At 46.0% G+C, this 71,846-nt stretch overlaps 2 protein-coding genes, 1 long non-coding RNA gene and 1 pseudogene across 3 annotated transcripts in view; 3 read left to right on the forward strand and 1 right to left on the reverse strand.

The window, feature by feature from the left end:
* Window positions 1-4,183: 4,183 nt before the first annotated feature.
* Window positions 4,184-7,210, forward strand: LOC101010833 (endogenous retrovirus group V member 1 Env polyprotein). Its single transcript, XM_009195181.4, has one exon. It carries the CDS (start codon window positions 4,564-4,566, stop codon window positions 6,196-6,198), a length of 1,635 nt encoding a protein of 544 aa, XP_009193445.2. The 5' UTR covers window positions 4,184-4,563; the 3' UTR covers window positions 6,199-7,210.
* Window positions 7,211-14,018: 6,808 nt separating this feature from the next.
* LOC110741853 lies at window positions 14,019-31,740 on the reverse strand. The gene is made up of 3 exons (XR_002518835.2): window positions 31,380-31,740; window positions 24,393-24,644; window positions 14,019-14,146 (listed from the first exon to the last, which is right to left on the reverse strand). It is a non-coding gene; the product is annotated as an uncharacterized LOC110741853 (long non-coding RNA).
* A 3,002-nt stretch (window positions 31,741-34,742) lies between these two features.
* Window positions 34,743-45,092, forward strand: LOC110741862 (annotated as a pseudogene).
* A 23,637-nt stretch (window positions 45,093-68,729) lies between these two features.
* Window positions 68,730-71,846, forward strand: part of ERVV-2 (endogenous retrovirus group V member 2, envelope) — a 5,488-nt gene continuing 2,371 nt past the window's right edge. Inside the window, 1 exon segment of the mRNA NM_001307973.1 lies at window positions 68,730-68,951. The gene's annotated coding sequence lies outside the window, so the exon portion shown is untranslated.

Below are 71,846 nucleotides of genomic sequence, written 5' to 3' on the forward strand. Positions count from 1 at the left end.
ACGCCAACTACCCCGTGGGAGCTACAGCTGTCCCCCTGCAGGACCCCAACTGGGACTACGATACCCCGGCAGGAATCTGCGCCAGAAATCATATGCTCCTATGCCTGATAGAGGGAATGAAAAGGAGTCAAGTCAAGCCTGTCAATTATAATAAGTTAGCAACCATCGACCAAGGGCCACATGAGAATCCCATAGCCTTTCTCGAAAGGCTCCAGGAAACTCTTATCAAACATACCAACCTAGACCCGGGATCCCCAGAAGGACAACTGGTCCTAAAGGATCACTTCCTCACACAAGCTGCCCCAGACATTAGGAGAAAACTGCAGAGGCTGGCTTTGGGAACTAGTGCCCCCATGTCACAAATCCTCAAATTAGCTTCCTCAGTGTTTTATAACCGAGACCAGGAGGAGAGGGACAGGGCCGAGAAGAAGGAAAAACAGAAAGAAGAGAGGCAGGCTCAATTATTAGCTGCTTTGCAAGTCCACCAGCCCCCTCCAGGTTGCCTTAAGGATACGCTCCCAGGGAAGTGCTATCAGTGCGGGAAGCCAGGCCACTGGAAGGCAAACTGCCCCCATGGGCCAAAGGGGGAAAAGCCCTACACGGCCTGTCCCCTGTGTCATAAGCTCGGCTACTAGAAAGGGGACTGTCCCAAGAGCCAAAAGGGCCCCACACAAATGATGACTTTGAGCTGAGGGTGCCCTCTGCCTTGGCTGGCTCCCAGATGTGACATCATCGTCAAAGGGATGGAGCCAAGGGCAACTCCGGACGTAGCAGGTAGGACAATACATTTTCTATTGGATTTGGGAGCAGACTGCTTGGTGCTGACCCCCTTCTCTAGGCAACTTTCCTCTGTCAGGTAATCAGGATAAATGGCATCTCCTCCTAAGATTTACACCTTCTTTATTGTCAAAAGACCAATTAATCTTTTCCCATGAGTTCCTGATAATATCTGTCTTTAGGGCAGGGATATACTCTCCAAACTAGGGGCACACTTCACATTTACCTGAACTTCCCTGAAAGACCTTTTTTTTTTTTTTTTTGGAAGACTCGCCCATGACATTGGTGAGTTATTTCGATCTGGAATCACAAATAACCCTGAGATATGGGCCTCTGATATGCTAGGAAGGGCAACAACTGCAGTCCCAGTCAAAATGGGGCTAAGAAAACCTTCCACTTCTTTCATAAGAAACAATACTCGCTATGGCCACAGGCAGTGGAAGGACTTGAGCCTATCATTAACCCATTTCTTAGAGGTGGCCTGTTAAAGTCTATAATTCTCCCTGCAACGCAGGAAATCTGTTCTGCTGGTAGAAAACATTTAAAGGATTCTCCACTACTGAACCCTGACTGACTCTGGTTTTCTGATGGTGGCAGTTTCAGCCAACAAGGAGTGACACATGCAGTTATGCAATAGTGTCTCTATTTGACATTATAGAAGCCAAACGCCTTGCTCCAAGAACCTTGGCACAGCTAGCAGAGCTCATATCCTTAATTAGAGCCACAGAACTATGGAAAAACCCAACAGATGCAATTTATACAGATTCAAAATATGCCTTCTCAGGGCTCCATGCTCATGTGGCCATCTGGAAGGAATAGAGATTTTTTTTTTTTTTTTTTTTTTGAGTCGGAGTCTCGCTCTGTTGCCCAGGCTGGAGTGCAGTGGCCGGATCTCAGCTCACTGCAAGCTCTGCCTCCCGGGTTCACGCCATTCTCCGGCCTCAGCCTCCCGAGTAGCTGGGACTACAGGCGCCCGCCACCTCGCCCGGCTAGTTTTTTGTATTTCTTAATAGAGACGGGGTTTCACTGTGTTAGCCAGGATGGTCTCGATCTCCTGACCTCGTGATCCGCCCGTCTCGGCCTCCCAAAGTGCTGGGATTACAGGCTTGAGCCACCGCGCCCGGCCAGGAATAGAGATTTTTAACAGCAAAAGATACCCCTCTGGAATGTGGACCAGAGATCTTGGCCCTGCTCTAGGCCGTACACCTATCACGGGAGATAGCTGTAGTCCATGGCCAGGGACACCAAAAGGACGAGGGAGAAAATGCCCAGCAAAACAGGAGGGCGGATCAAGCAGCCAGGACCACTACCCTCTCTAGGGAGCTCCTGATGGCCCTTAACCCAACTTTACCCAACACCTTACCCACCCACAAAAACCAAAGAGGAAAAGGAAAGAGCTACCAAATATGGATCTACCCGGGAACCTGAGGTGTGGTATACAGTGGGAGGAATTCTCTACTTTCCTAGGCCCTCCAGTAAAAACTTGTAAGAGCACTCCATGAGTCACGTCACTTCGGGAGACATCATCTCCAGCACATGTGCAAAAACCTCTTTTCCGGGAAAGGGCTCTACTAGACTATTCGTCAGGTCTTTAACGCCTGTCCATCCTGTGCTGTAATAGCCCCCAGGGCCCTATGCTACCCTGCTTTTTTTTTCTTTTCTTTTCTTTTTTTTTTTTTGAGACGAAGTTTTGCTCTTGGTGCCCAGGCTGCAGTGCAATGGCATAATCTTGGCTCATCACAATCTCTGCCTCCCAAGTTCAAGCGATTCTCCAGCCTCAGCCTCCGGAGTGGCTGGGATTACAGGCAGGTGCCACCAAAAATAAAACCAGAAACAATTTTTTTTTGTTTTGGTATTTTTAGTAGAGACAGGGTTTCTCCATGCTGGTCAGGCTGGTCTTGAACTCCCAACCTCAGGTGATCCGCCCGCCTCAGCCTCCCAAAGTGCTGGGATTACACCATGCCCAGCCAAATTTTTTTGTTGTTGTTCAGTGTTGCCCGGGTTGGCCTCAAACGCATAGCCTTGCCTCCTTGTGCCCCAGGACAACCGGCCGGAGCCAATGCAGCTCCCTGGCCTGCTTAATTCAGCCAGCCAGTTCAGCATCGGGGAGCTTACCCAGGGAAAGACTGACAGATGTATGTCACTCAATTGGCAGCCTGTAGAGGCTTTTGTCTGGTGTTGTGAGACACCTTGATTGGGTGGATTAAATCCTTTCCTACAAGAACAGAAAAGGCCCAGGAAGCAGCCAAGGTACTTCTTTAAAAAGAAAAAAAAAAATCATCCCGGCCAGGCATGGTGGCTCAGGCCTGTAATCCCAGCACTTTGGGAGGCTGAGGCAGGCGGATCACGAGGTCAGGAGATCAAGACCATCCCTGGCCTGCTGCAGTCCAAATCCCATCTCTAATAAAAATAGAAAAATTAGCTGGGGTGTGGTGGTGAAGCCAGTAGTCCCAACTACTTGGGGGAGGCTGAGGCAGGAGAATGGCGTGAACCGGGGGAAGCGAGGACTTACAGTGAAACTGAGATCACGTGCCACTGCACTCAGCCCTGGGCAACTGGCTGAGATGCCCATCTCAAAAAAAAAAAGGCTGAGTGGTGGCTCATGCCTGTAATCCAACACTTTGGGAGGCCAAGGTGGGCAGATCATGAGGTCAGGAGATCGAGACCATCTTGGCTAACACAGTGAAACCCCATCTCTACTAAAAATACAAAAAATTAGCCAGGCGTGGTGGCAGGCGCCTGTAGTCCCAGCTACTCGGGAGACTGAGGCAGGAGAATGGCGTGAACCTGGGAGGCGGAGCTTGCAGTGAGCCGAGATCACGCCATGGCACTCCAGCCTGGGCCACAGAGCGAGACTCCAACTCAAAAAAAAAAAAAAAAAGGCATCCCTCAGTGTGGGCTTACTTTCTTTTTACAAAGTGACAACGGCCCAGTTTTCATTTCACACACCCTTTAATTAGTGGCAAAAGCCCTAGAAAAAAAGCACTCCTAGCACTCCTGGAGAACACGATCCTCTGGCAAGGTAGAAAGGACTAATCAAACGACTAAAAGGACTCTGAACAAAGTGTGCCAGGAAACCTCCACACCATGGTTAGAACTGCTGCCCATGGCAACTCTGAATGAGCATCGCCCCTAAAATTACTTATGCCTTTGTCCTTCTGAAATTTTATTCGGAAGACCCTTCCTACATGCAGACCTAACGTGAGATCCAGAAGTTACCCAACTAACCAAATACATAACATCATTGGTCCAAGGTACTGCCTGCCACTGACCCTTCTGGGAATCAACGCTTATACTAGTCAGGGTCACAGGTCCCCATCAAAACCTGGAGAGATGGGTCACCTGGGTCTCAACCAGCCTGGGTCTCTCCTTTATGGAAAGGCCCCTTTATTACTTTCTACCCCAACAGCTATCAAAGTTTCTGGAATCTCTAGTTGGATACATCCCTCCCGAGTAAAACTGTGAGAAGGTCCCGAAGAACCAACAACAGAATCAGCATCTCAGTCTCGTGAGCCAGCCTCTGGAGGGCTTCCAATTCCTCTTCAAGGGAAAAGATAAGTAAAGCCTTCTCTCCTTTCACCTTAAAAAAAGGTCTCTCAGTACTGGGAATCTTGGTTGCGGTGGCATTGGTTATTCTCCTTATTTGGACTCACACTTGCATGCCACCTGAAGTCCCGATAACAGCCTGTTTTATCACCAAACACTCCATCTAACCATTGAATTATTTGTCTCTCCTATTTTCACCACTTTCCTTTTGCTTTCACAAAGCTTAAAGGAGAATCAGCTATGACAGAGAAATTCCTTTTCCTTTATCTTTCCCTCCTTCCCATGCCCCTACTCTCACAGGCACAATGGAGTGAAAATTCCCTTGTCAATTTTTCCAAAATTATTGCTTCGGGAAACCATCTAAGCAACTGTTGGATCTGTCACAACTTCATCACCAGGTCCTCATCTTACCAATATGTTTTGCTAAGAAATTTTTCTTTAAACCTAACATTTGGTTCGGGAATCCCTGAAGGCCAACACAAATCTGTTCCACTCCAGGTTTCACTTGTTAACTCAGCGTACCAAGTCCCCTGCCTGGATCTCACTCCACCTTTCAATCAAAGCTCTAAAACTTCTTTCTATTTGTACAACTGCTCTTCTCTAAACCAAACCTGTTGTCCATGCCCTGAAGGGCGCTGTGGCCGGAAGAACACCTCTGAGGAGGGATTCCCCAGTCCCACCATCCATCCCATGAGCTTTTCCCCAGCAGGCTGCCACCCTAACTTGACTCACTGGTGTCCAGTGAGCCATAAACAAATGAACGATTATCGAGACAAGTCACCCCAAAACCGCTGTGCAGCTTGGGAAGGAAAAGAGCTAATCACATGGAGGGTTCTATATTCGCTTCCCAAGGCACACACTGTCCCCACATGGCCAAAAACTACTGTTCCCCTGGGAGGGCCTCTATCCGCTACATGCAATCAAACTATTCCAGCAGTGTGGAAATCGCAGTTACACAAGTGGTTCGACAGCCGCATGCCCCGGTGGGCCTGTACCCCTCCTGGCTATGTGTTTTTATGTGGACCACAAAAAAATAAACTGCCCTTTGACGGAAGTCCTAAGAGAACCTATTCAACTCCCCCCGTGGCAAACCTCTTTACTTGCATTAATAACATCCAACATACGGGGGAATGTGCTGTGGGACTTTTGGGACCACAGGGGATAGGTGTGACCATTTACAACACCACCCAACCCAGACAGAAAAGAGCTCTGGGTCTGATACTGGCAGGGATAGGAGCGGCCGTAGGAATGATCGCCCCGTGGGGAGGGTTCGCTTATCATGATGTCACCCTCAGAAATCTCTCCAGACAAATAGAAAACATAGCTAAGAGTACCGGAGATAGCATCTCTAAACTCAAGGCCTCCATAGATTCTCTAGCAAACGTAGTCATGGACAACAGATTGGCCTTAGATTACCTCTTAGCAGAGCAGGGTGGAGTCTGTGCAGTGATCAATAAAACCTGTTGCGTTTATGTCAATAACAGCGGGGCGATAGAGGAGGATATAAAAAAGATCTATGACCAGGCTATGTGGCTTCATGACTTTGGAAAAGATGATTCAGCAGGGTCCATTTGGGAGGCTGTGAAATCTGCTCTCCCCTCCCTCACATGGTTTGTCCCTTTACTGGGACCAGCTGCACTAATAGCCTTCTTTCTCCTCTTTGGCCCTTGTCTCTATAATTCACTGATGAAATACGTCTCTTCCAGGATACGGCAATTTCACACAGAGCCCCTAGAAATGGAAATAGATCATCCAATCTTCCTTGGAGGCCCCTGCACCTACAAGTACATCTCTCCCTTGGATGCCAGTGGGCAAAGATTCTGCAGCTACGGAGGGGCTCCTTCCCTGACAGAGAGCAAGAGAGGGAGACCCTGATGACTTCTTCGTCCCATGTCAGCAGGAAGTAGTTACAGAAGACCCACGACGTCCTTACGCCCAAAGCTTTTCAGGGTCTCCATCTCTTGAGGGGGAATATTTTTAGGGTAGGCAGGTAGCCAGATATGAGCAGGCAAGGAAGCCCCTGGGAAAGGAATCTTTAGAAATGGAGCCCACTGATGTCCTCCTTGGAAACACTGCACGCTGAGTCAGCAAAAAAGAGGAGCGTGGCTACACTGGCTACACCTGGCCTTGTGGCTGCACGCCTCTGTTCCAGAAGGGAACTTATCAAGGCCTAGCCAGAGGTGACCGACGTCGGAGCTATTCCCCACTAAGGAGCATGTATACTTCTCTAATAATTCATCCTAATAAACCATTTTGCTCATTAAAATAATAAAAAAAAACACATCCCTGTGTGGAGATTTTATTTTTTAACCAGATATTCCTTGTTAGATTTTAGATGCAAATGACACGGCACGTGTGTGCCCAGACTACTTCCCAAAACATGCTTATTAGTAATGCCCCTGCAAGGCCCCTTCATGAATAATCATGTAAAACTCTCATAAGAAGCATCTCCCCGGCCAGGTGCGGTGGCTCATGCCTGTAATCCCAATACTTTGGGAGGACAAGACAGGCAGATCACCTGAGGTCGGGAGCGCAAGACCAGCCTGACCAACACGGAGAAACCCTGTCTCTACTAAAAATACAAAATTAGGCATGGCGGTGCATGCCTGTAATCCCAGCTACTCGGGAGGCTGAGGCAGGAGAATCGCTTGAACCCAGGAGGCAGAGGTTGTGTTGAGCCTAGATCGAGCCATTGCACTCCAGCCTGGGCAAAAAGAGGGGCTCTCCATCTCAAAAAACAAACAAAAAGAAGCATCTCCTCAGCATTCGTGAGACTCATTCATTTGAGCAGCCCACCCTGTTCTGTCTTTCAGGGTGTACTGTTTCTTTAAAAGCTCCTATAAAAATTCCTCCCAGGCCTGGCACAGTGGCTCAGGCCTGTAATCCCAGCACTTCCTTAGGTAGATCCTCAGACAGATCACGGGTCAGGAGTTTGAGACCAGCCTGACCAACATGGTGAAAACCTGTCTCTACTAAAAATACAAAAAAATTAGCCGGGCGTGGTGGCACGTGCCTGTAATCCCAGCTACTCAGGAGGCTGAGGCAGGAGAATCCCTTGAAACCAGGAGGCAGAGGTTGCAGTGAGCAGAGATTGCGCCACTGCACGCCAGCCTGGGCGACAGAGCGAGACTCCATCTGGGGAGGGGGGCAGGGAATTCCGCCTCAGTCACTAGCAGCTGACTCACTCTCCGGGAGCAGCCTTTCTGTTTCTTCTGGAGCTCCTATTTTTAAATAAAGGGTACTTAATTATTTAACTCTTTCCGTGTGTCTCCTGGATGAATTCTTTCCTTCAGAAAGACAAACTGAAGGATCTCCACACCCCTCCTGGTAACAAAGGTCTCTGTGCAATCCCTCCTTTGGAAGCTATGGAGGATTTAGTGTATCTAAACTAGTAAATACAAACTATACTCAATTATCCAAGAAATCACCAAGGAAACACTCTTCACTCCTTTTTTTTATATCTCGGGAAAAATATAATTAAAGACAAAATAATTTTTTCCAAACCCAGAAATCCTCACCAAAAACGAAAAAAAATAAATAAAGAATCCCAGTTGGTGGCTGGTGAATGCTTCTGCCTTAAGCAATACATGTTTTGAAGCTGTCAGCTTCTTTTTCCTCATAAGTGACTCTACAGAATCTAGTCTTTGCTTTGCACTCTAGACAAGGAATAGAGAATTTCTTAATCTTATCAGAAACATATAAATTGTTTGGTTTTGCACAATATTTACTACTTTTCTCCACTCGTCCACTGTAGAGTCTTAGCACAAAATGAGACACCTCTCTCCCGTATTGAACTTAAAACAGACCGAGCTTCTGCTCCATAACCATAAACAGTAATAGCAATACTAATTGAAAGATGAAGTAATATTACATAAGTAGGTGTAAAATTGATAATTCATTGTTATTTTCAGTTTTACAATAAGTGTGAATTACACAGAATAAATCTTTCTCTCTCTCTCTCTCCTTTCTTTCTATTTCTGACAGTCTCGCTCTGTCGTACAGGCCAAAGTGCCACGGGTGACCTCAGCTTACTGCAACCTCTGCTTCCTGGGTTCAAGTGACTCTTGTGCCTCAGCCTCCTGAGTAGCTGGGATTACAGGTGTACACCACCTTGCCTGGCTAATTTTTGTATTTTTCATAGAGATGAAATTTCACTATGTTGGCCAGAGTGGTCTTGCACTCTGGACCTCAGATGATCAACCTGCCTTGGTCTCTCAAGGTGCTGGGATTACAGGCATAAGCCACCACACCTGATGGAGTTTTCATTCATTTACTTTAATCATCATGGGTTAGAAATATAGCTTTTAAAAATGTAGTTGAATATACCCATACAGTTAGACTCTAAAAAGAGCATTTCCTCTATTAATGTTTATTACATAATATGGTGGAACTCAGACTTGCTATGCTGCCCAAGACGGAGTGCAGTGTCATGATCTCGGCTCATTGCAACCTCCGCCTCATGGGTTTAAGCGATTCTGGTGCCTCAGCCTCCCAAGTAGCTGGGATTACAGGTGTATACCACCACGCCTGGCTAAATTTTGTATTTTTACTAAAGACAGTGTTTTGCTTTGCTATGTTGCCCAGGTTAGTCTCGAACTCCTGGCCACAAGTGATCCATCCACCTTTACCTCCCAAAGTGCTGGGATTGCAGGTGTGGGCCACCACACCAGCTTATTTTTTTCTTTTCTTTTCTTTTCTTTTTTGAGACGGAGTTTTGCTCTTGCTGTCCAGGCTAGAGTGCAGTGGCACAATCTCAGCTCAGTGCAACCTCCACCTTCCGGGTTCAAGTGATTGTCCTGCCTCAGCCTCCTGAGTAGCTGGGATTACAGGCATGCGCCACCATACCCGGCTAATTTTGTATTTTTAGTAGAGACGGGGTTTCTCCATGTTATTCAAGCTGGTCTTGAACTCCTGACCTCGTGTGATCCACCCGTCTCGGCCCCCCAAAGTGGTGGGATTACAGGCGTGAGTCATTGTGCCCGGCAATTTTTTCTATCTTAATTTCTTCTGTATTAATCAGCTTGTGATAGACACATGGCTTCTGAAACAGAAAAGTGCAAGGGCTTTTTATGAGCAGAGCATGGGAGACTACCAGTAACAAATGCTGTGGCGTAAATGATGAGTGAGAAGGAGACTGGAGAGTCTCTACTGTCCTACCTACTAATTGTGCTTTGAGAATTTGGATTGAAAAAAGCCACCTTAATGGTATTTGCTTATCGTTAATTCTCCCCCAGCTGGCAGGAGATAAGGCCAGAGTCCCCAAAGCTTATAGGGCACTTAGGGTGAATATGAAACATTAAAACTTCACTTGCTTGAAACCAGAGTGGCCACCACGCTGCTCAAAATTACTGCCAATGATGTCTTGCTTCCTGGCATTCAGAAACTTTCTCCTTCTCTACCCCCGACTCTTCCTTCCCTCTCTATTCCAATCTCAATCACCTTAAGGAAGAGTTGAGTATCCTGAACAATTTGGGAGAAAAAAGAGATTCAAACTTTTGTAGCTCTCTTGGTAAGAGGTGCCCCAATCACCTTCCGAGGAAAGATGCTTTAAGGAGTGTCTCAAACCACCAAGGCCTGTGGGACCAAGCATGTATGGGGCCCGTAGGAAGAAGCCACTGAGCCTCAGGATCCTCCAGATGCTGGGGGGTACAAGGAGCAGCAGGCAGCATTATGCTTGTATCAAGCACCCAAGGAGAAAACAAGGCCAAGGAGCTGCCCCAGCCTCCCCTGACATGATTGTCTCCTATGGCCCTGGGTTTGTTTGGAGACCTTCAACGTAACTGTTATTCCTCCCTCTCCTTTGTAAGCTCAGAGTAAGGGTAGGTTTGCTACCAGTCTTTTAAGAAAGATTGTTGCCACTCTTGCTTACAGGGCAGAGAGAAGGCACCCAGAATGGTGGCCACCAGCACCCCACTCCCAAGCCAACACCACCTCCAGTGTACCCATGCACACAGTCTCCAGAAGGGGACCCCAGCCCCAGATCCAGCTGCATTGTCTCTGCCACTGTGGTGAACACTTGCAAGGAGGCAGGGACTCTGGCACCCTCTAGCACGCTGGCTCTTGAGGAGTCAGAGGAAAATGTTGGGGCCCATTACAAGTCCCCTAGAGTTGGAGCACACAGTCCAGATGTTGGGAGCTGAGTGCTGGCCGCCTAAAACCTTCCAGAAATGAAGCCTGTCGGCTAAATCCACCTTATACCACAACCCACAATCAAACCCTCAAGGTCATCAAATAGTTATGATAAAAGTAAAAAACCATAACAAAAACAAAAAACAACCCTCATCCAAAGGTCAGCAACCTCAAAGACTGAAGGTAGATAAGCCCAAAAAGATGAGAAAGAATCAGTGCAGGAATCCTGGAAACTCAAAAAGCTAGGGTGCCATTTTTCCTCCAAACAACTGCATCACCTTTCCAGCAAAGTTTCTGTACCATGCAGAGATGGCCAAAATAACAGAAATAGAACTCAGAATGTGGATAAGGACAAAGTTTATTAAGCTATGGGAGTATGCTGAAACCCAATCCAAGAAAGATAACAAACATGATAAAACAATGGGATTATGTAAAGAGGCCAAATCTATGATTCACTGGTGTCCCTGAAAGAGAGTGAAACCAATTTGGAAAATATATATATATATTTTTTATACGGAGTCTCGCTCTGCCGCCCAGGCTGGAGTGCAGTGGCCAGATCTCAGCTCACTGCAAGCTCTGCCTCCCGGGTTTACGCCATTCTCCTGCCTCAGCCTCCCGAGTAGCTGGGACTACAGGCACTCCCCACCTCGCCCGGCTAGTTTTTTTTTTTGTATTTTTTAGTAGAGATGGGGTTTCACCGTGTTAGCCAGGATGGTCTCAATCTCCTGACCTCGTGATCTGCCCGCCTCGGCCTCCCAAAGTGCTGGGATTACAGGCTTGAGCCACCACGCCTGGCCCTGGAAAATATATTTTTGCATATTATCCATAAGAACTTCCCCAATCTAGCTAGAGAGGCCAATATTCAAATTCAGGAAATGCAGAGAACCCCAGTAAGATATTTCACAAGAAGATCATACTCAAGTCACATAATCATCAGATTCTCCAAGGTCAATAAGAAAGAAAAAATGTTAAAGGAAGCTAGAGAGAAAGGTCAGGTCACCTACAAAGGAAAGCCCATAATGGCAGACGTCTCAGCAGAAAGCCTATAAGCTAGAAGAGATTGAGGGCCAATATTCAACATTCTTAAAGAAAAGAAATTCCAACCCACAATTTCATATTTGGACAAAGTAAGCTTCATAAGCGAAAGAGAAATAAGATCCTTTTCAGAGAAGTAAATGCTGAGGGAATTCATTACCATCAGACCTGCCATACAAGAGCTCCTGAAGAAAGAAAGCACTAAATATGGAAAGACCATTGCCAGCCACTACAAAAACACACTAAAGGACACAGATCAGTTACACTATACCACTTAACATCATGATAACAGATCAAAGCCACACATATCAATATGAACCTTAAATGTAAATGGACAGCCAGATGCAGTGGCTCACGTCTGTAATCCCAGCACTTTGGGAAGCAGAGGTGGGTGGATCACGAGGTCAGGAGTTCCAGACCAGCCTGGCCAACATGGTGAAACCCCATCTCTATTAAAAATACAAAAATTAGCCGGGTGTGGTGGCACACACCTATAATCCTAGCTACTCAGGAGGCTGAGGCAGGACAATCGCTTCAGCCCCAGAGGCAGAGGCTGCAGTCAGCTAAGATTGTGCCATTGCACTCCAGCCTGGGCAGCAGAGCAAGACTCTGTCTCAGGAAAAAAAAAAAAGTAAATGGACTAAATGCCCCAATTAAGAGACATAGACTGGCAAGCTGGATAAAGAACCAAAACCCACTGGTATGCTGTCTCCAAGAGACCCATCTCACAAAGAGTGACACACATAGGCTTAAAATAAAGAAATGGACAAAAATCTACCAAGCAAATGGAAAACAGAAAAAAAGCAGGGGGCTGGGTGCGGTGGCTCATGGCTGTAATCCTAGGACTTTTGGAGACTGAGGCAGGAGGATCACTTGAGGCCAGGAGTTTGAGACCAGCCTGGCCAACATGGTGAAACCCTGTCTGTACTAAAAATACAAAAAATTAGTTGGGCATGGTGGCTTGTGCCTGTAATCCCAGCTACTAAGGAAACTGATGCAGGAGAATTACTTGCACACCAGAGGCGGAGGCTACAGTGAGCTGAGATTGCACCACTGCTCTCCAGCCTGGGCAACAGAGCAAGACTCCATCTCAAAAAAAAAGGGAAAGAAAATGAATAAAAAAGCAGGGGTTGCAATTCTAGTTTCTAACAAAACAGACTTTAAACCAATAAAGATTCTAAAAAAACAAGGAGGCCGGGCGCGGTGGCTCAAGCCTGTAATCCCAGCACTTTGGGAGGCCGAGATGGGCGGATCACGAGGTCAGGAGATCGAGACCATCCTGGCTAACACGGTGAAACCCCGTCTCAACTAAAAATACAAGAAAATTAGCCGGGCGAGGTGGTGGGCGCCTGTAGTCCCAGCTACTTGGGAGGCTGAGGCAGGAGAATGGCTAAACCCGGGAGGCGGAGCTTGCAGTGAGCTGAGATCCGGCCACTGCACTCCAGCCTGGGGCACAGAGCAAGACTCCGTCTCAAAAAAAAAATAAAAAATAAAAAAAATAAAAAAAATAAAAAAAATAAAAAAAAATAAAAAAACAAGGAAGGGCATTACATAATAGTAAAGGGTTCAATTTGACAAGAAGAGCTAACTATCCTAAATATATATGTACACAACACAGGAGCACCCTGTATTCCTAAAGCAAGAACTTGCCCAAAATGCAGGTTCTTAGAGACTTTCAAAGAGACTTAGACTCCCACATAATAATAGTGGGAGACTTTAACACCCCACTGGCAATATCAGACAGATCATTGAGACAGAAAATTAACAAAAATATTCAGGACCTGAACTCAGCACTGGATCAAACGGACCTGACAGACATCTACGGAACTCTCTACTCAAAAACAATAGAATATACATTCTCCCCATTGTCACCTGGCACACATGCTTTTTTTTTTTTTTTTTTTTTTTTTTTTTTTTTGACATGGAGTCTCACTATGTCCCCCAGGTTGGAGTGCAGTGGCACGATCTCGGCTCACTGCAACCTCTGCCTCCTGGGTACAAGCAATTCTCTGCCTCAGCCTCCAAAGTAGCTGGGATTACAGGCGCCCAACATCACGCCCAGCTAATTTTGTATTTTTAGTAGAGATGGGGTTTCACCATCTTGGCCAAGCTGCTCTTAAACTCCTGACCTCATCATTCACCCGCCTCAGCTTCCCAAAGTGCTGGGATTACAGGCGTGAGCCACTGCACTGGGCCGGCACACACTCTTAAATAGATCACATAATTGAAAGTAAAACACTCCTCAGCAAATGCAAAAGAACTGAAATCATAACAATCTCTTCGACCATAGCGCAATCAAGTTAGAAATAAAGACTAAGAAATTTGTTCAAAACCATATATTTACATAGAAATTGAATCACTTGCTCCAGAATGACTTTTACCTCTTTAATTGAAAATTCTTGTTTCCCATCTTGCTCTTTCTTCTTAAAGAGGTGGCAGCGCCTGTAGTCCCAGCTACTCTGGAGGCTGAGGCAGGAGAATGGCGTAAACCCGGGAGGCGGAGCTTGCAGTGAGCTGAGATCCGGCCACTGCACTCCAGCCCGGGTGACAGAGCGAGACTCCGTCTCAAAAAAAAAAAAAGAAAAAAAAAAAGAAAATTCTTGTTTCCCATCTTGCTCTTTCTTCTTAAATTTCCTTGGTCATTCCCTCCAAGATGATGCTGGATAAGAGGAGACGAGAAGATCCTTAGTGTCATTTCTGACTTTAGTGTGACTTTCTGTAACATGTTCATTATATATTATTTTAAATTAACAATTACAAATTGTTTGATAATATTTTACAAATGATTCTCCTATGTATATTCAGACTCTAGCATTTTATGTACCATTTATTACAGTAATTTTATTATTTTTATTTTTTTGAGACAGGGTCTCACTGTGTTATCCATGCTGGAGCACAGTGGCACCTTCTTGGCTCAGTGCAACCTCCACCTCCTGGGCTGAAGCAAGCCTCCCAGTTCAGCCTCCCAAGTAGCTGGGCCCACAGGCATGTGCCACTATGCCCAGCTAATTTTTAACAATTTTTTGCAGAGATGGGGTTTTGTCATTTTGCTCAGGCTGGGCTTGAACTCCCAGGCTCAAGTGATCTGCCCACCTCATAAAACATGTCAATTTCTTCAATGGATATGGTTCTGTTTGGATTTTCTGTGTCAACTAATGTCAATGTTGGGAGAGTATATTTCCTAGAAAGTTGCCATTTCATTAGATAATTCTAAAACTTACCTGCAAAGGGAGAGAAACTAGAATAGCTGAAACATAAGAAAAATAAGAATAAAGTGGGTGAAATCATTGAACATGGTATCAAGATTTGAAAAATAGTAAACATAGAGGCCAGGCGCGGTGGTTCACATCTGCAATCCCAGCACTTTGGGAGGCGGGCGGATCACGAGGTCAGGAGATTGAGACCATCCTGGCTAACAAGGTGAAACCCCATCTCTACTAAAAATACAAAAAATTAGCCAGGCGTGGTGGTGGGCACCTGTAGTCCCTGCTACTCGGGAGGCTGAGGCAGGAGAATGGTGTGAACCTGTGAAGCATAGCTTGCAGTAAGCCGAGATTGCACCACTGCACTCCAGCCTGGGCAACAGAGTGAGAATTGGTCTCAAAAAAAAAAAAAAAAAAAAAAGGAAAAGAATAATAGTAAACATAATGAAGATTGTGGCCAGGTGTGCTGGCTCATGCCTGTAATCCCAGCACTTTTGAGAGGCTGAGGCAGGCAGAGCAACCTGAGCCCAGGATTTTGAGAGCAGCCTAGGCAACATAGAGAGACCTCATCTCTACAAAAAAATACAAAAATCAGCCAGGCATGGTAGCACATACCTTTGGTACCAGCTACTCAGGAGACTGAGATGAGAGGATCATGTGAACCTGGGAGAGGGAGGTTACAGTGAGTGAGTCAAGATTATGAACACTGCACTCCAGCCTGGGTGACAGAATGAGACCCTACATTAAAAAAAAAAAAAAAAAAGACTGCATGGCATTGGTGGAGAGCGATATATATATATCCATGGAACAGAACAGAGAATGCAGAAATATCTTCCTTTCAACTGATATTTGATAAAGATACCAAAGCAGGCCGGGTGTGGTGGCTCATGCCTACAATCCCAGCACTTTGGGAGGCCGACGCAGGCGGACCACGAGGTCAAGAAATTGAGACCATCCTGGTCAATGTGGTGAAACCCCGTCTCTACTAAAAATACAAACATTAGCTGGGTATGGTGGCATGCACCTGTAGTCCCAGTTACTCGGGAGGCTGAGGCAGGAGAATCACTTGAACCCGGGAGATGCAGGTTGTAGTGAGCCGAGATCATGCCACTGTACTCCAGCCAGGTGGCGGAGTGAGACTCCGTCTCAAAAATAATAATAATAAAAAAAGATACCAAAGCAATTGAAAGCAGGACTTTCAAATATGGTGCTGGACCAAATGAATATCCATGAATGAAAAACGATGAATCTGCACTTAAATTTTATACTCATTCAAAAAGGATCATATTGTTAAATGCAAAATAAAGAAACCATAAATGTTAATCTATCAAGAATTATAAAAACATACTGTAAATTAATTGGGAACAAGCACATCAAAGAGTTCATAGATATGACACCAAAAGCATGGGAAAAAATGATAAATGAAACTTCGTCAGGTTAAAACTTCTGGTCTGTGATACCAATGGAACAGAACAGAGAATCCAGAAATAAGGCCACACACCTGCAACTATCTGATCTTTGATGAAGCTGACAAAAACATGCAATGGAGATAACACTCTATTTAATAAACGATGCTGGGATAACTGGCTAGCCACATGCAGAAGATTGAAGCTGGACCTCTTCCTTATACCACACAAAACAATTAAGTCAAGATGAATTTAAGACTTAAATGAGAAACCTCAAACTATAAAACACATGGAAGACAGTCTGGGCAATAGCATTCTGGACATACAAATGGACAAAGATTTCATGACGAAGACACCAGAAGCAATTGCAACAAAAGCGAAAATTGACAAATGGGATTTAATTACACCAAAGAGCTTCCACATAGCAAAATAAACTATCCACAGTGAATAGAAAACCGTACAGAATGTGAGAAATGTGCAAACTATGTACCTGACAAGAGTCTAATATCCAGCATCTATAAGGAACTTACACAAATTTACAAGAATAAAGCAACCCCATTAAAAAGTGGGCAAAAGACATGAACTGACACTTTTCAAAAGAAGACATAAGGCCCCGTCCAATGGCTGATAACTGTAATCCCAGCACTTCGGGAGGCCGAGACGGGTGGATCACCTGAGGTCAGGAGTTCAAGACCAGCTTGGCCAACATGGCGAAACCCGGTCTATACTAAAAATACAAAAATTAGCTAGGCGTGGTGGCTCATGCCTGTAATCCCAGCCACTCAGGAGGCTGAGGCAGGAGAACGGCTTGAACCTGAGAGGTGGTGGTTGCGGTGAGCCAAGATCATGCTACTGTACCACCAGCCTGGGCAACAGAGCGAGACTATGTCTCCAAAAAAAAAAGAAAGAAAGAAAAAAGAAACAAGCCAGAGCACAGGAAAAGGGAAGAGGCCTGTGTGACCGGAAGAGAGGGAGTGAGGCGTTCACTAGCAGGAGATAAGGTCAGAGAAGTCCTGGGGGAGCAGATCAAGTAGGGATAAGGTCTTCAAACAACTCTGTCCCACAAAAGAACTTGCAAATGATTTATTTCCTCACCTATTTTAAGAAAAAATTTAATTTTTTTCTTTCTCATATAAATTGACACATAAATCATGTCATATTTTCTATAATCCTCATAAATGTTGACATGTTCAGCTAAGTCCCAGGAAATCCAGGGTTGCTCTCATCTGAGATGTGCAGGACTGCAGAGGAATGCATTTGGGGAGTTCGGGAAGTCACTTTTGGACATATGACGGTAGAGATGCCTGCTAGACCCCCCGAGGAGAGTTGAGGAGACAACTAGACACAGGATTGTTGAACTCAGGGGAGAGGTTTGCAGGAGCCATGGAGCCATGTAGGTGGGGTTGAAAGCCATGAGATGAGATGATAAGGAAGGGCAGTGGGTGTGGACAGAGATCAGAAGTCATCCAAGGACTAAACTTTGCGTCACTCCACATTCAGAGAAAGAAGTTCAAAACACAGTAGAAGAGGAAAAGGTGAAGTGATCAGGGAGGCAAGAAGAAAACTGAAAGAAGTCGATTTTTTAAGGTTGATGGGATGTCTTCAAAGCCAAGAAAATAGAAGAGAAAGTGATCAACTGTATCACATACTACCAATAGGAAGAAAAATATGAGGACAGGAAGTTAAACATTGCATTTAAAAATGGGGAGGTGTGCCGGGAGCGGTGGCTCATGCCTATAACCCCAGCTCTCAGGGAGGCAGAGATGAGAGGATAGCTGGAGCCCGGGAGTTCGAAACCTGCCTGGGCAATATAGCGAGATCCCATTCTCCACAAAAAGGAAAAAAAAAAAAAAGACAAAAAAAAAAGTGTAAAAATGGGGAGGTTGGCTGGGCTCAGTGGCTCACACCTGTAATCTCAGCACTTTGGGAGGCCAAGGCAGGCAAATCACCTTCGGTCAGGAGTTCGAGACCAGCCTGACCAACATGGTGAAACCCCATCTCTACTAAAAATACAAAAATTAGCTGGGTGTGGTGGTGCATGCCTGTAATCCCAGCTACTCAGAAGGCTGACACTGGACAACTGCTTGAATCCGGGAAGCAGAGGTTGCAGTGAGCAGAGATCATGCCACTGCACTCCAGCCTGGGCAACAGAGTGAGACTCCACCTCAAAAATAAAAAAAAAGAAAAAGAAAAAAGAAAGAAAGAAATGGGAAGTCACTGATGACTGAAAAAGAGGGGGTCAGTTGAATGCTGGAAGTAAATGTTTGATTCAAGCAAGAATTCAAGGGTTCAAGCAAAAGTTGGAGGCCAGACTTGAAGAGAAAATAAAAGCAAGCTTTCAGAGTATGACATTCTTTTTTTTTTTCCTTTCTTTCTCTCTTTTTTTTTTGAGATGGCGCTTCATTCTTGTTGCCCAGGCTGGAGTGCAATGGTGCAAGCTCAGCTCACTGCAACCTCCACCTCCGAGGTTCAAGTAATTCTCCTGCCTCAGCCTCCCAAGTAGCTGGGATTACAGGCATGTGCCACCACGCCTGGCTAATTTTTGTATTTTTAGTAGACACAGGGTTTCACCATGTTGGCCGATCTGGTTTCGAACTCCTGATCTCAGGTGACCCACCCGCCTCAGCCTCCCAAAGTGTTGGGATTACAGTCGTAAGCCACCGCGCCTGGCCAGGAGTATGACATTCTTAAAGGGGCTTAGAAGACGGGAATTACCATAGAGGGAAATGTAGTTACCACTATTTTTTGTTTTAAAGATGGTGAAGGGGGCCTGCCCCTCCACACCTGTGGGTATTTCTCGCAAGGTGGAGATGAGAGACTGAGAAAAGAAATAAGACACAGAGACAAAGTATAGAGGAAGAAAAGTGGGCCCAGGGGACTGGTGCTCAGCATACGGAGGACCTGCGCCAGCACTGGTCTCTGAGTTCCCTCAGTATTTATTGATCACTATCTTTACCATCTCGGTGAGGGGGATGTGGCAGGACTATAGGGTAATGGTAGGGAAAGGGTCAGCAGGAAAACATGTGAGCAAAGGACTCTGTGTCATAAATAAGTTTAAGGAAAGGTGCTGTGCCTTGATGTGCACCTGGGCCAGACTTATGTTTGACTTTACACGAACATCTCGGTGCAGTAAAGAGCAGTATTGCCGCCAGCATGTCTCACCTCCAGCCATAAGGCGGTTTTACTATTCTCTCAGTAAATAGAATGTACGGTCCAGTTTTACACTGAGACATTCCATTCCCAGGGATGAGGAGGAGACAGATGCCTTCCTCTTATCTCAACTGCAAAGAGGCCTTCCTCTTTCACTAATCCTCCTCAGCACAGACCCTTTACGGGGGTCGGGCTGGGGGACGGTCAGGTCTTTCCCTTCCCACAAGGACATATCTCAGGCTGTCTCAGTGTGGGAAGACCTTGGACAATACCCAGGCTTTCTTGGGCAGAGGTCCCTGCAGCCTTCCGCAGTGCATTGTGTCCCTGGGTACTCGAGACTGGAGAATGGCGATGACTTTTACCAAGCATACTGCCTGCAAACACATTTTTAACAAAGCACAACCTGAACAGCCCTAAATCCATTAAACCTTGAGTTTCTGCGAACTCAGCAGCACATGTTTCTGCGAACACAGGGTTGGGGCTAGGGTTACACATTAACAGCACCTCAAGGCAGAAGAATTTTTCTTAGTACAGAACAAAATGGAGTTTCTTATGTCTTTCTTTTTCTACATAGACACAGTAACAGTCTGATCTCTCTTTCTTTCCCCCACAAGATGGGAGAGTAGAAGGGAAAAAAAATGCTTTATTCTATGTGTGTGCATGTGTGTTTATGTGTTTTTTTAAAGGAGAAGACCTGGGTACACTGATGAAAATAATTCCCTTGAGCCCAGCACGGTGGCTCATGCCTGTAATCCCAGCACTTTGGGAGGCCTAGGCGGGTGGATCACAAGGTCAGGAGTTCGAGACCAGCCTGATCAACATGGTGAAACTCCGTCTCTACTAAAAATACAAAAATTAGCCGGGCATGGTAGCGGGAACCTGTAATCCCAGCTACTCAGGAGGCTGAGGCAGGAGAATTGCTTGAACCCAGGAGGCGGAGGTTGCAGTGAGCCAAGATTGTGCCATTGCACTCCAGCCTGGGAGACAGAGTAAGACTGTGTCTCAAACAAACAAAAAAGAAAATAATTTCCCTTGAAGTAAAAACTGATGACATCATGGAGGAAGGATGCCACACTGTCTTGAGACTGCAAGTGGGGCTGACCCATGGTGCACAATCCCAGGGACAGCCACAGCCATGGGCAGGGACAGACCATTCCCAGTCACTGCTGAGTAGAGATGACAGGCCCTGAGGCAGGTGGGTGGGCCCATTGGAGATCACTTTGTTTAGTTTTTTTTTTTTTTTTTGAGACAGAGTTTCACTCTTGTTGCCCAGGCTGGAGTGCAGTGGCAGGATCTCAGTTCACTGCAACCTCTGACTCCCGGGTTCAAGAGATTCTCCTGCCTCAGCCTCCAGAGTAGCTAGGATTACAGACATGTGCCAACACACCCGGCTAATTTTGTATTTTTAGTAGAGATGGGGGTTTCACCATGTTGGTCAGGCTGGTCTCGAACTCCTGACCTCAGGTGATGTGCCTGCCTCAGCCCCCCCCCAAAGTGCTGGGATTACAGGCGTGAGCCACCGCACCTGGCTCCTTTAGTCTTTAGACAAAAAAAAATAACAAACTGTTTTTCCTGCTCTCACAACACAGAATACTTCACCTCTAATCACCAAAATGTGTGTGTGGTTTTTCTGCACAATGACCTGCTCCAGGTGCCCCTCTGCCTGGCTGCCCACCATCTGGCAAGTGAGGATTGCCTCTGCCTGGCTGCCGCCCCATCTGGGATATGAGGAGCGCCTCTGCCCCACTGTCTGGGAAGTGAGGAGCGCTCTGCCTGGCTGCCCCCTCTGGGAAGTGAGGAGCGCCTCTTACCGGCCACCGCATCTGGGAAGTGAGGAGCGCCTCTTACCGGCCACCATATCTGGGAAGTGAGGAGCGCCTCTGCCTGGCCGCCCCACCCTCTGGGAAGTAAGGAGCGCGTCTGGCCCGCAGCTGCCTCGTCTGGGAAGTGAGAAGCGTCTCTGCCCGGCCGCTGTGCAACCTTCCAAGTGTGAAGTGCCAGCCTTGTGTGTGATCTTTTCTGTCTTCCCCAAGTTTGCATTTTCGACATTAAAGTTTACTTTTTAGTTAAAAGTTAAAAAAAAAAAAAAAAAAGAAGGTCCCTCACTTCCAGTGCTGTATGCAAATAGCAGCTGTCACTTATATTTCTGAGTGACCTAATAAATACTGTGGTTCTCATAACCACTGCTCCAGTTTAATTAAGTTGGTAGCATAGCTCCTCCATACAGCTGTTTATCTGTATCCTTTGTAACATCTTTTTTTTTTTTCAGATGGAGTCTTGCTCTTGTCGCCCAGGCTGGAGTGCAGTGGAGTGATCTCTGCTCACTGCAACCTCCACCTCCCGGGTTTAAGTGATTCTCCTGCCTCAGCCTCCTGAGTAGCTGGGATTACAGGCACCCGCCACCACGCCCAACTAATTTTTGTACTTTTAGTAGAGACCGGGTTTCGCCATATTGGCCAGGCTAGTCTCGAACTCCTGACCTCAGGTCATCTGCCTGCCTCAGCCTCCCAAAGTGCTGGGATTACAGGTGTGAGCCACAGCACCCAGCCTGTAATATCTTTTATAACAAATGAGCAAACCTAAGTATAGAGTTTTCCTCAGTTCTGTGAGCACCTCTGGCAAATTAATAGAACCCAGGAGGGGGTCAAGGGATGCCTAATTTATAGTTGGTTAGTCAGAAGCTCATGTCACAAACTGAAACTGCAAGTGACACCCATAGTGTGCCAGCCTTGTGGAACTGAGCCCTCAAACGGTGGGATCTAATGCTACCTCCAGGTACACAGTGTCACAGCTGAGTCGCATTACAGGACACCCACGTAATGTATGACGGAGAATGGGTTGCTGGTGGGAGAAATCGCCACACATTTAGATGATCGGCAGGGAAGTAATCTGTGTTGTCTTCACTTACATTGAGTGTGACAGGAGAGAGACGGGAAAAATGCTGTTGTTTTTCCCCTTAGTTTATAGACTCACCCATACCCTACCCTATCCCAGGAAAAGAGGGTGACCAAAACCTAAATTCATGAAGTCACTGCCCTTAGAATGAATAGGGATTTCAAAAGAAGCTATAGCCTGATACCAAGATGTGAAAAATGCACATCTTATAGATAGGAGTTTTTGCAATTCTCACCCATTTCCACACATTTTTAAAACATATTTAGCCAGGTGCGGTGGCTCACGCCTGTAATCCCAGCACTTTGGGAGGCCGAGGCGGGTGGATCATGAGGTCAGGAGATCGAGACCATCCTGGCTAACATGGTGAAACCCTGTCTCTACTAAAAATACAAAAAATTAGCCGGGCGTGGTGGCGGGCGCCTGTGGTCCCAGCTACTCGGGAGGCTGAGGCAGGAGAATGGCGTGAACCCGGGAGGCGGAGCTTGCAGTGAGCCGAGATCGTGCCACTGCACTCCAGCCTGGGTGAGAGCGAGACTCCATCTCAAAAAAAAAAAAAAAAAAAATTTAAATTTGCTATACTATAAACACAGAAATCAATATGTCACAATTTAATCAACACATCCAATCAACTCCCCCTTTTGCTCATTATTCTGTTTCCCTCCCTTATTCCTGACACATCTCTCATTCTCACCTTCTTTCTGTAACTCTTGGGCACTCTTCTGTTTCCCCGGGTTTCTGCTCCTCATTTTGTGCCCCTCTCCTCTTCTGCTGTTTCTACCCTTCTTCCCTCTACTCCATCTCTTCCACCTTCTGGAACTTGTTTCACCTCCTTCTTGCCAGTTACGTGATTGTCCTCAATCTCCACACCTTTCTGCCTGTCTTCCTCCATCTCTCCTTCCCCTGTTAAATTCTCTTCCCTGTTTACACCCCCTTGTCCTCAGTCTCTAGCACCCTCAGATCCCTGGGCTTACACTGAGGTCTATGACCCATTCTGAATTAATTTATGTACAAAATGTGAGGCCTTTGGATTTTTTTTTATTTTCTGCATTTGGATTTCCAGTTGTTCCAGCACCAAAACTCACTCAAAGAGACAATCTGAACAGGCCTCTATACCTTTCAATGAATTTGAATCAATAATCCCAAAGAACCTTGTGTGGTTCTCTCTCTGCTGCCCTCTGTGTCATCGCTGCCACTTCTTGCTGTCCCAGCACCTCGCTGTCTGCCCTGGCTCGAAATCATTCCACCTCTTCCCGACTCTATCTCTCCCTATCTTGCTGTCCTTCATCTCTTTGACATCGACCTTTTCTCTACATTTCTTCCTTTATTTTCTCTTTTTTATTTTTTGAGACAGTTTTGCTCTTGTTGCCCAGGCTGGGGTGCAATAGCGGGATCTCGGCTCACTGCAACCTCCGCCTCCCGGATTCAAGTGATTCTCCTGCCTCAGCCTCCCGAGTAGCTGGGATTACAGGAATGCGCCACCACCCCGGCTAATTTTTGTATTTTTAGCAGAGACGGGGTTTCTCCATGTTGGTCAGGCTGGTCTTGAACTAGGCCTCCCAAAGTGCTGGGATTACAGGCGTGAGCCACCGTGCCCGGCTTTTTTGTTTTGTTTTGTTTAGACAAAGTCCCGCTCTGTCGCCCAGGCTGCGGTGTAGTGGTGCAATCTCGGCTCACTGCAACCTCCCCCTCTTGAGTTCAGGCGATTCTCCTGCCTCAGCCTCCTGAGTAGCTGGGATTACAGGCCCACACCACCAGGCCCAGCTAGTTTTTGTTTTTGTTTTTTGAGACGGAGTCTCACTCTGTCGCCAGGCTGGAGTGCAATAGCGCGATCTCGGCTCACTGCAACCTCGGCTTCCCAGGTTCAAGCGATTCTCCGTCTGAGCCTCCTGAGTAGCTGGGACTATAGGAGCGTGCCATCACGCCCGGCTAATTTTGTATCTTTAGTAGACTATTTTTAGTAGAGACAGGGTTTCTGTCTGACCATGTTGTCCAGGCTGGTCTCGAACTCCTGACCTTGTGATCAGCTCGCCTCAGCCTCCCAACGTATTGGGATTACAGGCATGAGTCACCGCGCCCAGCAATTTTTGTATTTTTAATAGCGACGGGTTTCACCCTGTAGACCAGGTTGGTCTTGAACTCCTGACCTCAAGCGATCCACCCACGTTAGCCTCCCAAAATGCTATGATCATAGGTGTGAGCCACCGGGCCCTACCCCCTTATTTAATCTTAATATAGACAGAGGAAAACTCACTTGTGGAGGAGCAACTTCCATTCCGGTGAACTGCTTCCGGGTCTGCAGGAAACTGCGCGCACACGGTGGAAACCAGGGATGGGCAGGTCCAGCCAGCAAGATACAGAGTGTGAAGAGTGGAAGGGAGGGGGCGGGGGCACAGCGGAGAGGCGGGACCTGTGCTTTCCTCTTCTGGCTCGCTGGGCGTCTCTATTTTACTGGTTTAGGGAGAGACATTTACCAGTGAGGATGAAGCAACTCGGCAGGATCTCCCTGGGACAGAGCAAACTGTTGGTGATTGGATCCAGGAAAATTCCTGCTATCGAAATTAAGCTCAGCAATTTAATTTAAAAGCCCTAGAATTGTCTGTTACAGGAGTATAAACCGGAATGTGAAAGGGAAACTGCGTGGGGTGATGGTGTAATTCCATGCTGATGCCCCACACAACAAAATAGAAATCGTTTCATTTTCTAGTCTCCATTCACTCCAGAAAGAGTCAACCTTGTACTCGTTTCCAGAGGCTTTCACAAGGACAATACCTGGGACGCAAGGCGTGGGAAGCTAGGTCTGTCACCCAGATTCATCTCGCCTCTGCCCAAAAGAGCCAGTGCATTGAAAACAGCGGGGTTTTGCAGCAAAGAAAGAGTTTAATAATCCCAGGGTTAACCAGGTCAAACAAGTGGGAGAGGGGAAAGTTAATTCTCAAATCCGTTTCCCAAAAACCTGGAGACTAGAGTTTTTGAGGATAATATGGGGAGGAAGGGGCTAGGTAATTGGTGCAGCTGATTGGTTGGAGAGGAAATCTTAGGAGTGTGCAAAACAGTCTTCCTGGGCTGAGTCAGTTTCTGGTTAGAGATCACAGGATTTGTTGGTGCCAATTCTCTGGGGCCAGTGAAGAGGAGGCCCAGGTGGCCTGAGCTGCTCTGCCCAATTGTAAATGTCTGAAAAATACTTCAAAGATCAATCTTAAATTTTGACAATAATGATGTCTATAGGAGCAAATGGGGAAATTACAAATCATCTCATCTCCAGGATGATTGGTTATTGTTTATGCCTACATTTTAGCAGAATTCAGGTACCTTCCATAATTCTAACCTCGTTGCCTTTTTTTTTTGAGGTAGAGTTTCCCTCTTGTTATCCAGGCTGGAGTGCACTGGCACGATCTCGGCTCACTGCAACCTTTGCCTCCTGGGTTCAAGGGATTCTCCTGCCTTAGCCTCCCAAGTAGCTGGGATTACAGGCCCGGCTAAATTTGTATTTTTAGTAGACAGGGTTTCTCCATGTTGGCCAGGCTGGTCACAAACTCCCAACCTCAGGTGATTGGCCTGCCTCCGCCTCCCAAAGTGCTGGGATTACAGGCGTGAGTCACAGTGCCCTGATTTTTTTTTTTTTTTTTTCTGAGATGGAGTCTCCCTCATTTGCCCAGGCTGGAGTACACTGTCGTGATCTCGGATCACTACAACCTCTGCCTCCCAGGTTCAAGTGATTCTCCTGCCTCAGCCTCATGAGTAGCTGGGATTACAGGCACCCGCCACCATGCCCAGCTAATTTTTTGTATTTTTAGTAGAGACAAGGTTTCACCATGTTAGCCAGGCTGGTCTCAAACTCCTGACCTCAAATGATCCTCCCACCTCAGCCTCCCAAAACACTAGAACTATAGGCATGAACCACCACGCCTGACCCTTGTGCCTTTCATTAGTCTTACAAAGTTGGTTTCAGTCACCCAAGAAGGTCACTTTGGGGAGGGTCAGCTATCATCCTTGCCTGAAAGTCATAACTATAAACTAAATTCCTCTCATATGTAGCTGGACCAATGTCCGGGAATGAAGAAACACAGCTTGCGTGGTTAGATGCAACAATTACGTTAGATTTCTCTAATGGTTTTGCAAAGGCGGTTTCAGGTTCAGTGATAAGTTAGATCACCAATTTATACTCTAAATAACAAGCAATAACTTTTGAAAAGTAGATGTTACATAGCTTTTCCTTACACATGTTATTTATTTATTATTATCTTTTTTGAGATGGAATCTCACTCTGTTACCCAGGCTGGAGTGCAATGGTACGATCTCAGCTCACCACAACCTCTGCAATCTATTCTCCTGCCTCAGCCCCCCAAGTAGCTGGGGCTACAGGTGCGCACCCACACACCCAGCTAATTTTTGTGTTTTTAGTAGAGCCCAGGTTTCTCCATGTTGGTCAGGTTGGTCTCAAACTGCTGACGTCATGATCCACCCACCTTGGCCTCCCAAAGTGCTGGGATTACAGGCGTGAGCCACCGCGCCCAGCCTATTTATTTGAAACAGAGTCTGGGACGGGCAAGGTGGCTCACACCTATAATGCCAACACTTTTGGGAGGCCAAGGTGGGCGGATCACCTGAGGTCAGGAGTTCGAGACCAGCCTGGCCAACTTGGTGAAACCCCGTCTCTACTAAAAATACAAAAATTAGCTGGGTGTGGTGGCGGGTGCCTGTAAGCTCAGCTACTCAGGAGGCTGAGGCAGGAGAATCACTTGAACCTGGGAGGTAGAGGATGCAGTGAGCCCAGATGGTGCCTATGAACTCTAGCTCGGACAACAAGAGCAAAACTCCATCTCAGAAAAGAAAAAAAAAAAAAAAAAAAGGCTGGACGGGGGTTATCCCCCCGTAAAACCCACCCTTTTGGGGGGCGAGGGGGGGGGATCATGAGGTCAGGAGATCGAGACCATCCTGGCTAACATAGTGAAACCTCATCTCTACTAAATATACAAAAAAAAAAGAAAAAAAGAAAATTAATTTTGCAATATTTCTAAAAATATGTGGCAGACAGGTGATTTTCTTTCATATGAACGCTGAAGAAAACACAACTCAATTATCGAATTTTAAATAGCCTCATTTCTACTGGCAATAATTCTGTGACAATCCCCAACTTAGCATTTAATAGGAAGTATGTTTTTCTCTCACATCATTATAATTTGGTATTGTGAAATATTGCTAAGTAGCTACATTCCCAAAAATGAACTTTGAATCTGAACCTCTATGATCTCATGCAAAACTATGAGTTAATTGTGAAGCTTCTTTTGAACCTCAGAACAGCAGATGAGAAGCTGATTATAACTGAAAATCACAATTTCATTTGGTACATTGGAAATTTTCTTGCTTCCAAAAATATCCAGGAAGCAACATGGTCATGCTGATTCACAAAAAATTTAAAAGAATATTTCCTGAATCACAGAAAGATTTTGACATATCTTCTGTAACATCATTGTATGAGAAATGCAAATTAATAAGGAATTTTTTTTTTTTTTTTTTTTGAGACAGAGTCTCAGTTTGTTGTCCAGGCTTCAGTGCGGTGGCATGATCTTGGCTCACTGCAACCTCCACCTCCCCGGTTCAAGCAATTCTCCCTGCCTCAGCCTCCCAAGTAGCTGGGATTACAGATGCCTGCCACCATGCCCGACTAATTTTTTAATTTTTTATTTTTAGTAAAGATGGGTTTTTGCCACGTTGGCCAGGCTTTTGCCACGTTGGCCAGGCTTGTCTCAAACTCCTGACCTCAGGTGATCCACCTGCCTCAGCCTCCCTAAGTGCTGGGATTACAGGCATGAGCCACCATGCCTGGCCTAGAATTTTTTCAAAAAAGTTTAAGTAGAAACTACTTTTTTGGGGGTTTTTTGTTTTGTTTTGTTTTGTTTGAGACAGGGTCTCACTCTCTTTCAGGCTCCAAGGCAGTGGCAAGATCTCAGCTCACTGTAGGCTTAACCTCACAGGTTCCATTGATCCTCTCAACAGAGCCTCCTGAGAGCTGGGACGACAGACACATACCATGACATCCAGCTGAGTTTTTGTATTCTTGGTAGAGATGTGGTTTCACCATGTTACCCAGGCTGGTCTTAAACTCCTGAGTTTTGGCAAACCGCCACCCTCAGCCTCCCATTGCACTGAAATTACAGCTGTGAGATACTGTGCCTGGCATTCACAAAAAATTTAAAGGATATTTTCTTAATCACAGAAAGATTTTGATATATACTTCCGAAAATCAAGAGTCTCAGAGACAGGTCTCAACCAATGCCGAAAGTGTATGTTGCCAAGGCCTAGGACACACCCATGACACAGACTTCTGACAACATAAGCCCAAGGTGGTTTGGGTACAGTTTGGTTTTATACATTTTAGGGAGACATGAGACATCAATCAAGGTATGTAAGATGTACATTGGTTCACCCAGAAAGGTGGGACAACTTGAAGCAGGGAGGGGACTTCCAGGTCATAGATAAAAGACAAATGGTTGCACTGAGATTCTGATTAGCCTTTCAATGGACATGTGATTTACAGGAATAGTCACTTATGCTTTAGTCTGACTTAGTGAAACAACAGGACAAAGAAAGCAATCAGGTATGTATTTGTCTCATGTGAACAGACGGTTGACTGCGTGTTCCCTCTGTCCTCTGTCCACAAGGAATTTCTTTGTGGGGAGATAGTGAGAGAGGTATGTAGCTTCTTATCTTTGTAGCTATATTTTATTTTATTTATTTAATTTATTTTTTTGAGACAGAGTTTCACTCTGATGCCCAGGCTGGAGTGCAATGGCGTGATCTCTGCTCATTGAAGCCTCCGCCTCCCAGGTTCAAGCAATTCTGCCTCAGCCTCCCGAGTAGCTGGGAATACAGGCACACACCACCTGGCCCCGCTACTTTTTTGTATCTTTAGTAGAGATGGGGTTTCACCATGTTGGTCAGGCTGGTCTCAAACTCCTGACATCAGGTGACCTGCCTGCCTCGGCCTCCCAAAGTGCTGGGATTACAGGTGTGAGCCACTGTGACCAGCCTCTTTTTCATTTTAAAATCTTTTGGAGAAAGCATTCTAGAAGAAAATGAGTCTCTGGTCTTTGTTTTTTTTTTTTTTTTTTTGTTCTTGTTTTTGTTTTTTAATCTCTTGTGGCTAGGGTGATTCATTCCTAGATGGGTAGGTCCCAAGTTATTAGGAAAGCTCATTTTTAGCAGGTTGTAAAGTCTCACATTCTACAAGGAGAAAACAGGGGAAGGTAAAAAAACAACAAACAAAAAACAATTCTGGAAAATTGATATAGGTGATATTACTCTGAAGTCTATACATCAATAGGCAGGTATGAAAGTCGCTATATATGTAAACCGGTGGTTGTTATTTTCTTCTAAAGTTTCAGTTGTCGGCCAGGTGCAGTGGCTCACGCCTGTAATCCCAGCACTTTGGGAGGCCGAGACGGGCGGATCACGAGGTCAGGAGATCGAGACCATCCTGGCTAACACGGTGAAACCCCGTCTCTACTAAAAAATACAAAAAACTAGCCGGGCGAGGTGGCGGGCGCCTGTAGTCCCAGCTACTCGGGAGGCTGAGGCAGAATGGCGTAAACCCGGGAGGCGGAGCTTGCAGTGAGTTGAGATCCGGCCACTGCACTCCAGCCTGGGCGACAGAGCCAGATTCGTCTCAAAAAAAAAAAAAAAAAAAGTTTCAGTTGTCTAGTTTCAGTCTGCAGGGACTTAAGAAAGCACAGCTTAGTTTTCAGTGATTTCTAATCAAGAAAAGTGGGAGAAGAAAAGAAAGAAGAAAATTGGAAACATTATTTTGCAGACTTGTAGCTGGAAAAATATTATGAATAGAGTTTAGTCCAGGCGAGGTGCAGTGGCTCACGCCTGTAATCCCAGCACTTTGGGAGGCCAAGGTGGGCAGATCACCTGAGGTCGGGAGTTCGAGACCAGCCTGACCAACATGGAGAAACCCCATCTCTACTAAAAATACAAAATTAGTGGGCGTGGTGGCGCATGCCTGTAATCCCAACTACTCGGGAGGCTGAGGCAGGAGAATCGCTCCACCCGGGATGTGGAGGGTGCGGTGAGCCAAGATCATGCCACTGCACTCCAGCCTGGGCAACGAGAGTGAAAATCCATCTCAAAAAAGAGAAAAAGGGCCGGGCGTGGTGGCTCAAGCCTGTAATCCCAGCACTTTGGGAGGCCGAGACGGGCGGATCACGAGGTCAGGAGATCGAGACCATCCTGGCTAACACGTTGAAACCCCGTCTTTACTAAAAATACAAAAAACTAGCCGGGCGAGGTGGTGGGCGCCTGTAGTCCCAGCTACTCCTGAGGCTGAGGCAGGAGAATGGCGGGAACCTGGGAGGTGGAGCTTGCAGTGAGCCGAGATGGCGCCACCGCACTCCAGCCTGGGCGACAGAGCGAGACTCCGTCTCAAAAAATAAATAAATAAATAAATAAATAAAAATAAAATAAAAAAAATTTTTTTTTAATGTAAAAAAAAAAAAAAAGGAAAAAAGAATTTAGTCCAAACTGTAGAAAATAATAACAATTGAAAAACATAGGCAAGACTAGAATCTAATAACATGTGAACGATAGTTTATTTTGAAACAAACTTCTCTCTCTGCAGTTCCTGTTTTCACTAAAGCCAAATCATAGGATAAATTCATTTGAAAAATAAGTTTTAGTCTTATTCTACTTAGCCAGAGTATTTGCATACAGTCAGCAAAAACAATTATTTGCTGTATAGGCTCCTCCTTTTCTTTTTCTAAAAGAACTTTGCTGGAACTTTATTCCATAAGGAATCTCAAATTTGACTTCAATGCCTTAAGGCATCCTGTGCCTGCAAGTACCTGTATTAACTTGGTAAATTCCTAACCTTGAGATCCCAAGAAAACCTGGGTCTTTTGGGTCTGTGAGAAGGTGACACTTTTTTTTTTTTTTCTTTGAGACGGTGTCCCGCTCTGTCGCCCAGGCTAGAGTGCAATGGCACAATCTTGGCTCACTGCAACCTCCGCCTACCGGGTTCAAGCGATTATCCTGGCTCAGCCTCCTAAATAGGTGGAATTACAGGCGCTAGCTACCATGCCCGGCTAATTTTTTCACTTTTAATAAAGACGAGGTTCCACCACGTTTGTCAGGCTAATCTTGAACTCCCGACCTGGTGATCCTCCCGCCTCAGCCTCCCAAAGTGCTGGGATTACAGGCGTGAGCCATCACGCCCGGCAAAGCGACACTCTTTACTTACCACAGGTCAGGAACCTGTACTGGAACTGAGTAGACAAGGTATGAAGCTAGCATGTGCAAGGGGCTTTTTTTGGCTCCATATATCAACTTTGATTCCTTAAACGAGTCTGTATGTGATATGCCATTCCAGTCAAAACCTTAGTAGAATAACCAGTGTCTCCAACTGTGCCCTGTTTAAAATAAATAAATAAATAAAAACACCAAAAACAGATTCTTATTACTCTTATGCAAATACCTATACTGCATTAAGGTAAGAATACTCAACACTAGGCCAGGCCCAGTGACTCACACCTGTAATCCTAGCACTTTGGGAGGCTGAGGTGGGTGGATCACCTGAGGTCCAGAGTTGGAGACCAGCCTGACCGACATGGAGAAATCCCATCTCTACTAAAACTACAAAAATAAGCCGAGCATGGTGGCACATGCCTGTAATCCCAGCTACTCTCAGGAGGCTGAGGCAGGAGAATGCAGCTTGAACCCAGAAGAGGGGGTTGCAGTGGGCGAGATCAGCGCCATTGCACTGGGCAGCACCAAAGAGCAAAGCATGCATCTCAAAAAAAAAAGCAGACCCAGGTGGCTCCGCCTGTAATCCCAGCACTTTGGGAGGCCGAGTCCCGGGCAGATCAGGTCAGGAGATCCCGAGACCATCCTGGCTGGCAATTGGGAAACCCCATCTCTACTAAAAATACAAAAACTTAGCTGGTGGTGGCGGGAAGCCTGTAGTCCCAGCTACTTTCGGGAGGAGTGAGGCAGGAGAATGGCATGAAGACCCAGGAGGTGGAGCTTGCAGTGAAGGCGAGATGCAGCCACTGCCTCCAGCCTGGGCAACAAGCCGAGACTCCATCTAAGAGAAAAAAAAAAAAGAATGTTCTAAACACTAGTTTCAAATTTAGGAGAAATCAGGTAGAGAGAAATATACCCCAGTATTGTTCTACTTACCTCAATTATTTAAAGTTATAAATTACTCAAAGAAGTTTTCTGGCCCGAGCCTTGGTGGCTCAAGCCTGTAATCCCAGCACTTTGGGAGGCAGTAGTGGATCACAAAGGTCAGGAGGGTCAGAGACTATCCTGGCTAACATAGGTAGAAACCCGTCTCTACTAAAATACAAAAACTAGCGAGTGTGATGGCCCAGGGTGCCTGTAGTCCCAGCCACTTGGGAGGCTAGTAGCGGGAGAATGGCGTGAACCAGGCGGGCTGCAGTGAGCGAGATCGAACCCTGCACTCAGCCTGGGGAATTACAGTGAGACTCCGTCTCAAAAAAGAAGTTTTCTTGGCTCTGAAAAACAAAGGATAAACAACATTTTAAGCAAAAAGTCATAAAAGGATGATTTCAGTCTTCTATTAGTTCAGCTCATGAGTTAACTCCTATTTGACTGAAATTGATGAATATTTCAGCTCTCCATGGAAGTCTTGGAAGTTTTTTCTGTAGTGTCATAACCTCCAAAACTTGCATTCAAGATAACTTGCCGTAGTCCTATGTTCCTATGTTGATTATGAAATCACTTTTTTTTTTTTTTTTTTTGAGACTGATTCTCACTCTGTAGCCCAGGCTGGAGTACAGTGGTATAATCTCAGCTCACTGCAACCTCCGCCTCCTGCGCTAAAGTAATTCTCATGCCTCACCCTCCCAAGTAGCTGGGATTACAGGCACCTGCCACCACACTAGGCTAATTTGTGTGTGTGTGTGTGTGTGTGTGTGTGTGTGTGTATTTTTAGTAGATACAGGATTTCACCATGTTGGCCAGGCTGGTCTTGAACTCCTGACCTCAAGTGATCCACCCGGCTCAGCCTCCCAAAGTGCTGGGATTATAGGCGTGAGCCACTGCACCCCAGCCTAATAACTAATTTATTTTATTTTATTATTTTTATTATTTTTGAGATGGAGTTTCGCTCTTGTTGCTCAGGCTGGAGTGCAATGGTGTAATCTCAGCTCGCCCCAACCTCTGCCTACCAGGTTCAAGTGATTTTCCTGCCTCAGCCTCCTAAGGGATTACAGGCGTGCACCACCACACCCAGCTAATTTCGTATTTTTAGTAGAGACGGAGTTTCTCCATGTTGGTCAGGTTGGTCTTGAACTCCCAACCTCAAATGATCCGCCTGCCTTGGCCTCCCGAAGTGCTGGGATTACAGGCGTGAGCCACTGCGCCCGGTCCCCTGGCCTTCTTTTACCTGGTTTTATACATTGCCTTTAAATAAACTTTGAAGTAGACAAAAAATATTTACCTTTTAGGAGGAACACAGTTTCTTTTAGAAAGAATGTTTTTCTTGTATATATATAATATATAATATAAGTATATATTATATATAGTATATAAGTATTATATATATTTATATATTACATTATTGTATATTATATTATAATATATAATATATATTTATAAATATATAATATATAAATATTATTAATAAATATTTATAAATATATATTTATTAATTGGAACATAATTAATAAATATCTATTATTTGATATGACTTTAAATTCTGAATTATGACAGGTTTGTCTATAAGTATTTATTTTATTACATTTTCCTTGAAGGGCCTTGGAGAAAAAGGGAAGCCTAAGTAAGGTTTGATTAAGTCAAGTCAACAAGCATTGTTTTCATTGAGTGAGGATAAACAATTGAGTAAGCCTTGATGAGACAAACGGTGGGAAATTGGAGCTTTTTCCTATGTAAGCGAAGAGGCTATCCTTAGACTTGAAATACTCTGGGGAAAGTGTGATTATTTGAAGTAAGCTCTTGGGTTGGGCAGGGGAGTGGTTTCTGGTAGATTTTTTTGTTTTTCTTTCTTTCCCCAAGGCACAGTCTGAAGAGGTCTCGAGAACATGTGACGTTCTGGTGGGTCCTTCAACCTTTGCTATTTACTAGTTTTACAGTGCTGTGGTAAACCTTTTTTTTTTTGAGATGGAGTTTCACTCTTGTTGCCCAGGGTGGAGTGCAATGGCACGATCTCAGCTCACTGCAACTTCTGCCTCCTGGGTTCAAGCAATTCTCCTGCCTCAGCCTCCTAAGTAGCTGGGATTACAGGTGTGTGGCACCACACCCCACTAACTTTTTATTTTTAGTAGAGATGGGGTTACACCATGTTGGTCAGGCTGGTCTCGAACTCCTGACCTCAAGTGATCCACCCGCCTTGGCCTCCCAAAGTGCTGGGATTACAGGTGTGAGCCACTGCACCCAGCCTAGATATTATTTTAAAAGTCAATGTGTCCACAAACCAGCTGAAAATGCTGGAGTACACAGGTAGCCAGGCATGAGCAGGCAAGAGCGCCGCTGGGAAAGGAGTGTTTAGAAACACAGCCCACTGACAGTCTCCTTGAATATGCTGCCCACTGGCAGTAAGCAAAGAAAACAGCAGTGGACCATGTCCGTATCCCCTGCACCTGGCCTCGTGGCCCAGAAGCGGACTTATCAGGCCCTAGACAGATATAATGGAGGTATGGAATTTTCCCCAGTAATGTGCATGTGTACTCCTCTAATAATTTTCCCGAGAATATAGCCTTTGATGATTATAATACTAACAAATAGGCCAGGCGCGGTCGCTCCCATGCCTGTAATCCTAGCACTCACCTGAGGTCAGGAGTTTGAGACTAGCCTGGCCAACATGGTGAAACCTCATCGCTACTAAAAACATAAAAATTAAGCCGGGCATGGTGGTGGGCACCCATAATCCCAGCTACTCTGGAGGCTGAGGCAGGAGAATCACTTGAACTCAGGGGGTGGAGGTTGCAGTGAACAGAGATCATGCCACTTCACTCCAGCCTGGTAGAAACAGCAAAACTCTGTCTCAAAAAGTAATACATACACACATACATACATACATACATAAAAATAAGACTGGACATGGTGGCTCACGCCTGTAATCCCAGCACTTTGGGAGGCCAAGGCAGGTGAATCACCTGAAGTCAGGAGTTTGAGACTAGCCTGGCCAACATGATGAAACCACATCTCTACTAAAAATACAAAAATTAAGCCGGGCGTGGTGGCTTGCAGTCACCCATAATCTCAGCTACTCTGGAGGCTGAGGCAGGAGAATCACTTGAACCCAGGGGGCAGAGGTTGCAGTGAGCGGAGATCATGCCACTTCACTGCAGCCTGGTAGAAACAGCGAAACTGTCTCAAAAAATAAAAATACATACATACATACATACATACATACATACATACATACATACATACAAACAAACAAACAAGACTGGACGTGGTGGCTCATGCCTGTAATCCCAGCACTTTGGAAGTCTGAGGCGGGCGGGTCACTTGAGGTCTGGAGTTCCAGACCAGTCTAGCTAACAAAAATTAGCTGGGCGTGGTGGCAGGTGCCTGTAGTCCCAGCTGCTCTGGAGGCTGAGGCAGGAGAATCCTTTGAACCCAGGAGGCAGAGGTTGCAGTGAGCTGAGATCACGTCACTGCACCCTGGGTGACAAGAGTGAGACACAGTGTCAAAATAAATAAATAAATAAAAATTAAAAAACTTATCTCCTTTTCCTCCAATATTACCCTAGGAAACAAAAAACCACACATCCCTGAATGGAGACTTGGGGTGCTCATGAGACGTGTGACGTGTGTGCCAGCATGGAGAGTCACAGCACATTCCTGCCCGGAGGACTTCTGGGAACATGCTTATTAGAAATATCCCTGCACAGCCCCTTCATGAATAATCATGTCAGAGTCTCATAAAAGCGCTCTGCCCAGGATGAGCGGGGACAGACTTCTTTTCCGGAGCGCATCCTGTTTCTTCATTCAGGGCATCTCTTCTTTCTAAGCTCCTGTCTCTTTAAATAAAGGGCACTTACCTTTTAACGTTCTCTGTGTGTCTCTTCACTGAATCCAAGAAGACCGAGACCCAGAGGACTTCCACGCCCCTCCTGGTAACATCTGGTGTTTTCCACTGGTGACCTGTGAACTGTTCTTCTGGGTAAGTGCCCAAAAGCTGGTGCCAGATTCTCTGGTTGACGACCTCTGCTTCTTTCTGCACTGAAGAACCTCCTTCCCTAATGCAGTTCTTGCAGCTTTAAGGGGAGGGGTTTCTCCTCTCAGGCTCTGTCCACTAACAACTGCCCCGTACCATTTCCCTTCAGCCACTGTCACTCTGCTCCCTCTGGCTGATTTCTCAACTTACCCTGAGGGGTGACAAGCAGAGGAGGGAGGACTTTAAACTCCACACTGAGTAGCTCTGAGACACGGTGACCCTCCCTTCAGGAGGCTTGTGAAGGTGGCAGAAAATCCACTCTGGCTGTGCAGTGACTGGGGAGCTGCATATCTTTCAACTAAAACTACCAACCCATGTTGAGTCGGCTCTTCTACGTGCTGTTCATGGCACTCCATTCCCCTGGACACAATATGCCACCACTGGTGAATAATCCCCCAGGTCACTCTGCTTACTCTTTGCTGTCCCTGCCCTCGCCGACGGGCTTCCTTGAATTCCTCCTTCCTGTGCAAGCGCCTTGTGGGGCCTGCTTGTCCGGGACCTGCTGTGTTTGCTTCACTGCCAGGCGCCAGAGGCCTTTGCGCACCTGTGCTGAACTTTATACGTTTATTTTGAGATGGCGTTCCACTCTTGTCACTCAGCTGGAGTGTAATGGTGCAAACTTGGCTCACTGCAACCTCCGCCTCCTGGGTTCAAGCGATTCTCCTGCCTCAGCCTCCCCAGTAGCTGGGATTACAGGCATGCGCCCACACGCCTGGCTAATATTTGTTTGTATTTTCTTTTTCAGACAGAGTCTTGCTCTGTTGCCCAGGCTAGAGTGCAGTGATGTGATCTTGGCTCACTGCAACCTCTGCCTCTGAGCTCAAGTGATTCTTGTGCCCTAGCCTCACAAGTAGCTGGGATTATAGGTGCAGGTTACCACACCCAGCTAATTTTTGTATTTTTAGTAGCGATGGGGTTTCACCACGTTGGCCATGCTGGTCTCAAACTCCTGACCTCAGGTGATCCACCTACCCTGGCCTCCCAAAGTGCTGGGATTACAGGCATGAGCCACTGCACCCGGCTCTAATTTTTTTTTTTTTTTTTTTTGAGACGGAGTCTCACACTTTCACCTAGGCTGGAGTGCAGTGACGCAATCTTGGCTCACTGCAACCTCCGCCTCCCGGGTTCACGTCATTCTCCTGCCTCAGCCTCCCGAGTAGCTGGGACTACAGGCACCTGCCACCACACCCGGCTAATTTTTTGTATTTTCAGTAGAGATGGGGTTTCACCATTTCAGCCAGGATGATCTCAATCTCCTGACCTCATGATCTGCCTGCCTCAGCCTCCCAAAGTACTAGGATTACAGGCGTGAGCCACTGCGCCTGGCCTAATTTTTTTTGTTTGTTTTTTTTTTTTGAGACGGAGTCTCGCTCTGTCACCCAGGCTGGAGTGCAATGGCATGATCTCAGCTCACTGCAACCTCCACCTCCCGGGTTCAAGCAATTCTCCTGCCTCAGCCTCCCAAGTAGCTGGGATTACAGGCATGTGCCACCATCCCTGGCTAATTTTTGCATTTTTAGTAGAGATGGGGTTTCACCATGTTGGCCAGGCTGGCCTCAAAATCCTGACTTCAAGTGATCTGCCCACCTCAGCCTCCCAAAGTGCTGGGACTACAGGCACGAGCCACTGCTCCTGGACTCCATTATTTTTGCTGTATGATCTTCCAGGAATCTTTTAGGAGTGGAAGAAGACACCACATTTTCCTCCATTCCTCTACTCATTTGTATCTATTATCCCAATATTCTTATGCATTAAAGGGACCTTATTATGGAGTCCCTTCTCTGCAGACACCAGCAGGGACATGACTACTGAGCTTCTTGCAGAACCAAGGTCACTGGGAATAGGAGAGAAAAAGAGAACTACTCCCATGCCCAACATTCTTCCACCCTTCCTTGCCGAACACAGAGGTGAGGGTGTCATCCCTGCTAGGCATGAATCCTAGGAAATCTAAGACACTCTTCTGATCAAAAAGAAGCAGAGGGGCCAGGCGCAGTGGCTCACACCCATAATCCCAGCAGTTTGGGAGGCCAAGGTGGGTGGATCACCTGTGATCAGGAGTTCAAGACCAGCCTGGCTAAAATGGTGAAAACCTGCCTCTACTAAAAATAGGAAAGTTAGCCAGGCATGGTAGTGCACGCCTATAATCCCAGCTGTTTGGGAGACTGAGGCAGGAAAAAGGCTTGGACCTGGGAGGCAGAGGTTGCAGTGAGCTGACGTCGTGCCATTGCACTCCAGCCTGGGTGACAGAGCAAGACTCCATCTCAAAAAAAAAAAAAAAAAAAAGACGCAGGGACAGAAAGTGTAATACACATAAGTACTTGCAGATTCTGGAGCCCCAAGGGGAAGAAAGCTTCACCCTTATAGGCAGAGGCATGGAACACCTCACCTATGTCAATGTGTGAGACGCCGCATCTTTGTAAGGCACTGAATAGGTGGAGGGATGTCTCCTTTATCCTACATTCTCCTGTCTTCTCTTTCAGATGGGTAACAAGATTGCTGTACCCCAGAATTCCCCTCTCGGATGCATCCTTCAAAACTGGGATAAGTTTGATCTCCAGACTATAAAACAAAAAAGATTGGTTTTCCTTTGCAATACAGTTTGGCCAAAATATGACCTAGAAGGGCAGGAAGCCTGGCCAGTGGGGGGAAGCTTAAATGTTAACACCATACTCCAGCTTGACCTCTACTGCCGGCGTCACCGCAAATGGTCAGAGGTCCCCTATGTGAAAACCTTCATGATCTTGAGGGAAAACCCCAATTTTTGTAAAGGCCGTGAAACAAATCCCACCCTCTTACCTATCCTCAGTCGTCCACTCCAGAGCCCTCAACCAGGAGGCCTCAATGATTTCCTGGTCAACCCACCTCAACCTCCTCTTCCTGAGACCAAAGAGAAAGAACAGGCACCCCCAGTTCCTTCCTCCTTGTATCACACTCTTAGCCTTGATGGGTCAGCCTCAACCTACACTAGGCCCCCAGGTCCCCGCTCTGGAATCTGCCCGCTACCAGTGGTGAGCAGACTAACAGGACCAGTCCAAGTCCAGGTCCCCTTTTCCATGCACGACTTGTCCCAAGTTAAGGAAGACCTGGGAAAATTCTCAGAGAATCCGGGAAAATTCCTGGAGGGCTTCCGTAAATTAACCCTCACTTTTGAACTAACCTGGAAGGATGTCGCCATCCTCCTCGGACAAACCCTCTCTCTGGACGAAAGACAGACCATTTGGGAGGCAGCACGTCAATGCGGGGATGAGCTCCACTTGGCAGACGCCAACTACCCCGTGGGAGCTACAGCTGTCCCCCTGCAGGACCCCAACTGGGACTACGATACCCCGGCAGGAATCTGCGCCAGAAATCATATGCTCCTATGCCTGATAGAGGGAATGAAAAGGAGTCAAGTCAAGCCTGTCAATTATAATAAGTTAGCAACCATCGACCAAGGGCCACATGAGAATCCCATAGCCTTTCTCGAAAGGCTCCAGGAAACTCTTATCAAACATACCAACCTAGACCCGGGATCCCCAGAAGGACAACTGGTCCTAAAGGATCACTTCCTCACACAAGCTGCCCCAGACATTAGGAGAAAACTGCAGAGGCTGGCTTTGGGAACTAGTGCCCCCATGTCACAAATCCTCAAATTAGCTTCCTCAGTGTTTTATAACCGAGACCAGGAGGAGAGGGACAGGGCCGAGAAGAAGGAAAAACAGAAAGAAGAGAGGCAGGCTCAATTATTAGCTGCTTTGCAAGTCCACCAGCCCCCTCCAGGCTGCCCTAAGGATACGCTCCCAGGGAAGTGCTATCAGTGCGGGAAGCCAGGCCACTGGAAGGCAAACTGCCCCCATGGGCCAAAGGGGGAAAAGCCCTACACGGCCTGTCCCCTCTGCCGTAAGCTCAGCTACTGGAAAGGGAACTGTCCCGAGAGCCAAAAGGTCCCTGAGCCAGACCATAATTCAATATGGTTTGAGCTGGAAGGGCCCTCTGCTGTGGCCGGCTCCCTGGTCTGACATCATCATCAAAGGGATGGAGCCAAGGGCAACTCTGGACGTAGCAGGTAGGACAATACATTTTCTATTGGATTTGGGAGCAGCCTGCTTGGTGCTGACCCCCTTCTCTGGGCAACTTTCCTCTAAATCCTGTCAAGTAATTGGGGTGAATGGCATCCCTATCTCAGAAGATTTACACCTCCTTTAGGTCATCTGCTGGACTCATTACTCTTTTCCCATAAGTTCCTGGTAATGTCTGAATGTCCCACCTCCCTTTTTGGCGGGGATATACTCTCCAAACCAGGGATATATTTCACATTTACCTGAACTCTAGATATGTAGCTTCCCTTAAAGGTCCGTCTTTTCTGAAAGAATCGCCCATGATGTTGGTGAATAATCTTGATCTAAAATCACAAATAAATCTCAAGATGTGGGCCTCTGATATGCCAAGAAGGCCAACAACTGCAGTCCCTTCCACTTCCCTCATAAAATACAATACCCCCTAAGGCAAGAAGCTGAGGAAGTACTTCAGCCTACTACTAACTGATTCCTTAGGAGTGGCCTGGTAAAGGCCTGTAACTCACCTGTCACACACCCATCCTGGCTGTCCAAAAGGGCAATGAGGAGTACAGGCTTGTCTAAGACTTAAGAATCATAAACAAAGCTGTCATACCTATTCACTCAGTGATCCCAAACCTATAGATGATTCTGGGGGAAATGCCTACCAACGCAAAGGCATTCACAGAGTTCTAGATCTTTGAGTCCTAGATCTGAAATATTTTTTTTTCTGCGTACCTCTGGACCCCGAGTCTCCATTTTTATTTACTATCTTTGAATTAATAGGTGACAAAGGGTTAAATTGCCAACTGACTTGGATGGTCCTGCCTCTGGGTTTTACAGACACTCCACATTTATTTGAGCGAGCTCTAGCTAAGACTTAACTGAACTCTCTCTTGAGGGGGTCTCACATTTACAGTATATTGATGATCTACTCATCTGCTCCCCCTCAAAATAACTGGCACAATGACATGCAGTACAGACTTTCAACTTCTTTTGTATTTTTTTTTTTTTTTGAGATGAACTCTTGCTCTGTCATCCTGGAGTGCAGTGACGTGACCTTGGCTTACTTCAACCTCTGCCTCCTGGGTTCAAGCAATTCTCCTGCCTCAGCTTCCTGAGTAGCTTGGATTACAGACATGTGCCATAATGCTTGGCTAATTTTTGTATTTTTAGTAGAGATGGTGTTTCGCCATGTTTGCCAAGCTAGTATCAAACTTCTGACCTCAAGTGATCTGCCAGCCTCAGTCTCCCAAAGTGCTAGAATTACAGGTGTGAGCCACCATGCCCAGACTTTCAACTTCTTGGCTAAAAGAGGATACAGAGCTTCCAAACAGAAGGCCCAATTAATCCAACAACAATTAATCTTATTCTTACTCCAGGAAAAGTCAGGCTCTCACCTGAAAAAATACAAGTCATTCAACAAATACCTCACCCTAGCACTCAAATGCAACTTAGAACTTTCCTGGGGCTAACAGAAGATTGTAGACTTTGGGTTTTAGAATATGAAGAAATGGCTAAGCCCCTTTAAGAATCTCAAAAGGAGGGAATGATAAAGAACCCTTATCATGGGCACCCTCACAAGATCAGGCATTTATCCAACTTAAAATTAGTCTACTGCAAGTCCCAGCACTGGGGCTGCCCCAAGTAGACAGACCCTTCCAACCTGATACATTTATATGTACTTTCTTTTTTTTTTAAAGACAGACTCTCACTCTGTCGCCAGGCTGGAGTGCAGTGTTGTGATCTTGGCTCACTGCAACCTCTGACTCCCTGGTTCAAAAAATTCTCCTGCCACAGCCTCCTGAGTAGCTGGGATTACAGGGACCTGCCACCATCCCCAGCTAATGTCTTGAATTTTTAGTAGAGATAGGGTTTCACCATGCTGGCCAGGATGGTCTCTATCTTCTGACCTCATGGTCTGCTGGCCTCGGCCTCCCAAAGTGCTGGGATTACAGGCATGAGCCGGTGTACTCGGCGACCCTTCCAACTTTACAAAATGAAAATAGAAGGATAGCAATGGGAGTTTTAATACAGACTCTGGGTCCCACAAGGTGCCTGATGGGCTATGTCTCTCAAAGGCTTGATGGTGGCCCAAAGATGGCCTAGTGCCTTAAGGCAATAGCTACCACCACTCTCAGTAGAAGAGGCTTCCAAAATCACAATGGGCCAAATTATTGACATCTTTACCTCACATCAGATAGCCACTGTGCTGCAATGAAAAGGCTCACACTGGCTGATGGGCAGCCGACTTTTAAAATACCAAGATCTTCTGCTGGCAAATCCAAAATCACCATTCAGAGATGTCACGCTCTCAATCCTGCTATCATACTACCCCGTATCCCGAGGAAACGAAACCGCTTCACTCCTGTTATAAGGTAAAAATCCAGCTAGAGTCACAAGTCCTCATCAAAACTTGGAGAGATGGGTCACCTGGGTCTCAACTAACTCCCTATGGAAAGGCCCTTTTAATGTCTTACTTTCCAACCCAACAGCTACGAACATTTCTGGCATCTCCAGTTGGATACATCAGTCCCGAGTAAAACTGTGGGAAGGTCCTGAAGAACCAACAAGAGAATCAGCAGAATCAGCACCTGAGCATTCTTGTGAGCCACTGGAGAACTTAAAATTCCTCTTCAAGTGAAAAGATAAGTAAAGCCTTCTCTCCTGTCACCCAAAAGGAAGGTCATCTCAGTACTGGGAATCTTGGTTGTGGTGGCATTTTTTATTCTCCTTATTCTGGCCCTCACTTGCATGCCACCCAAAGTTCCAAAAACTGCCTGTTTTATCACTAAACACTCCATCATCTAACAATGTAATTATTTTACCTCCTATTTTCACCACTTTCATTCTGCTTTCAGAAAACTTAACAGAGAATTGGCTATAACAGGGAAATACCTTTTCCTTTATCTTTACTTCCTTTACATACCCCTACTCTCACAAGCACCATGGAGTAATACTTCCCTCATCATTTTTTCCAAAATAAATGCTTTGGGAAACCACCTAAGCAACTGTTGGATTTTTCATGGCTTCATGACCAGGTCTTCATCTTACCAATGTATTTTGTTGAGAAGTCTTGCTTTAAACCTAACCTTAGGTTCAGAAATTCCTGAAGACCAACATAAATCTGTTGTGCTCTTTCACTTGCTAACTTAGTGCACCAAGTCCCTTGTCTGGATCTCACTCCACCTTTGAATCAAAGCTATAAAACTTTTGTGTGTATGTTCATAAGCTCTTCTCTAAACCCACTTGTTGTCCACGCCCTCAAGGACACTGTGACTAGAACGCCATGTTTGAGGAGGGATTCCCCACTCCCACTATTCGTCCCATGAGGTTTTTCTCAACAGGTTGCCACCCTATCTTGACTTATTGGTGTCCAGCTGTCCATAAACAAATGAATGGTAATCAAGACAAGTCACCCCAAAATTGATGGACAGCTTGATGAAGAAAAGAGCTAATAACTTGGGTTCTATATTTGCCTCCCAAGGCACACAGGGCCCCCAGTTGGGCCAAGAAATCCTGTCATTGATAAAGGACCTCTATCCCCTATGCAATTCCAACTCAGTGGAAATTCCTCTTAAACAGGTGGTTCAACACTAGCATCCCCCAGTAGACCTGTACCCCTTTTGACTATGTATTTTTATGTAGGCCAATACAAAACAAACTGCACTTTGAGGGAAGTCCTAAGAGAACGTATTTAACCCCTCCTCTTGCAAGCCTTTTTACTTGCATCCAATATATGAAGGAATGTGCTGTGGGACTTTTGAAACCATGAGGAATAGGTGTAACCATTTATAACACCAACGAACCAAGACAGAAAGGAGCTCTGGGTCTAATATTGGCAGAGATAGGAGTGGCCACAGGACTTATTATTCCATGGGGAGGGTTCGCTGATCATGAAGTCACCCTTGGAAATCTCTCCACACAAATAGGAAACTTGGCTAAAGATATCGGAAATATCATCTCTAAACTCAAGGTCTCCCTACACACTCTAGCAAACATGGTCATGGACAACAGATTGGCCTTAGATTACCTTTTAGCAGAACAGGGTGGGTCTGTGTGGTGATCAATTAGTCTTGTTGCACTTATGTCAATTACAGCGGGCAAACGGAGGAGGGCATAAAAAAGATCTATGACCACGCTACATGGCTCCTTGACTTTAGAACAGGAGGTGTTTCAGCAGGGACCATTTGAAAGGCTGTGAAGTCTGCTCTTCCCTCTCTCAAATGGTTTGTTTCTTTACTCTGATGAGCTACATTTATACTCCTTCTCCTCTTTGGCCCTTGTCACTTTAATTTACTGATTAAATGTGTCTCTTCCAGGATACAGCAGTTTCACATACAGTTCGTAAAAATGGAAAAACATCAGCGAATCATCCCTGGACGCCCCAGCACCTACAAGTACATCTCTCCCTTGGACGTCAGCGGGCAATGATTCCAGGAAACTACAGAGGGGCTCCTTCCCTGACAGAGAGCAAGAGAGGGAGACCCTGATGATTTCTTCGTCCCATGTCAGCAGGAAGTAGTTACAGAAGACCCACAACGTCCTTACACCCAAAGCTTTTCAGGGTCTCCATCTCTTGAGGGGGGAAAATATTAGTGCAGGCAGGTAGCCAGACATGAGCAGGCAAGAGAGCCCTTGGGAAAGGAATCTTTAGAAATGCAGTGCCTGGCCGGGCGCGGTGGCTCAAGCCTGTAATCCCAGCACTTTGGGAGGCCGAGGCGGGTGGATCACGAGGTCAGGAGATCGAGACCATCCTGGCTAACATGGTGAAACCCCGTCTCTACTAAAAATACAAAAAAATAGCCGGGCGAGGTGGCGGGCGCCTGTAGTCCCAGCTACTCGGAGGCTGAGGCGGGAGAATGGTGTGAACCCAGGAGGCGGAGCTTGCAGTGAGCCGAGATCGCGCCACTGCACTCCAGCCTGGGCGACACAGCGAGACTCCGTCTCAAAAAAAAAAAAAAAGAAATGCAGTGCCTGACGGCCTCCTTGGAGATGCTGCACGCTGAGTCAGCAAAATGAGGACAGTGGCTACATTGGCTACATCTGGCCTTGGAGTTGGGATTGTTTGGTCCTGAAGGAAACTTATCAGCCCAGCCAGAGATTACCGAGGTAGGAGCTATTCCCCACTAAGGAGCGTGTATACTTCTCTAACAGTTCACCCTAATATACTCTTTTGCTCATTATAATACTAAAACACACCCCTGTATGTAGATTTCAGATGCTAATGAGTCAGGTCACATGTATACTAGCATGTACACTTACAGTGCCTATGTGCCCAGAGGGCTTTCCAAAACATGCTAATAACAGCCCTGCATAGTACTTTCATGAATAATTATGTAAGATTCTCATAAAAAGGGTCTGCCCAGTATTAGTAATGGCAGATTCATTCAGGGTGTACTGTTTGCATAGGTTAAAGCTCCCATAAAAACTCCTTCTAAGGCACTAGCGCTGGCTCACTCTCCCAAGCAGCCAGTTCTGTCTCTTCTTGATCTCCTGTCTCTTTAAATGAAGGTTACTTAGCCCTTTAACTCCATGTGTCTCCTGACTGAATCCTTTACGTCAGTAAGCCCAAGAACTGAAGAACTTTCACACCCCTCCCAGTAACAAAAGGTGTGTAAAGGACTTAGTGTATCAAAACTAGTAAATACAAACTGCACTCAATTATCCAAAAAAATCATACAAGAAATGCTCTTTACTTCATTTTTAAAATACTGGGAAAATATAATTAAAAGCAAAATAATTTTCTGTTGACCCAAAAATCCTCTCCCCACACACACACACGCGCGTGCACACACACACACGCGTGCACACACACACGCACGTGCACACACACACGCGCGCGTGCACACACACACCCACAAGAATCCCAGTTGTTGGGTAGTGAATGCCTCTACCTTAATCAATACCTGTTTTGAAGCTGTCAGTTTCTATTTTCTCATCAAAGATGACGCCACAGAATCTAGTCTTTACTTTGCCTGGTAGATGAGGAATACAGAACTCCTTAATCTTATCAGAAACATGTAAATTGACTGTTTTTGCATGATATTTACTAAATTTCTTTACTCATCTACTGTGGACACTTACCACATATGAAATAGAGACTGCTCTTGGGCCAGGCACAGTGGCTCACGCCTGTAATCCCAGCACTTTGGGAGACTGAGGTAGGTGGATAACGAGGTCAGGAGTTCAAGACCAGCCTGGCCAAGATGGTGAAACCCCGTTTCTACTAAAAATACAAAAATCAGCTGGGCATGGTGGTGGGCGACTGTAATCCCAGCTACTCAGGAGGCTGAGCAGGGAGTTGCTTAAACCCGGGAGGTGGAGGTTGCAGTGAGATCCAAGATTGCACCACTGCACTCCAGCCTGGGTGACAGGGCAAGACTCCATGTCAAAAAAAGAAAAAAAAGGAAAAGCCAGGCACGGTGGCTCATGCCTGTTATCCCAGCACTTTGGGAGGCCGAGGCAGGTGGATCACAAGGTCAGGAGATCGAGACCATCCTGGCCAACATGGTGAAATCCCATCTCTACTAAAAATACAAAAAAATTAGCCAGGTGTGGTGGCAGGCACCTGTAGTCCCAGCTACTTGGGAAGCTGAGGCAGAAGAATGGCATGAACCTGGGAGGTGGAGCTTGCAGTGAGTCGAGATTGCACCACTGCACTCCAGCCTGGGTGACAGAGCAAGACTGTGTCTCAAAAAAAAAAAAAAAGAAAAGGAAAAAAGAAATAGAGGAGACCACTCTCTTGTATTATAACTTACACAGACTGAGCTGCTTCTCCAGAACCATAAATATCAATAGCAATACTAATTAAAATATTAAGTAATTTTATGTAAGTAGGTGTAGAATAATTCATTATTATTTTCAGCTTTGAAATAGGTAGAAATTACATAGAATGAATTTTTCATTCATTTACTTTAATCATCATGGATTAGAGATGTAGCTATTAAAAGTGCAATTGAGCAGCATTATTCACAATAGCAAAGATATGGAATCAACCCAAATGCCCATCAATAATAGATAAGATAAAGAAAATGTAGTACATATACACCATGGAATACTATGCAGCCATAAAAAGGAATGAGATCATGTCCTTTTCAGGGATATGGATGAAGCTGGAAGCCATTACATTCAGCAAACTAACACAGGAACAGAAAACAAAACATTGCATGTTCTCACTTATAAGTGGGAGCTAAACAATGAGAACACATAGGCACAGAGACAGAAACAACACACACTAGGGCACACTGGAGGGGTGGAAAGAGGGAGAGCACCAGGATAAATAGCTAATGCATGTGGGGCTTAATACCCAGAGGATGGGTTGATAGGTGCAGCAAACCACCATGGCACACGTTTACATATGTGATGAATTGCATGTCCCGCAGATGTATCCTGGAACTTAAATTAAATTACAATAAATAAATACTTTATTGCTTAAAAAAATAAAAGTCCAGGCCGGGCGCAGTGGCTCACGCCTGTAATCTCAGCACTTTGGAAGGCTGAGGAGGGCGGATCATAAGGTCAGGAGTTCGAGACCAGCCTGGCCAATATGATGAAACCCTGTCTCTACTAACAAATACAAAAATTAGCCAGGTGTGGTGGTGTGCACCTGTAATCTCAGCTACTCAGGAGGCTGAGGCAGGAGAACCACTTGAACCCAGGAGGCAGAGGTTGCAGTGAGCAGAGATTGCCCCACTGCACCCCAGCCTGGGTGACAGAGCGAGACTCTGTCTCAAAATAATAATAATAATAAATAATAAAAATAAAAGTCCATTTGAATATAACCATACAGGTAGAATAGGCCAGGTGCCCCAGCACTTTGGGAGGCTGCGGCAGCTGGATCACCTGAGGTCAGGAGTTCAAAACCAGTCTAGGCAACATGGCAAAACTCCATCTCTACTAAAAATTTAAAAATTAGCCAGGGATGGTGACAGGTGCCTGTAATCCCAGCCACTTGGAAGGCTGAGGCAGAGGAATTGCTTGAACCCAGGAGGCAGAGGTTGCAGTGAGCTACGATAGCACCACTGCACTCCAGCGTGGGTGACAGATGGAGATTCCGTCTCAAAATAAACAAATAAATAAAAATGAAGAAGAATAGGCCGGACATGGTGGCTCACGCCTATAATCCCTGCACTTTGGGAGGCTGAGGCGGGTGGCTCACCTGAGGTCGGGAGTTCCAGATCAGCCTGACCAACATGAAGTAACCCAGTCTCTACTAAAAATACAAAAAATTAGCAAGGCATGGTAGCACATGCCTGTAATTCCAGCTACTGGGGAGGCTGAGGCAGGAGAATTGCTTGAACTCCAGAGGTGGAGGGTGCAGTAAGCCGAGATCATGCCATTGCACCTCAGCCTGGGCAACAAGAGTGAAACTCCATCTCAAAAAAAAAAAAAAAAGAAGAAGAAGAATATAACCAGGCCAGGCACGGTGGCTCCTGTAATTCCGACACTTTGGGAGGCTGAGGGAGGTGGATCACAAGGTCAGGAGTTTGAGACCAGCCTGGTCAACATGGTGAAACCCCGTCTCTACTAAAAGGACAAAAATTAGCCAGGCATGGTGGTAGGTGCCTGTAATCCCAGCTACTTGGGAAGCTGAGGCAAAAGAATAACTTGAAACCAGAAAACGGAGTTTGCAGTGAAGTGAGATCATGCCATTGCCCTCCAGCCTGGGCGAGAGGGTGAGACTCCATCTCAAAAAATAAATAAACATAAAAAGAATAAAGGATGAAAAGGAATGAACAAAACCTCCAAGAAATATGACATTATGTAAAGAAACCAAATCTATGACTCACTGGTATCCCTGATAGTGATGGGGAGAGTGAAACCAACTTGGAAAGCATATTTTAGTATATCATTCATGAGCAATTCCCCAACCTAGCTATAGAGGACAACATTCAAATTCAGAAAATGCAGAGAACCCCAGTGAAATACTTCGCAAGAATATTACCATCAAGATGTATAACCATCAGATTCTGCAAGGCTGAAATGAAAGGAAAAAATGAAAGAAAAAAAAAAAGGAAGCTAGAGAAAAAGGTCAGGCCAATTACAAAGGGAAGCTTATCAGATTAAAAGTGGATCTCTCAGCAAAAACCCTAAGAGCCAGAAAAGGCTAAAGGCCATTATTCAACATTCTCAAAACAAATTTTTTTTTTTGAGACAGAGTTTCACTCTTGTTGCCCAGGCTCGAGTGCAATGGTGGGATCTCAGCTCACCACAACCTCTGTCTCCCAGGTTCAAGCCATTCTCCTGCCTCAGCCTCCCAAGTAGCTGCGATTACAGGCATGCATCACCATGCCCGACTAATTTTGTATTCTTGGTAGAGACAGGGTTTCTCCACATTGGTCAGGCCGGTCTCGAACTCCCGACCTTAGGTGACCTGCCCACCTTGGCCTACCAAAGTGCTGGGCCACAGGCATGGGCCACAATGCCTGGCCAAAACAAAGAAATTTTAACCCACAATTTCATATCCAACCAAACTAAGCTTCATAAGTGAGGGAGAAAAAAGATCCTTTCAAACAAGCAAATGCTGTGGGAATTCATTACTACCACACCTACCTTACAGGAGTTCCTAAAGGAAGCACTAACTATGGAAAAAAAAAAAAAGACTATTGCCAGCCATTACCAAAATACACCAAAGGATGCAAATCACTGACACTATACCAGCTATCATTGTGATGACAGGACCAAATCCACACATATCTTTTTTTTTTTTTGAGATGGAGTCTTGTGCTGTGTCACCCAGGCTGGAGTGCAGTGGCACGATCTCGGCTCACTGCAAGCTCCGCCTCCCAGGTTCACGCCATTCTCCTGCCTCAGCCTCCGAGTAGCTGGGACTACAGGCGCCCGCCACCACGCCCGGCTAGTTTTTTGTATTTTTAGTAGAGACGGGGTTTCACCATGTTAGCCAGGATGGTCTCGATCTCCTGACCTCGTGATCCACTCGCCTCAGCCTCCCAAAGTGCTGGGATTACAGGCTTGAGCCACCGCGCCCGGCCCACACATATCTATACTAACCTTAAATGTAAATGTGCTAAATGCACAATTAAGAGACATGGTGTGGGAAGCTGGATAAAGAACCAAGACCTACTGGTATGCTGTTTTCAAGAGACCCATCTCACATGCAATGACACACATAGGCTCAAAATAGAGGCATGAAGAAAAATCTACTGAGCAAATGGAAAACAGCGGGGATTGCAGTCATAGTTTCTGACAAAACTGATTTTATTATTTTTTATTTATTTATTTATTTTCTGAGATAGAGTCTTGCTCTGGAGTGCAGTGGCACATGCCTGGCTCACTGCAACCTCTACCTCCTGGGTTCAAGTGATTCCCATCTCAGCCTCCTAAGCAGCAGGGATTACAGGTGCCTGCCACCAAACTTGGCTAATTTTTTACATTTTAAGTACAGATGGGGTTTCACCATGTTAGCCAGGCTGGTCTTGAACTCCTGACCTCAAGTGATCCACCTGCCTTGGCCTCCCAAACTGCTGGGATTACAGGAGTGAGCCACCATGCCCGGCCTCTGACAAAACTTTAAACTACAAGAATCAAAGAAGACAAACAAAGGCATTACATAAAGGGTTCAATTCAACCAGAAGACCTAGCTATCCTAAATATATATGCACCAAACAGAGGAGCACTGAAAGGCATAAAGCAAGTTCTTAGAGACCTTCAAATTGACTTCAACTCCCATACAATAATAGTGGGAAACTTTAACACCCCACTGACAATATTAGACAGATCATTGAGATAGAAAATTAACACAGATATTGAGGACCTGAACTTGGTACTGAATCAAATGAACCTGATAGATATCTACAGAATGCTTTACTCTAAAACAACAGAATATACATTGTTCTCCTTGCCATATGGCACATACTCTTAAATCAATCACATAATTGGAAGTAAAACACTCCTCAGCAAAGGCAAAAGAACTGATGTTACAACAATCTCTTGGACACATTCCATTCAAATTAGAAATTTAGACTAAGAAATTTACTTAAAACCATACAATTATATGGAAATTGAATAACCTGCTCCTGAATGACTTTTGGATAAATCATAAAATTTAGGCGGAAATAAGAAGTTCTTTGAAACTAATGAGAACAATGATACAAAATACCAGAATCTCTGGGACACAGCTAAAAAGTGTTAAGAGGAAAATTCACAGCACTAAATGCCCACATCAAAAAGTTAAAAAGATCTCCAATTAACAAGCTAATATCACAACTAATAGAACTAGACAACCAAAAGTAAACAAATCCCAATGTTAGCAGAAGACAAGAAATAACCAAAATCAGAGCTGAACTGGACAAGATTAAGACACACACACAAAAATTCACAAGGTCAACAAATCCAGAAAGTTGTTTTTGAAAAAATTAATAAAATAGATAAACCACTAGCTAGACTAACAAAGAAGAAAAGAGAAGATTCAAATAAACACAATCAGAAACAACAAGGGGGATGTTACCACTGGCCCCACAGTAATACAAAAAATTATCTGAGAACATTATGAACATGTCTTTGTATATAAACTAGAAAATGTAGAAGTAATGAAAAATTACTGGACACATACACCCTCCCAAGACTGAACCAGGAAGAGATTGAATCCCTGAAGAGACCAATAATGAGCTCTGAAATTGAATCAGTAATAAATAGCCTATCAATTTAAAAAAGCCCAGGACCAGAAAGATTTACAACTGAATTCTACTAGAGCTATAAAGAAGAGCTGGTATCATTCCTGCTGAAACTATCCGAAAAAAATTGAGGAGAAGGGACTCCTCCCTAATTCATTCTAGGAGGCCAGCATTATCCTGATGCCAACACCTGGCAGAGATAAACAAACAAACAAAACAAACAAAAAAACCACTTCAAGCTAATATTCTTGATGAACATTGATATAAAAATCCTCCACAAAATACCAGCAAACCAAATCCAGCAGCACATCAAAAAGTTTATCTAGCCGGGTGCAGTGGCTCACGCCTGTTATCCCAGCAGTTCGGGAGGCCAAGGCAGGTGGATCACGAGGTCAGGAGTTCAAGACCAGCCTGGCCAACGTGGTAAAACCCCGTCTCTACTAAAAATACAAAAAAAAGTTAGCCAGGCATGGTGGTGGGTGCCTGTAATCCCAGTTACTTGGGAGGCTGAAGCAGGAGAATCACTTGAACCTGGGAGGCGGAGGTTGCAGTGAGCCGAGATCGTGTTACTGCACTCCACCCCAGGTGACAGTGTGAGACTCCATCTAAAACAAAATCATATAGAACCAGAAAGAGAGCCTGAATAGCTAAGGCAATCCTAAGCAAAAAGAACAAAGCTGAAGGCATCATGTTACCCCACTTTGAACTATACTGCAGGGCCACAGTAACCAAAACGTTATGGCACTGGTACAAAAACAGACACATAGACTAATGGAACAGAATAGAGAGCCCACATTTAAGGCCACACATCTACAACCATCTGACCATCTAAAAAGCTGATGAAAACAAGCAATGGGGAAAAGAGTCCCTATTCAAGAAATGATGCCATATGCAGAAAATTGAAGCTGGACCCCTTCCTTACATCATATACAAAAATCCACTCAAAATGGATTAAAGATTTAAATGTAAAACCCACAATTATAAGCATTCCAGAGGACAACTTGGGCAATATCATCCTGGACATAGGAACAAAGATTTTATGACAAAGATATCAAAAGCAATAGAAACAAAATAAAAACTTGACAAGTGAGATCTAGTTAAACTTAGGACCTTTTGTACACATTAAAAACAACTGGATCTTGGGTAAACTCACTCAAGAACTCACTACCAAGGCAATGAAGCTAAGCCCCCAAAATTTGGGGAAAAGCAAAAGAAACTAACAACAGGGTAAATAGACAGCCTACTGAATGGGAGAAGATTTTTGCAAACTGTGCATTTGACAAAGGTCTATGTGATGGTTAATATTAGGTTTCAACTTGATTGAAGGAAGGCTAGATGGCTGGTAACGTATTGTTTCTGGGTATGTCTATGAGGGTGTTGTCAGAGGAGACTGACATTTGACTCAATGGACTGGGCTGGGAAGACCTACCCTCAATGTGGGTCAGCACCATCCAGTCAGCTGCCAGTGAGGCTAGAACAAAGCACCCAGAAGGTGAGATAAGCTGGGTTGCTAAGTCTTCTGGCTTTCATCTTTCTCCCATACTGGATGCTTCCTTCCATGTGTCCTGCCTTTGGATGTTAGACTTCAGGTTCTTCAGCTTTTGGACTCTTGGACTTACAGTGGTTTGCCAGGTGCTCTCGGGCCTTTGGCCACAGACTGAGGCTGCACTGTTGGCATCCCTACTTTTGAGGCATTTGAACTTGGAATGGGTCACTATTGGCTTCTTTCTTCCTCAGCGTGCAGACAGACTACTGTGGAACTTGGCCTTGTGATCGTGTGGGCCAATTCTCCTTAATAAACTCCCCCTCTTATATACATATATCCTATTAGTTCCGTCCCTCTGGAGAACCCCAATACAGATTTTGGTATCAGGAGTGGTTCAAGAGGAACAGAATTTTAAAGATGTATTTCTTTAGTTGGTTTTGGGGTCTCTAGAGTTGGCTGTTTAATCGGATTAGACCCCAAAATGCTAAGGACTCTACTTCGAATAGTATGGAGAACACTGGTAGTTATTGGCATAAACTGTTGAGTTACGCAAAATAAATGCATTTGCTACTTCTGATTCACCACTCCTGAGGGGTAAGGAGTTTAGTGACTCTATACATGATACCTTTGACCATATGTTGAGAACCAAGGAATATAATGAAGTTGGTTGATTGCTCATAAGTTTGCTGGACAAATAGATGAAAGAAAAAAAATGAGCTCAGGGATTCCATCTCCCAGCGCCAGAAGTGCATATTTAGCCTCAAATCTAAGATTGCCCTGGATGGGAATCTAATCTCCTTTAGACAAAGGGCTGAAATTGGGGAAAATCAGACACAAGGTCATATAATGTAAGTGGATGACCTGCAATGAAATGTGAATGTCAGCCTTGTCAGGTGTCTACTGTTAAAGTGAGGCCATTGATTGGAAAATAATGAGAACCTATAACTTAGAATGGGGATGTGAAGAAGGACCCTGATAAAGCTGGAGATACTGAGCCCCTAAACTATTTTTTTTTTTTTTTTTTTTGCCAGAGGAGACAGCCTCCCTACCCTCAGTGGTGGCAACATCCCCTTCTTCACCCAGGTTGCCATTGGTCTTTCCACCTTTGTCTGAGGAGATTAACCCTGTACTGGTTGAGGCAATGGCAAGGGTCTACCCTAGGACAGTTGCCAGTTAAGACTATACTGATTCTCCTCAGCACCCACACTCTTTGCTTCTAGACCTGTCACTAGACTCAACTCCCGCAGGTTCCTAGAGGTGAGGTTCAGAGTGTGTGGTGGCTCACGCCTATAATCCCAGCACTTTGGGAGGCTGAGGTGGGCAGATCACGAAGTCAGGAGTTCAAGAGCAGCCTGACCAACATGGTGAAACCCCGTCTCCACTAAAAATACAAAAATTAGCCAGATTTGGGGGTGCATGCCTGTAATCCCAGCTACTCAGGAGGCTGGGGCAGGAGAATCACTTGAACCAGGGAGGTGGAGGTTGCAGTGAGTCGAGATGGTGCCACTGCACTCCAACCTGGGCAACAGAGCGAGACTCCATCTCAAAAAAAAAAAAAAAAAAAAAAATCAGAGCTTAGTCCTCACTTGTGAAATAGATTTGTGAAAGAAGCACATACATCCTTGAAGAGCTCTGTGACTGATATTCTCTGTATGCTAGATCTTACAGTGCACACCAGTCACTCAGCTGAAAAACTTAAATGCAATGGGAATAATTGGATCTTAAGGAGGCAAGGACCAAGTAGCCACTCAAATGCCAAAGGAGAGGTGGGCATAGTTAACATAACAGACAGCAGAGGCAAAGTAGCAATCAAAATTGTCTGACTCACTGGGCACGCTGGCTCATGCCAGCGTAAAACCAAATTCCAGCACTTTGGGAGGCTGAGGCAGGTGGACCATCTGAGGTCAGGAGTTCCAGACCAGCCTGGCCAACATGGTGAAACCTCATCTCTACAAAAATACAAAAATTAGCCAGGTGGGAAACCTCATCTCTACTAAAAATACAAAAATTAGCTGGGTGTGGTGGCACAGGCTCAACCCAGCCATTCAGGAGGCTGGAGGGCTGAGAATCATTGATCCCAGGAGAGGCTGCAGTGAGCTGAGACTGCGCCACTGTACTCCAACCTGGTGAGAGTGAGACTCTGTCTCAAAAAAAAATGGCCAGGCATGGTGGTTCACTTTTAATCCCAGTACTCTCGGGAGGTCGAAGCAGACAGGATCACCTGAGGTCAGGAGTTCCAGACCATCCTGGCCAACATGGCAAAACCCTGTCTCTACTAAAAATACGAAAATTAGCTGGGTGTGGTGGCGGACGCCTGTAAACCCCACTACCCAGGAGGCTGAAGCAGAACCTGATCCGAGTGACTGATTCAGCACCCCAGAATCTGAAATCTGAGGAAATGAAAGGAAAGGAAGGAGTGGAAGGAAAGGAAAGGAAAGGAAGGAAGGAAGGAAGGAAAGGAAGGAAGGAAGGAAAGGAAGGAAGGAAGGAAAGGAAAGGAAAGGAAGGAAGGATGGAAGGGCTGACCCACACACAATTATGGTGTTCCTAGAAGTGGAAGCGATAGGAAGCCTACTACATTCTTAATTTGCATAAGCAGAAAACTCCCATGTTGAACGAACAAAAGTCTAATTTGAATTAGAAAAACAGAGAATTATGGCCCCTCAATTTCCAGACTTGAGCCAGTTTACAGACCCAGGAACCTTGAATGAAAAGGAAGCTGGATTTCCTTAAGGATCTCACTGCACGACAATTTATACTGTCAATCTTTCTCCCAGCCTTTTCCAAGGAGAGCTCTGGCCTTTTACCAGAGTAAATGTGCACTGGGGAACGTGGAATGATCAGACCTTTTGGGGACTAGTAGACACTGGCTCTGAGCTAACATTGATTCCAGGGGACCCAAAACATCATTGTGGTCCTCAGAGTAGGGGTTTATGGGAGATCAGATAATTAATGGAGTTTTAGCTCAGGTCTGGTTTACAGTAAGTCCAGTGTGTCCCCAGACTCATCCTCTGGTCATTTCCCCAGTGCCAAAATGCATAATTGGAATAGACATACTTAGCAGCGGGCAGAATCCCCACATTAGCTTGCTGACTAGCAGAGTGAGGGCTATTACGGTGGGAAAGGCCAAACGGAAGCCACTAGAGCTGCCTCCATCTAGAAAACTAGTAAATAAAAAACATCACAGGCCAGGTGCGGTGGCTCACACCTGTAATCCCAGCACTTTGGGAGGCTGAGGCAGGCGGATCACCAGGTCAGGAGTTCAAGAGCAGCCTGACCAATATGGCGAAACTCCATCTCTACTAAAAATATAAAAATACAGACTGGGCGCACTGGCTCACGCATGTAATCCCAGCACTTTGGGAGGCCGAGGCAGTCGGATCACGAAATCAGGAGTTCGAGACCAGCCTGGCCAACGCAGTAAAACCCCATCTGTACTAAAAATACAAAAATTAGCTGGGTACAGTGTCATGTGCCTGTAGTCCCAGCTACTCGGGAGGCAGAGGCAGGAGAATCGCTTGAATATGGGAGGTGAAGGTTGGAGTGAGGTGAGATGGCGCCACTGCACTCTAGCCTGGGTGACAGAGCAAGACTCCATCTCAAAAAAAAAAGACAAAAAACCCCACAAAAATTAGTTGGGCATGGTGGCACGACCCCGTAGTCCAACTACTTGGGAGGCTGAGGCAGGCAGGAGAATCGCTTGAACCCAGGAGGCAGAGGTTGCAGTGAGCCGAGGTCGCACCACTGCACTCCAGCCTGGGCGATTACAGCAAGACTCCATCTCAAAAACAAACGAACAAAAGCAACATCACATCCCTGGAGGGACTGCAGAGATTAGTGCCACCATTAAGGACTTGAAAGATGCAGGGGTGGTGATTCCCACCACATCTCCATTCAGCTCTCTTATTTGGCCTGTGCAGAAGACAGGTGGATCTTGGAGAATGACAGTGGATTATCATAAGCTCAATCGAGTGGTGCCTCCAATGGCAGCTCCTGTACCAGATGTGGTTTAATTGCTTCAGCAAATTACCACATCTCCTGGTAACTGGTATGCAGCCATTGATTTGGCTAAATGCTTTTTTTTCTTTCCATTCCTGTCCATAAGGCCCACCAGAAGGAATCCGCCTTCAGCTGGCAAGACCAGCAATCTACCTTCCCTGTCGTGCCTCGGAGGAATATGGGCTCTCCAGCTTTATGTCATAATCTTGTTCACGGAAATCCTGATCAGTTCGCTTTCATAAGATATCACACTGCTCCTTTACATCGATGACATTATGCTCACTGGACCCAGTGAGAAACAAGTAGCAACCACATTGAATTTATGGGTGAGACATTGGTATGCCAGGAGATGAGAAATAAATCTGAGTAAAATTCAGGATCCTTTTGCCTCAGTGAAATTTCTAGGGGTCCAGTGGCATGGGGCCTGTCAAGATATTCCTTCTTCTTCTTTTTTTTTTTAATGGAGTTTTGCTCTTGTTGCCCAGGCTGGAGTGCAATGACTTGCAACTTCCGCCTCCTGGGTTCAAGCAATTCTCCTGCCTCAGCCTCCCGAGTAGCTGGGATTATAGGCATCTGCCACCATGCCACGCTAATTTTTTGTATTTTTAGTAAAGACAGGGTTTCACAATGTTGGTCTTAAACTCCTGACCTCAGGTGATCCACCTGCCTCAGCCTCCCAAAGTGCTACGATTACAGGCGTAGGCCACTGCATCCGGCCAAGATATTCCTTATAAGGTGAACGATAAGTTGCTGCATTTGGCCCTTCCTACCGCAAAGAAAGAGGAATACACCGAGTGGGCCTGTTTGGATTTGGAGACAACACATTCCTCATTTGGGTGTGTTACTCTGGCTCATTTATCAAGTGACCCGAAAGGCTGCCAATTTTGAGTGTGGTCCAGAACAGAAGACTCCGCAACAGGTCCAGGCTGCTGTGCAAGCTGCTTCGCCACTGGGCCATATGACCCAGCAGATCCAATGGTACTTGAAGTGTCAGTAGCAGATAGGCATGCTGTTTGGAGCCTCTGTCAGGCCCCTAAAGGTAAATCATAGTGGGGCCTCTGGGATTTTGGAGCAAGGCCCTACCATCCTCTGCAGATAACTACTCACCTTTTGAAAGACAGCTCCCAGTCTGTCATTGGGCCTTGGCAGAAACTGAACATTTGACTATGGGTCACCAAGTTACCATGAGACCTGATCTGCCTATCATGAACTGGGTGCTTTCTGACTCATGGAGCCATAAAGCTGTGCATGCACAGCAGCATTCCATCATCAAATGGGAATGGTATATATGTGATTGGGCTCAAGCAGTTCCTGAAGGCACAAGGAAGTTACCCGAGAAAGTGGCTCAAATGGCCAGGCACGGTGGCTCATGCCTATAATCCCAGCACTTTGGGAGGCCGAGGTGGGCGGATCGCTCGAGGTCAGGAGTTTGAGACCAGCCTGGTCAACATGGCGAAACCCCATCTCTACTAAAAATACAAAAATTAGCCAGGTGTGGTGGTCCATGCCTGTAACCCCAGCTACTCAGGAGGCTGAGGCAGGAGACTCGCTTGAACCCGAGAGGTGGAGGCTGCAGTGAACCGAGATTGTGCCACTGCACTCCTCCAGCCTGGGCGACAGAGCGAGACTCCGTCTCAAAAAAAAAAAAAGAAAGAAAAAAGAAAGAGAAAGTGGCTCAAATGCCCATGGTCTCTACTCCTGCCACCTGCCTTCTGTCCCTCAGCCTGCACCAACATTCTCATGGGGAGTTCCCTATGATCAATTAACACAGCAAAAGAAGACTAGGGCCTAGTTTACAGATGGTTCTGCATGATATGAAAGTATCATCTGAAAGCAGACAGCTGCAGCACTTTCTAGGACATCCCTGAAGAATAGTGGTGAAGGAAAATCTTCCCAGTGGGCAGAACTTTGAGCGGCACACCTGGTTGCGCACTTTGGTTGGAAGGAGAAATGGCCAGATGTGTGATTATATACTGACTCATGAGCTGTAGCTAATGGTTTGGTTGGATTGTCAGGGGCTTGGAAGGAGCATGACTGGAAAATTGGTGACAGAAAACTTTGGAGAAGAGGCATGTGGATGGACCCAAGTGGTCAAAAACAGTGAAGATATTTGTGTCCCTAAACAATCCCTGCTCCCCAGTAGCACTGAAACCACAAGGCCCACACCCCATCTCCAATCTATGTCTGGGTGTCAGCCCTTCCCAGGACCATGCCCAGCGGAGCCTCTTCAGAAGTTCATGTCACTAGGTCATGCACGACGGAATCTAAGTGAGATGAGAGGGACCGAGGGAAGGCATGCGTGAGTGAGCAAACGTGTTAGGCAGGATGTTTCAAAGATTTGCAACTTCAAAGAATGACATTTTGTTACAGCAGGTAGCTCATATGGTATGAGCAGGAGAGGGCTCCCCCTCCCCATACACACACATCAGGAATGAGCCAGGCAACCATCAGGTGATGGTCAGGTGGTTGTTAACTGTCTCTCTAAAATAATAATTAGTCACAGCCAGCACCAGGGAAAGGCATAGATAGAAAACACCTGAAACGTGATCAGCCCCTTCCCATGAGATCTCAGGAGTTGGGCAAGTGGACTGAAGCATGTGCATGTGGACAGCCCACCCCAAGGAAGCAAGACCCCGGAAGTATGCCAACGTATAAAACCCTAAGTCAAAAGGTCAAACTGCACACTTGCCTTTCAAGTCGTCCACTTGGTCCTCTTCCAAGTGTACTTTCCTTCCTTTTATTTCTGCTCTAAAGCTTTTTTTCTTTTCTTTTCTTTTTTTTTTTGAGTCGAAGTCTTGCTTTGTTGCCCAGGCTGGAGTGCAGTGGCGTGATCTCGGCTCACCACAACCTCCACCTCCAGGGTTCAAGCGATTCTCCTGCCTCAGCCTCCTGAGTAGCTGGGACTACAGGTGGGCACCACCACGCTTGGCTAACTTTTGTATTTTTAGTAGAGATGAGTTTTCACCATCCTAGCCAGGCTGGTCTTGAGCTCCTACCTCAGGTGATCCACCTGCCTCGGCTTCCCAAAGTGCTGGGATTACAGGCATGAGCCACTGCACCCAGAAAAAATTTCGTATGTGTTATATTATAAACAGAGAAATTAATATGTCACAGCTTAGTCAACTCATCCTATCAATCCCCCCTTTGTTCATTATTCTGTGTTTCCCTCCCTTATTCCATATGTCTCTCTCATTCTCATCTTCTCTAACTCTTGGGTTCTTTTCTGTTTTCCCCTGGGTTTCTGCTCCTCATTTTGAGCCTCTCTCCTCTCTTGCTGTTTCTCTCCTTCTTCCCGCTATTCCATCTTTTCCACCTGTTCTGCTCCAGTCTTGCAACTTGTTTCACCTCCTGTCCCTCTTTCTCCCCAATCACTGGGTTGTCCCCAGCGTCCATACATTTCTGCCTCCGTCTTCCCCCATCTCTACTTCCCCTGTTAAATTCCCTCTTCCCTGTTTATGCCCCCTTGTCCTCAGTCTCTAGCACCCTCAGATTCCTAGGCTTACACTGAGGTCTATGATCCATTCTGAGTTAATTTATGCACAAAATGTGAGGTTTTTAGCTGGATTTTTTTCTTCCCCCCCCCCCCCCCTCCATTTGCATGTCCAGTTGTTCCAGCACCAAAACTCAAAGAGAAACAGACAATCTGAACAGGCCTATAGCTTTTAATGAATTTGAACCAATAATCCCTGAGAACCCTGCTGTGGTTCTCCCTCTGCTCTCCTTGTCACCAGCTGCCCCTTCTTGCTGTCCCAGCACCACGCTGCTGCCTGCCGCGGCTCCAAATCCCTCCTCCTCTCCCTCACTCTCTATCTGAGCCTCCCCTCTGCTGCCCCTCTCCCTACTTTGCTGTCCTTCATCTTTCTGGACATGGAGCTTTTCTCTACATTTCTCCAGTTGTTTCCCTATCCTGTTACTTTCTCAGCTCCTTCTTTCACTCTTCCTGTCTCTTTGCGAATCCCCCATGCACCCTCCATTTGGCCATCTGTTTATGGGTTTCCCTCATTCTCTGTCTGAGTCTGTCTACTTCTCTCATAGTCCCTGTTTCCAGATCCCCTTGGCCCACACATTCACAGGAGGGTTTGCAATAAGACGCCTGCATCCCGCAGGAGCACATTTTTCAGGGGGTGGAGCTGGGAAGGCAAGATCACCGGTTTGTCACAGGACAGGCCCCGGGCACCTCCCTAACGCGGGCTAAGGGGAAGCGGTGACCGCAAACAAAGGCCTGGGGAGCAGCAGGGCCCAGCATGAGTTGGAGGGAGGTAGGGGGCGATGGCGCCTTAGGACAGGGGTGGGGTGTGCAGGATCCCACCAGGCAGAGGACGGCGGCCTCCCTGGGACTGGGGCTGCGGGGCCGACGAGGGCGAGGCTGGGAGGCGCCCAGGATGCGACTCCACCTCGCGGGTGAGGACTTGAAAAAGTGCAGGCCAGGAGGAGGTGTCAGTAAAGAGTTTCGAACGGAAAATTTTAAGGAAATAACATGTCTACATGACCTGAAGGCAGAAACACCGGCGACGGAACCAGCCTCAGAATGATTTTACCCCAAATTATTGACACGACCCCAAGAGTCTCATAGCGATGTGTGACTTACTAGCAGTGAGGGGAGCGGTATGAGAATTTTCAGGGGTGTACGAACCTCCAAATCCAGGGTATGGAGGTGAGAGAACTGCGAAGCCCAAGTTTAATCTTACTAACAAACCGGGACATCCACGCGCCGCCATAAAAGGTTCACTCCGCGCGATCTGTTTCCGGGTCTGCAGGAAACTAAGCGCGCAGAGCGGAAGCCTGCGCGGGTCCCGCGAGCGACAGTTTGGTGGGGGAAGAAGGAAGGGGGCGGGGCCTCCGCCGAGGAGCTGGGCCTGTGCTTTCCTCTTCTGGCTCCCATGGCATCTCTATTTTTCGGGTTTAGGAGGCAACATTTACCAGTGAGGCTGAAGCAACTCAGCAGGATCTCCCTGGGGCAGGGCAAACTGTCGGTGATTGGATCCAGGAAAATTCCTGCTATCGAAATTAAGTTTAGCAACTTAATTTAAAAGCCCCAGAATTGTCTGTGAAGGGGATGTAAACTGCAATGTGAAATGCAAACTCTGCATGGGGTAATGGTGCAATCCCGTGCTGATGTCCCACAAAACAAAATAGAAATCCTTTTATTTTCTAATCTCCATTTACTCCAGAGAGTCAACCTTGTACTCGTTTCCAAAGACTTTCTTTTCTTTTTCTTTTTCTTTTTGAAATGGAGTTCCAAATCCGTCAGCCTCGACCTCCCAAAGTGCTGGGATTACAGGCATGAGCCACTGGGACCGGCGTCCAGAGACTTTCATAGAGACAACACCTGGGGTGTAAGCATGGAAAGCTAGGTCTGTCATCACCCTGGATTCATCTTGCCTCTGCCCAGAAGAGACAGTACACTGAAAACAGGAGGGTTTTGCAGCAAAGAGTCTAACTATTGCAGGGCTAGCCAAGTGGAACAAGTTGGGAGAGGGGGAAGTTAGTTCTCAAATCTGTCACCCAAAAAGTTGGGAGGCTAGGGTTTTGAGGATAATTCAGAGAGCAAGGGGCTAGGGAATTGGTGTGGCTCATTAGTTGTGGAGAAAATCATAGGAGGGTTCAAAACAGGTCTCCTGGAACTGAGTCAGTTTCTGGGTGAAGGTCACAGGACCAGGTGGTGCCAGTTCTGTGGTACCAGTGAAGAAGATGTCCAGGTGGCCTGAGTGACTCTGCCCAATTGTAAAAGTCTGAAAAATACCTCAAAGACCAATCTTAGGTTTTCAAAATAATAATGTTATCTACAGGAGCAGCTGAGAAATTACAAATCACTGGTTATTGTTTCTGTCTACATTTTAGCAGAATTCAGTTACCTCCCATAATCGTAACATTGTAGCCTTTCATTAGTCTTAGAAAGTTGGTTTCAGTCACCTGAGAGGGCCACTTTGGGGAGGGACTAGTATCATCCTTTCTTCAAAGTCATAACTATAAACTGAATTCCACCCATAGTTAGCTGGGCCAATGCCCAGTAATGAGCAAACATAGCTTGTGTGTTAGAAGCAACAATTAGGTTAGATTTCTCCATCAGGAGTTTTTGCAAAGGCAGTTTCAGGTTCAGTGATAAGTTAGATCACCAATTTTTGCTTCAAATAATAAGCAATGGCCAGGTACGGTGGCTCATGCCTGTAATCCCAGCACTTTGGGAGGCTGAGGTGGGTGCGTCACCTGAGGTCAGGAGTTCAAGACCAGCCTGGCCAACATGGGGAAACCCTGTCTCTACTAAAAATACAAAAAGTAGCCAGACATGGTGGTGCATGCCTGGAATCTCAGCTACTTGGGAGGCTGAGGCAGGAGAATCACTTGAACCTGGGAGGCAGAGGTTGCAGTGAGCCAAGGTTGCGACATTTTACTCCAGCCTTGGCGACAAGATCGAAACTTCCTCAAAGAAAAACAAAACAAACAAAACAAAAACCTAAAACATCTGATGGGAGAAAGACCGGCAGAAACAATAACAAAAAAACCCCAAACAATATACTGAGTGCTCTAATGGTAAGGAGAAATTTAAACCAGCTGATTATTAATCTTAACTTTAGCCAAGACAGAACCCCAAATTCACCTATGTACCTAGGAATGGGTATACCATCCTAGAAGCAGGAAAAAAACTCAAATTCACCTTCCCAATTGGAAGCGAGCTTAAACTTTAGAAAGGAGTTACCTGCCTTCCGTTGTCATGGAAGCAGGAAAACGTGCCTTCCTTATTGGAAGCAAGTAAGACTCCAGAAAAAGAAGTTGTACAGCAAAATAAACTTAAGATCTCAACCAAATTTGGTAGATCTGGGATTCTCTGGAGAGGGGGCTCCCAGGCTTCAGCCAATTGTCCTATTGGTTTGAGCCATAAGGATAGCTCAATCTGGTACCAAGCACCAATAGGAGATTTGCCCCCTCCACTCAGAGTTACTTCCTTGGGTCACCAATTTGTCAACCAAGAGTATCTGAGACAGGTCTCAATCAATTTAGAAAGTTTATATTGCCAAGGTTAACAACGTGCCTGTGACACAGCCTCAGGAAATCCTGATGACATGTGCCCAAGGTGGTCTAAGTACAGTTTGGCTTTACACATTTTAGGGAGATATGAGACATCAATCAATATATGAAAGATGTGGGCCAGGTGCAGTGGCTCACACCTGTAATCCCAACAATTTGGGAGGCCAAGGCGGGCAGATCACAACATCAGGAGTTGGAAACCAGCCTGGCCAACATGGTGAAAGCCTGTCTCTACTAAAAATACAAAAATTAGCCAGGTGTGGTGGTGCGTGTCTGTAATCTCAGCTACTCGGGAGGCCGAGGCAGGAGATTTGCTTGAACTCGAGAGGTGGAGGTTGCAGTGAGCTGAGATAGGACCACTGCACTCCAGCCTGGGTGACAGAGTGAGACTCTGTCTCAAATTTTAAAAATAAAATAAAATAGGAATACATGAAAGATGTACATCGATTTGGTCTGGAAAGTCACACACCTCAATCAGGGAGGAAGCTTCTAGGTCATAGGTAGATAACAGACAAACTGTTGCATTCTTTTGGAGTTTCTGATTAGGCTTTCACTGAATTTGTGATTTATAGGAATAGTCACTTATGCCTTAGTCTGGCTTAGTGAAACAATAAGACAAAGGAAAAAATCAGATATGCATTTGTGTCACATGAGCAGAGGGATGACATTGAGTTCTGTCTGTCCTTTGTCCACAAGGAATTTGCTTCTAGGTAAATTTTGAGGAAGGTATGGGTAGCTTTTAAAAATCTTTGTAGCTATCTTATTTAGGAATAAGGAATAAAATGGGAGGCACATTTGCCTGACATAGTTCCCAGCTTGACTTTTCCCTTGGCTAAGTAATTTTGGGGTCTGAGATTTATTTTCCTATTACACCTCCTTGTAATATCACTATAAGAGAAATGCAAATTAATATGGATTTTTTCAAATAAGTTAAAGTAGCAACTACTTTGTGTGTGTGTGTGTGTGTGTGTGTGTGTCTCAGGATCTCATTCTGCCACCCAGACTGGAGTGCAGTGGTGTGATCATGGCTTATTGCAGCCTCAACCTCTGCATGCTCAGGTGATCCTCTCACCTCAGCCTCCTGGTAGCTGGGACTACAGGCATGTACCATCAGGATTTTGCCATGTTGCCCAGGCCAGTCTCAAACTCCTGGTCTCAAGTGATCCTCCCACCTCAGCCTGCCGAAATGCCAGGATTATAGGCATGAGCCACTGAGCCCATCCAAGAAGTACTTTCATCTCTTGAGTATATATTATAGCCTGTGTCACAAAAAAAAAAAAAAGAGAGAGAGAGAGAATGTACATATTCTAACACAGATAGAACAATGAAAATATTTACTACTGTCAAAAAACAAATTTGCTCATTGGTTAGAAGAGATTCTACTCAAAAAGTATATTGTGGTAGGGAGAATGCTCCAACCACAAGATCTGCAAATGTTTGAGTTACAAGAAATGGGCTTTTCTTTTCTCTAAAAAAGGAAGCAAGGCTAGAAGGCACCAGGTATGGGGCAGAGGATGAGCATCTGCTGTGACCTACTCAGGGAATTTTTTTTTGGTTTTTTTTTTTTTTTTTTTTTTTTTTTTTTAGTCTCATTTTTTCTCCCGGGGGGGGGTGCAGTATCACGATCTCAGCTCACTGCAACCTCTGCCTCCTGGGTTCAAGCTATTCTCCTCCCTCAGCCTCCCGAATAGCTGAGACTACAGGTGCATGCCACCACGCCCAGCTCATTTTTGTATCTTTAGTAGAGACAGGATTTCACCATGTTGGCCAGGATGGTCTCAATCTCTTGACCTCATGATCCGCCCACCTTGGCCTCCCAAAGTGCCGGGATTACAGGCATGAGCCACCGCACCCAGCTCAGGGAATGTTTTATCCTAAGGTCAGCCTACTCTTGGGAGGGGATATTAAGGAGAAGAAGTTGTTCTAAATCACAGTGGCCAAGCATGATCAAGGAGGAGAGGCTGTTCTGAATTTCAGTGCCCAAGCGTGACCCAATAGTCAGAGACCTTGAAGTAAGAGAGAAGCCTAAATAAGAATTGATTAAGTCAAGTAAACAAGCATTGTTCCCACTGATCAATGTGGATAAACAATTGAGTAATCCTTGGTGAGACAAAGGGTGGGAAATTGGAGCTTTTTCCTATGTAAGCAAAGAAGGTATCATTAGACTTGAAGTACTCTGGGGAAAGTGGGGTTATTTGAACTAAGCTCTTGGGTTGGGCAGGGGAGTGGTTTCTGGTAGGTTTTTTTGTTTTTTGTTATTTTTCCCCAAGGCACAGTCTGAAGAGGTCTCCAGAACGTGACCTTCTGGTGGGTCCTTCAACCTTTGCTATTTACTAGTTTTACAGTGCTGTGGGAAACTTCAACATTGTCACCACATATTATAACATCAAATAAAGATTTTAAAAAATAATAAATACATGTCTTCTACTTGAAAAACAGAACTAAAATAGTAAGAACAATAGCAGACTGCTCCTTACCTCAGTTTTTGAATGACATTGAAGGGTCCTCAGTGTGCATTCCGGCTGTGTAGTATTCATTTCTATCACATGCAAGACACTGATCGGTTCTTGTTGGAAGATACCGCTCTACATTTCCAACTTCAAGGGTCTCTGCAACCATCGAATGAAGCAGAAAGCCCGGGTCATATTAAGGAAAATAGTGTCCCCTTATACATTTTTCTGCTGATCATGGGAAAATGTATTCTCACAGCTTCAAGAATTCTTTGGTCATAATTTCACAATAAAAACACTAATTTATATGTCAGATCCATGTCACATTCTCATATTCATCTAAATTTTCTTGACATCCTTTTTGGTACCAGCTGAGCCCTGATGAAGGAAGATAATTCAGAAACATTTTCTCTCGTGATCAGAGAAATAACCTAATGAGAATAAACTTTTTCTTGATTGGGTTTTTTTGTTTTTTGTTTGTTTTTGAGACAGGGTCTCTCTCTGTCCCCCAGGCTGGAGTGCAGTGGCATGATCACAGCTCACTGTACCCTCCACCTCCTGGGCTCAAGCTGTCCTCCCAGCTCAGCCTCCTCAGTAGCTGGGACTACGGGGTCACGACACTGTGCCCAGCTAATTTTTTTTGTATTTTTTGTAGAGATGGGGTTTTGTCATGTTGCCCAGGCTGGTCCCAAACTTCTGAACTCAAGTGATCCTCCTGCGTCAGCCTCCCACTGTGCTGGGATTACAGGTGTGCACCACCATGCCCAGTTGAAAATAAAATTAAGGTGAAGAAAGTTGTTCTCTGTGACCTCAGGGGAAAAGCTTTAGGTAAATTTGCATTCAGATTGCTTATAGAAGAAACATACAGATGTGGATGAACTAGATACTACTTTAAAAGTCTTTCTAGCGCCAGGTGCAGTGGCTCACGCCTGTAATCCCATCAGTTAAGGAGGCCGAGGCGGGTGGATCACGAGGTCAGGAGATCAAGACCATCCTGGCCAATGTGGTGAAACCCTGTCTCTACTAAAAATACAAAAATTAATTGGGTGTGGTGGCATGTGGCTGTAATCCCAGCTACTCGGGAGGCTGAGGCAGGAGAATCACTTGAACCAGGGAGTTGGCGGTTGCAGTGAGCCGAGATCATGCCACTGCACTCCAGCCTGGGCGACAGAGTGAGATACTGTCTCAATCAATCAATCAATCAATCAATCAATCAATCAAGTCTTTCCGTCCATAAAACAGCTGTTGGAGTAGGTAGGTAGCCAGGCATGAGCAGTTAAGGAAAGGAATCTTTAGAAACAGAGCCCAGTGACAATCCCCTTGTGACAGCAAAAGCATGACAGTGGCTACATTGCCTACACTTGTCCTTGTGGCTGGGCTTGTCTGGCCCAGGAAGAGAATTATCAGGCCCTAGCCAGAAATCACCCAGCTAGCGGATTTTCCCTATTAAGAAGCACGCACACTCCTCTAATAATTCACCCTAGAATGGCCTTTTGCTCATTATAATACTAAGAAACACATCCTCCTTTTTTCAAATATGATTCTAGAAAAAAATAAATAAAAGCCACACCCCTGGGTGGAGATTTGAGATGCTAATGAGACATGTGATGTGTGCACTGGCATGAACAGTCACAGCACATTCCTGCCCAGAGGACTTCCCGGAACATGCTTACTAATAATGCCTGTGCACGGCCCCTTCATGAATAATCATGTCAGGTTCTCATTAAAAGGGTCAGGCCAGCATTAGTAAGGACAGACTCCTTCTTTTCAGGAGCCCACCCAGTTCTGTTGTTCAAGGTGTCTCTTCTTTCTGAGATCCAATCTCTTTAAATGAAGGGCATTTACCCTTTAACTCTTTCTGCACATCTCTTGACTGAATCCAAGAAGACCAAGAACCAGAGGACTTCCACACGCCTCCAGGTAACATCTGGTGTTTTCACCTGGTTACCTGGTTACCTGACGTGGTTAGCAAGGTAAGTGCCCAAAAGCTGGTGCCAGATTCTCTGGTTGACGATCTCTGCTTCTTTCTGCACTGAAGAACCTCCTGCCCTAATGCAGTTCTTGCAGCTTTAAGGGGAGGGGTTTCTCCTCTCAGGCTCTGTCCACTAACAACTGCCCTGTACCATTTCCCTTCAGTCACTGTCACTCTGCCCCCTCTGGCTGATTTCTCAGCTTACCCTGAGGGGTGATAAGCAGAGGAGGGAGGACTTTAAACTCCACATTGAGTAGATCTGAGACACATAGTGACCATTCCTGTAGGAGGCTTATAAAAGTGGCAGGGAATATGCCTGGCTGTGCAATGACTGGGGAGTTTCATATGTTTTTGTTTTTTTTTGGGGGGGGGGGGTACAGAGTCTCACTCTGTCACCCAGCCTGCAGTGCAGTGGCGTGATCTCAGCTCACTGCAACCTCCGCCTCCTGGATTCAAGCGATTCTTCTGCCTCAGACTCCAGAGTAGCTGGGACTACAGGCGTGTGCCAGCATGCCCGGCTAATTTTTGTATTTTTAGTAGAAATGGGGTATCACCATATTGGCCAGGCTGATCTCGAGCTCCTGGCCTCGTGATCTGCCTGCCTCTGCCTCCCAAAGTGCTGGGATTACAGGCGTGAGCCATGGCGACTGGACCATATCTTTTTTTTTTTTTTTTTTTGAGACGGAGTCTCGCTCTGTCGCCCAGGCTGGAGTGCAGTGGTGCAATCTCGGCTCACTGCGAGCTCAGGCCATTCTCCTGCCTCAGCCTCCTGAGCAGCTGGGACTACAGGTGCCCGCCACCACGCCCGGCTAATTTTTTGTATTTTTAGTAGAGACGGGGTTTCCCGGTGTTAGCCAGGATGGTCTCGATCTCCTGACCTCGTGATCCACCCGCCTCAGCCTCCCAAAGTGCTGGGATTACAGGCGTGAGCCACCACGCCTGGCCCTGGACCATATCTTTTAACTAAAACTACAGTCCTGTGTTAAGTCAGCTCTTATACTTGCTGTTCATGGCCGTTCAATCCCCTGAACACAATATGCCCCCACTGGTGCTTAATCTCCCAGGTCACTCTGCTTATTCTTTGCTGTCCCTCTCCTTGCCGCCGGGATTTCATGAATTCTTCCTTTGGGTGCAAGACCCTTGCAGGGCCTGCTCATCCAGGACCTGCTGCGTTTGCTTCATTGCCAGGCACCAGAGTCCTTTGAGGGCCTATGCTGATGTTTATACTTTTTTCCTCAGAAATGAGACCCAGCTTTGTCCTTTCCCTTGCCTCCTTTTTCACTGGAGGGACCAGCACTGACAGGATGCTTAAAGAAATCCCCCATCTCGGCCAGGTGCGGTGGCTCATGCCTGTAATCCCAGTACTCTGAGAGGTTGAGGAGGGTGGATCACCTAAGGGCAGGAGTTCAAGACCAGCCTGGCCAACATGGTGAAACCCATCTCTACTAAACATACAAAAATTAGCTGGGCGTGCTGGCACACGCTTGTAATCCCAGCTACTTGGGAGGCTGAGGCAAGAGAATTGCTTGAACCAGGGAGGCAGACGTTGCAGTGAGCCGAGATCACAGCATTGCACTCCAGCCTGGGCAACAAGAGCGAAACTCTGTCTCAAAAAAAAAGAGAAATCCCTCATTTATTATTGGGTCCGTGTCCACCTGACTACTCTTCAAAAATGCCTCGTTCTGTGACTTCTCAACTGAACTGCCTGGCTCCTCCAGAGAGTCACCTGTGACCACTTCCTTACTCCCTAGTTTCTCTGTACAACCAGGGTTTCCTATGGGCCACTGGGGACTTCTTTCTTCACCTCATTAGGCCATTGTAACAGACCCATGAAGTACTCAGGTTCTTTTTGCTTTTTGTTGAATAAGCTGATGGAAAATGCTTCTCACATTCCCCTTGCTGTTTATGTGATCATATAATGGACCTAAAAAACCAGAATCAACGGCCCAGTTCACTGACTCTGAGCCCCAGGGGGCTTCCATGCTTTTTAAGCATTTTTTTCTGTATAATCCCCGAGGAACCTTTGAAGAGTGGGGGAAGATATCACATCTCTTCTGTTCCTGTAATCATTAGTATTAGCCCAATATCATCATGTATTACGAAGATCTAGGCTGGGCACATTGGCTCATGCCTGTAATCCCAGCACTTTGGGAGGCCAAGGTGGGCGGATCACCCAAGGTCGTGAGTTGGAGACCAGCCTGACCAACATGGAGAAACCCCATATCAGCCGGGCGCGGTGGCTGACGCCTATAATTCCAGCACTTTGGGAAGCCGAGGTGGGTGGATCACGAGGTCAGGAGTTCAAGACCAGCCTGGCCAATATGGTGGAACCCTGTCTCTACTAAAAAATTAGCCAGGCCTGGTGGCATGCATCTGTAATCCCAGTTATTCGAGAGGCTGAGACAGGAGAATCACTTGAACCCAGGAGGTGGAGGTTGCAGTTTGCTGAGATTTCACCATTGCACTCCAGCCTGGGTGACAAGAGAGATATTCCAGCTCAAAAAAGAAAAAAAATGCCATCCACAGTGGCTCATGCCTGTAATCCCAGTACTTTGAGAGGCTGAGGCGGGTGGATCATCTGAGGTCGGGAGTTCGAGACCAGCCTGACCAATATGGAGAAACCTCGTCTCTACTAAAAATACAAAATTAGCTGGGCATGGTGGTGCATGCCTGTAATCCCAGCTACTTGGTAGGCTTAGGCTGGAGAATCGCTTGAACCTGAGAGGCGGAGATATGGTGAGTCGAGATCACACCATTGCACTCCAGCCTGGGCAACAAGAGCGAAACTCTGTGTCAAAAAACAAAACAAAACAAAAAACAAAAAACAAGCCATTCAGGAGTTCAGACAAAAAGGTACTGCCTGCTCTTGACCCTTTCAGTAACCAACAACCATTAT

Source organism: Papio anubis, chromosome 20 (genome assembly GCF_008728515.1).
Source record: "Papio anubis isolate 15944 chromosome 20, Panubis1.0, whole genome shotgun sequence".
Lineage (NCBI taxonomy): Eukaryota > Metazoa > Chordata > Mammalia > Primates > Cercopithecidae > Papio > Papio anubis.

Coding starts and splice junctions, on each gene's coding strand:
- LOC101010833 (XM_009195181.4), top strand. CDS start 4,564: ATGACAGAGAAATTCCTTTTCCTTTATCTTTCCCTCCTTCCCATGCCC.